This window comes from Callithrix jacchus, chromosome 14 (assembly GCF_049354715.1).
Source record: "Callithrix jacchus isolate 240 chromosome 14, calJac240_pri, whole genome shotgun sequence".
In the NCBI taxonomy this organism is placed as follows: Eukaryota; Metazoa; Chordata; class Mammalia; order Primates; family Cebidae; genus Callithrix; species Callithrix jacchus.
The window spans coordinates 114,907,804-114,979,029 of record NC_133515.1 but is presented as its reverse complement, the minus strand read 5'-3'; the positions used below and the strand labels follow the sequence as shown (position 1 = coordinate 114,979,029).

At 44.1% G+C, this 71,226-nt stretch overlaps 3 protein-coding genes and 1 long non-coding RNA gene across 4 annotated transcripts; 2 read left to right on the top strand and 2 right to left on the bottom strand.

Annotated features, from left to right (window-relative positions):
* Positions 1-960: 960 nt before the first annotated feature.
* On the bottom strand, positions 961-9,761 carry LOC100389230 (tubulin beta-8 chain). Its single transcript, XM_002758067.5, has 4 exons — positions 9,652-9,761; positions 9,267-9,375; positions 9,077-9,187; positions 961-8,610 (listed from the first exon to the last, which is right to left on the bottom strand). The coding sequence occupies exons 1-4, from the start codon at positions 9,706-9,708 to the stop codon at positions 7,547-7,549; spliced, it is 1,341 nt and encodes a 446-aa protein (XP_002758113.1). The 5' UTR covers positions 9,709-9,761; the 3' UTR covers positions 961-7,546.
* A 16,805-nt stretch (positions 9,762-26,566) lies between these two features.
* LOC100388871 (programmed cell death protein 2-like) lies at positions 26,567-33,544 on the top strand. The gene is given in 7 exon segments (XM_078348543.1): positions 26,567-26,937; positions 27,469-27,708; positions 28,039-28,131; positions 28,134-28,169; positions 30,833-30,936; positions 31,991-32,104; positions 33,189-33,544. Coding segments are annotated over 6 exon segments (843 nt in total). The 5' UTR covers positions 26,567-26,654; the 3' UTR covers positions 32,078-32,104; positions 33,189-33,544.
* An 8,628-nt stretch (positions 33,545-42,172) lies between these two features.
* Positions 42,173-43,094, top strand: LOC128929676 (uncharacterized). The gene is made up of 3 exons (XR_013526245.1): positions 42,173-42,416; positions 42,702-42,799; positions 42,879-43,094. It is a non-coding gene; the product is annotated as an uncharacterized LOC128929676 (long non-coding RNA).
* Positions 43,095-62,332: 19,238 nt separating this feature from the next.
* Positions 62,333-70,429, bottom strand: FAM110C (family with sequence similarity 110 member C). The gene is made up of 2 exons (XM_008981228.4): positions 69,340-70,429; positions 62,333-65,618 (listed from the first exon to the last, which is right to left on the bottom strand). Exon 1 carries the CDS (start codon positions 70,325-70,327, stop codon positions 69,371-69,373), a length of 957 nt encoding a protein of 318 aa, XP_008979476.3. The 5' UTR covers positions 70,328-70,429; the 3' UTR covers positions 62,333-65,618; positions 69,340-69,370.
* Between the last annotated feature and the right edge of the window lie 797 nt (positions 70,430-71,226).

The following is a 71,226-nucleotide window of genomic DNA, read 5'->3' as shown; positions in this document are numbered from 1 at the left end:
CTTTCAATCCTTCTGCCATTCTCCTGTCCTGTATGATTTAACATACTTATTACTGAGAAACCAAAACCATAGCAACTGGTTAACTATAAATATGCTCATCCTCTTTAGAAATAATCTTTCTATAAATTAGAACCCTTTATTTTTCCAAATAAAAATAATTGTGAAACCACAAGTCCCCTTGACAAAGACCAGTCCATTTATGCAACTCCCAGGAACAAAATAAATCAAGGATGAAAATCCTGAACTCATCCCATGTCTGCTCTAGGAAAATCCATGATACCTGTCAAGAGGAAGGGAACAAGATGCCAGCCAGCCTATCAAGGCATTGCTTTCATTGCCAGCTTTATGGTCAGGAGCAAACATCATCAAGTTCTTTGCAGTGGGGATGAAGGGAAGAAGAGGGGCTGGCAACACCCTTTAGGATACCCTCTAAGATCCAGAGGGAAAACAGACATCACTCCCTCCAAAGCACAGTTGAGAACACTGCCCTAGTCAAGGGGGAGCCAGGAACTTAGTTAGGGCCTCTCTTATCTAGGGTGGGCCAACATCAATGCCATGGCAAGGGAGCATCTGGAAGTCTCAAAATAACCAGAACAGAGAAAGAGAACAGAAGTAACAGAGAAGGTTACCAGCATGTATTGTCCATCTATGGTGGGCCAGGTACTCTGAGTGATGGATACTTAGCATCTTATTTAAGTCTCCCAACTGCATAGTGGTTAAGAGTGTCTGCTTTGGTGGGAACCTGGCTTCAAACCCTCTTTCTGATTGTATGATACTGAGCAAGCCATTTGGCCTCTCTGAGCCTCAGTTTCCTTCCACGTAAAGCAGGGTAGTGGTTAGTATTGCCAGGAGATAGAGTTTACAAAATGAGTATCTTTAGTATCATTGAAGAAGAAATGAGATAATTGCAAGTGCAATTACCAAACTGTCCAGAGCATACAAATTACTCAGAGGATTTGATTAGATGCATATTCTTTATTTAATCAGAATTTCTAAGTACTTTGGGGTGCGGCCTGAAAGGCTACATTTCTTGCAAGCATCCAGGAAATGACAGTGCTGCTGGCCCAAGAACCACATTTTGGGTAGTGAGGCTATAAAACACTCATAACATTCAGTGATATTATTGGTGTTGGTATTTTAACATGATCTCCTAGCAAGAGCAGCAGAGCTGGTAAGTGGCAGAACCAGGGTACAAATTCAGGAATAACTCTCTTCCTCCTTCCTTATTTGCCTCTCAAAAGGAGCCAGATATGTTTGGAACAGGGATAAACAATGCCTTCATGGGGCCATTTCTTCAGTTATCTACCTGTCCAGTGACATCATGTGACATTTCCACCCTGACATCTCAAAGTCTCCAGAAAGTATGGCAGAGACATTACGAATTCACTGCATCCTCCATCATATACTCTTATACTGAGGACTTTGAGTTGCCAAGAAAACTTCTGTCAGCAAAGACAGATTCAATCAAAAGTGAAAACTGAGGCTTAATTCAGACTGCGCATGAGAGCGATCAACCAGGAGATGGGAGATTAACCCCCTGGGTCACATCCCAGGGACACAGATAGGCTGACTGTTCCATGTTCATTAGAATTAATTCACCACCATCTGCCTTGGGAATCACAGGGAGGAGCTTCTCCTCTAAGACTGAACAGGCCCTGAGACTTGGGCACAGGGCTTAAATCTCATTGCCTCTCAGTGAAGGGTTGGACCTGAAAAACAGGTATTTGCCTTTAGAGAGGGTATGATAAGGTTTCCAAGATGAGTCTGGCATTATTATTTTATACTTATGGTACCTATGAGGCAAGACCACTTCACATTTTTAAATTGATTTATCTTAAAAATGCAAGTAGTCAGGGGAAAAGAAAGCAGAGAGCAATTCTAAGAAAGAGAAAAAAGTGAGCAATCCTTACATCCAAAACCCTGACATAGGACACGTTAGAAAGTGCGTGCATTGGAGTTGCGTGTTGCTGCAGATACAGCAGCAGCTATTGTGAAGGTTTGAGGCCAAGGGACACACCTGCAAGCACAGCTAGTTTAAAATGGCACTAATAATAGTTACGACTGATAGCAGGTGCTATTCTGTTCCAGGCACGGTATTAAGCACTATAGATGCATTGTCATAGTCATCTCTCCAATAATCTTATGGAAGATGGCTCCGTTCTCCCTTTCTTACCAAGAATTGGAGTGATGGCAGTGCTACAACCAAATACACTTGTTTACAAGAATTAATCACTTGGTAGGAACAAGAGATTCAGCTACTAATCAGAGCACAGAATTTGAGAGAGAATACAGGACAAGAGAGAACAGAAGAGTCTTGCTGTTATTGGTCAACATCAAAGCACTATCACTGGGTCTTTTTAAGTTATATAAACCACTCAACAGAATACATGCGAGCTTTACTAGTAGGCAGCATGCTGAGAGTTCAAACCACTCCTTGATGTGGCTATGGTTCCTTAACAATGGGCCTCTCCTGTGTCCAATTATGGCCAAACCCATTTTGGGAAGACAGTGATGATGTGATGGAATTCTCACAGGTCATGGCATCCCAAAGCCTGAGTTTGCATCCAGGTAATAAATGTGTCCAGGGCACTTAGGGAAAGCAAATGACTTTTCTGATGCTGTATCCTCTTCTGTAAAATGGAGCAAATGCTACTTACTTTATAGAACTTATGACCTTCAGTGATGACTATTGGTGCTGGTATGTTACATAATCTCCCTAGAAAGAGCAGAACTGGTGAGTGGCAGAACTGAGGTACCAAATCAGGACTAACTCTCCCCCTCTTCTAGTTATCTACCAGCCCAGTGTCTTCCTGAGTGACATTTCAACCCTGACATCTCAAAGTCTCCAAGAAAGCAATTCCAGCAGAGATGTAATGGATTCACTGCATCCCCCATCACATTATCTCATAATAAGGACTTTCTGGGTCACTCAGAACTTGTCAGCCCTCTCTCACCACTCCTATTCAACATAGTATTGAAGTCCTGGCCAGGGCATTCAATTAGGAAAAGAGGAAGTCAAATTGTCTCTACTTGCAAGTGACATGATTGTACATTTAGAAGACCCTATTGTCTCAGCCCAAAATCTCCTTAAGCTGATAAGCAACGTCAGCAAAGTCTCAGGATACAAAATCAATATGCAAAAAACACAAGCATTCCTATGCACCCACAGTAGCCATCAGAGAGCTAAATCATGAGTGAACTCCCATTTACAATTGCTACAAAGAGAATAAAATACCTAAAAACACAACTAACAAGGGATATGAAGGATCTCTTCAAGAACTACAAACCACTGCTCAAGCAAAGACAGATTCAATCAAAAATGAAAAGTGAAGTTTAATTCAGCCTGAGAATGAAAATGGGCAAACAAAACGATGCTTGTGAAAATTACTTTACCCTGTGGCACAAATATTAAGGTTGTCCTTAGAGGAAAATAACGTTTTATCCTTTCTTTCCAAGAAATTCCCAGCCTCAAGCAGTGTTTAATTTTTAGTTCTTATTCAAAATAATTGCACATAACACATGAATCATCAGAGCATTTGCTTTCTGCAGGGTCATTTTTTCTCTTTCTCCCCTTTCCACTGGCAATGAGTCCTTTTGAAAACTAACAGTTCTCTGATCAGTTAGTTCTCCCCTTCATGCCTAACCAGAGGTTTTGTAGAAAGCAGGGAAACGTCTTCTTTCAGTACCTTGAGAAAGGAATGCTGACAAAGATAACTCAGAATCACAGGCCACTCGCTTAACACTGTTATGTCTGGCTTTTCATCATAGGCTCACATCAAAAATTTCAGGAGATAACCAAGCACATACTTCTGCACACATGCACACAAGCTATGCACCCACAGTGTGATGAGAAATTCCTGCCCTGCCCCTTGCTTCCTATTAAAGCAAAGTCTGTCACTAACAGCTGGAGGACAAATGTTACAAATAGAAAGCAAATGGTTGGAGGGGACGTTTACCTATGGTCATGGAACCAAGGCCTCGTTGACAAAGCAAAAGTAGAGCTAAGAATGGACTGAAGTGTTATCGACGTAAGAGGACTTTTAAACACTGGAACTCCCCCACCCTTCCACTGCTAACATGGTCTTGCCTCTGGGAGTATTGATCTCCACACTCTCAGGCAAAGTCTGTGAAAGAGACTGGCTAAAGAAAATGTGGCACATATACACCATGGAATACTATGCAGTCATAACAAAGGAACTTTTTTGAAGAGTATATCCAACTTCTTATCTTGCTATTCTGCCATTAATTTTGATTTGAAGTTCTTTTAACCTACCATCCATTTCCTTGCCAAGGAATTGCAAGCTTATTCACTGGTCTCATCATACTAGCCGCGAACAAGCCCACATGAATGTCACTGAGTGGCCAGCATGTCTGTGAAGAGCAGAAACTTACAGCTAAGGCCAGCTAGTAAGTACCCGATGCCCACTCTATAGAGGACTCCACACTCAAGACAGGGTAAGCAAATGCCAGGCTGCATCTCCAGTTATCCCCCCCCAAAAAAAAAGTAACCCCGCCAGGAAACATGTGTGTGTACACACCCAAGTACATGCACACAGCTACATGCAACAGGGAAAGGCTGGGAAGGAACCAAATCCACCTCTGAACACCACTTACTTCTGAGGAAAAGGCAGGTGAGGATGACTACCAGCATTCCTCACCTTTTCAACTGGTGAGCTTCTGTCAATTTTGGCTTTTTGTTTTTTATAAAGGCAATTTGCACTCCTTGGGTGATCACACAAGCCCTGCAAAACTGAACCATCAACAACCACCTTCCCATGAGGCCAAACAATGGCTACTGGCCTCCAGGGGTATAGGAGTCCAGGCCAAATCCATGCCACAGATTCCTAGTGAAACCAGCACATATCCAAGGACCTTTCCCCCACCTGGGTCATGTGCCCAGTCACAAATATGCCTGTGCTTGCTCCCCTAAGACAGAGACTCCCTTTTATTACAGTTGCAATGAGGTATAGGGAGATCTGATGCTGTCCTGTACAGTTGGATGTTAATCTGATGTGGTGCTGTCGGAGAAGCTTGCCTGAGTCAGGTGCGTTCTCAGCACATAATGTATGCTGTCCCTTCAAGTTGCAGGAGTCCCAGAAGGCAAGTGCTGCTGCAACCCCCATTTACTGGTGAGCAGAGGTCAGGTGAACCGCAGCCGGCCAAGCAGCTGCTAAGTGGCCCACAGGCCGGATCTGCATCTCACTTGCAGAGTCTTCCTGGCTGCAGGGGCTGCCCTGGAGACTCATCCTACCTCCTCCTCTTCCCTCCACAACTATGCCAGCTTCTATCCACAGCTGCACTCCAGGTGGGGAACACCTATGGATGCACCAGGGTGCAACTACTCAAAGACTCCAGCGTGCAGAAGGGCCCCTGCTCCAGGTCGTTCCCATATCCAAGCCCAAGCTGATCTAGGGCTCAAGCAAATCCAAGCCTCCCTGAATTCCCTGCTGAGACCAAGCCAAGTCCTAGGACCCTGCTACGCTGGCTAGATGCTGGTTCCAGATGCTGCTACCTCCGTGGCCCCTGTCTGTACAGTTCTGAAGTCCTACAAGAATATCGAGATCCTAAGCTGACTCTCACCCAAGGAAGTAAACAACTAGGGGCCAGGGGCTGCCAGGGGTAGAGAACATACCCAGACAGGTACTGCTGGCTTCAGTCTTAATGTCCTTCCCCTACTATTCACCATGCTTTCCAGGCTGGAAGGGGGACTCCAGAAACTTCGGAAACCCAAGCCAGTAGCTAGCGTATGGATACAATGCCTGAAGGAGCACCACTCCTAACCATAACACCCTCAGGTGGAACCAGGAAATTGGGAAATATGTGGGTACCAAGCCCGACCCCTACTTAGACTCAGGTGGGAATTGCAGCAGTGACTTGCGCCTCTGCCACTCCGGCTGTCCCACTACTGTTACAGGAGGAAGGCACATCTGAGCCCATGCTCCAGTGGAGACACCAGGTGTGAGCAGGTTCCGGTGGTGGCTGCCGCTGAACCTTCCCAACTGGGTCCATACAAGGTCATCTCAGGTGGGTGTGTGCCTGGGCAGGGCTGGGCAAGGACACCCTTCAAAGGGTGAAAGCCACTGAAGAGAGCTGTCAGAGAGGTCCCTTTTCCTGCTCCTGGAAGCTTCTTTCAAGATGAGGTACTATCCTCTTTGCCTGGCCTCATTTGCCCCCAGTAGCCCATTGTCAACATTCAGACAATAAAAAGAGGAGCCTCACCTGTTTTCCCTGACACATCTGAGGCAGGTGGGTATGCCCAGGGGCCCTGGGGTGAAACCCGTACATCTACCCACCCCAGGCTAGACTGCCTTCATCTTGTCTGTTTGATATGGCAGGTGAAGGAGAATTACCCAAGAGGTCATCACACAGGCCATGGACAAGTTCTACAAGAGCCAGGTAGAAGAGCAGTATCCTGGCATGCTGCCCAGCACCCGGCTCACACACACCTCATTTGACAGCTTCCTCGAAGCAGACCTTGAAAGTCCAGGCTTCCTGAGAAGCCTGGGGAGGAGACCCTGCCAGGCTAAAGAACCTACCCCCAAAGGTGCCACCCTCACCAGTCTCATCCTGACAATCTTGGATTATTATTGCCCTGAAGTTTTGGAGTGGGGGACAGACAGGAGAGTGCCCATCAGCCCTCCAGACTGGGGCAGCTCAGACCTCCATGCAGGCATTTTTTTCCTCACTGGTTGCCAGTGGGGAAAACAGCACTTGTGAGCACCTGCCTGTCTTCCCAGGCCCTGTTCAGAAACCCCACCTGTGCCTTTGGAGAGAGACTACCCCAAGCATACAGGTCAGCAACTGCATCTATGGCCTTCAGGATGTGCTCCACTTCCATAGGGGGTTCACTGCATGTGAGTATATGGTGGGCTCAATTCCTGCCCAGTAGCCCCTGCCAGATACCCCATGCCCACCTCATTAAGAGAATAAGGCCACACAGACACACCCAGACCGTTATGGTGAGGGGGTGGCTGGGGCCCTACTTGCCCACACTTCATTGCTGCTTCAGGGCCAACTGTCCGACCACATTCCTGCCCTGAGATGATACATTGGGGACATCATCCACTGGGGTCACTGACCACTTATAAAGTTTCAGAAACAGAGGCCCAGCTGGTCCCCCGGAAATTCAGTACATGGGATAAGCCAAGGCTTGCCTTCAGAAATGGGTTTCACATGAAGTAGCTGCCCAAGGCCCAGGCCAGCCCCAAGTTTGCATGAAGCCTGCTACCATGTCCACAGCCCATGCCGCCCCCTCCAGGAGCCACTGGACTGCTTGCTCCTGGGAGGTGAGAAGCCCAAGACAGCTGCAGCCTTGCAGGACCACTATGCCCATCTGGAAGCAGTACCCAGAGGGCCTATAGTAAGAAGCTGGAGGTGAACCCAGATGCTATGAAAGTGCTTTATTAGGCCAGACTACTTACTATGAAAATGCTTTAAAATGCAGCAGGAGGAGATAAAAGACTCAAAGACGTACATAGTGACCATGGCGATCAGAACACACTAAAGAATCCACACTGCTTCGCCCTTTACCTAGAAAAGGAAGCTTCTAGGCTACCTCCTCCTCCTCCTCAGCACACTCCTCAAACTCCTCCTCCTCAGCTGTGGCGTCTTGGTATTGCTGGTATTCTGACACCAGGTCATTAACGTTGCTCTCGGCCTCGGTGAACTCCATCTCATCCATGCCCTCGCCCGTGTACCAGTGCAGGAAGGCCTTGCGCCTGAACATAGCTGTAAACTGTACAGAGACGCGGTTGAAGAGCTCTTGGATCGCTGTGTTGTTACCAATGAAGGTGGCCGACATTTTTAGCCCCCGGGGTGGGATGTCACAGACGGCTGTTTTCACGTTGTGAGGGAGCCATTCAGCAAAGTAGCTGCTGTTCTTATTCTGAATGTTGAACATTTGCTCATCCACCTCCCTCATGGACATGCGACCTCTGAAAATGGCAGCCACAGTTAGGTAGCGGCCATGACAGGGGTCACAGGCGGCCATCATATTCTTAGCATCGAAGAGTTGCTGAGTGAGCTCAGCCACGGTCAGGGCCCGGTATTGCTGGCTGCCCCGACTGGTCAGCGGGGCAAAGCCGGGCATGAAGAAGTGCAGTCGGGGAAATGGAACCATGTTCACTGCCAGCTTCCGCAGGTCCGCATTCAGCTGGCCCGGGAAGCGCAGGCACGTGGTGACCCCACTCATGGTAGCAGACACCAGGTGATTCAGGTCACCGTAGGTGGGTGTGGTCAGTTTTAAGGTCCTGGAACAGATGTTATAGAGCGCTTCATTATCAATGCAGAACGTCTCGTCTGCATTTTCTATCAGCTGGTGAACGGAGAGGGTGGCATTATACGGCTCCACCACGGTGTCTGACACCTTGGGCGAGGGCAGGACACTGAATGTGTTTATAATCCTGTCTGGGTACTCCTCGCGAATTTTGCCCGTGAGAAGGGTACCCATCCCAGACCCAGTCCCCCCACCCAGGGAGTGGGTCAGCTGGAAACCCTGCAGGCAATCACAGCTCTCAGCTTCTTTTCTCACAACATCCATCACCGACTCCATCAGCTCCGCGCCTTCCGTGTAGTATCCCTTGGCCCAGTTGTTCCCGGCCCCACACTGACCTGTAAGGTAGTTCAGTCAGTCACTCGATGGCCAGGTATATGGTCATCAGTGGTCACCACCACAATGCAAAAAGCACCATTCACCCTGCAGGTGGAGCAAATGAAACCCTCTCCCCTAAAGTTACAGGACAGCAGTCTTGCTTGTGAGACCCTAGATCAGGGGCCAAACCTGAGACTACTTAACAGACTCGCTGCAGGTGACTCCTGACCATTCCCAGGGAAGGTCATGGTCACCACCCCAGCTCAGCTCCCTGCAGGGAGGTTACATCAGCAACTCCTCACTTTGAGAGGACAGCTGGGCTCCTCCCAAAGCCCGTTTAGGAGAGGGAGATTGAGTAACTCAGAGGATGGGAGGGTGTTCAAGGACCCCGGTTCCACAGTTCCCACAGAGATGACCTTGGGGCACTCACTGACTTTGAGCTGCCCTGGCTAAGAAGTTGCACCCCGGTCCTCATCCACAGCTCACCAAAGATGAAGTTGTCTGGCCTGAAGATCTTCCCGAAGGGCCCTGAGCGCACAGAGTCCATGGTGCCTGGCTCCAGATCCACGAGCACAGCACGGGCCACATACCTGCCACCTGAATGGAACAGGAGGGCATCAGTGAGGAGAGGGCTGCCATTTCCAGGAGGGTGGTTGGGGAAAGACTGGGGTCTCACCACTAGCCTCGTTGTAGTACACATTGATGCGTTCCAGCTGCAGGTCACTGTCCCCGTGGTAGGTGCCAGCAGGGTCAATGCCATGTTCATCAGAGATCACCTCCCAGAACTGTGAGAGATGCAAGAGGCCAGACAGGCCAGGGCTGAGTCATGGAGCTCAGGGAGCTGGAGTTGCCCCAGCCCCTCTGCGACTTCCATCCCCACTCTCAGGTCACTGGGTCCCCTTGGGGTTCTTGCTGGCAGCTTTGCTAGCCACCCAACTCGACCACATCCTGGGCAGGGAGTCCAGGGACCACAATGCAGAGGTGCCACCCCTTCCACTACCAACATCTTCACCAGCCACCCTGCAGGCCTGAGATGGGCCCTCAGAACCCCGATTGCCAACCTTTGCACCTATCTGGTTCCCGCACTGTCCAGTTTGGGTGAGCACAATCTCCCTCATAGCCAAGGCAGGACTAGAGCAGCAGAAAAAACGCAAGAAGGAGAAACAATCACAGAAGTGACTCAGCTACCAATGCTTAAATAGCCCCGTGACCACCTCCCCCAGCCTTGGATCGGGCTCCCAGAATAAGAAACAGCTTTACTTTTACACAGGTGGGCCCATCTATGAATCCCTTGGAGTTTAACGTCTATTGGAGAGCTCAGGTAGCCTTTCTGTGGTCCTTTCCATGTTGGGGAAAGCTTGTTAACTGGAGAAGTTCCTCCCATGTCTTTAGTGAGAGTAAATCCCTAACTGAGCTGAAACTGAATTTTCCTTCCATGTGGGAGGGAAAGCCTTTTGTTTCCATATTCACAGAGTGCCTTTGCACTTGTCCTAGATTGATAACATACTTTTGTAATTGACAAGTCCTTTCATTTGAGGAGATCTGTGGTTAGGAAAGGCTTTCTGTATGCCAGCTCAACAGGACCTAATTATAAGATTTCCTTTGGAGCAACTCAAACCCATAGTAAGCTATGGGTGTTAGAGCTAGTCAGGCCTCTGACTTCGCTAGTCTTCTTTAGAATTTGATGAGTTCTTTCACCTTTCGAGAGGACTGCCGTCTCCACACAGAATGAAGGTGATACTTGATTCCTAAAGCTGAGAATAGGTGTTGGGATAAGGCTGCTGTGACAGATGAGCCATTGTCACTTTGCAGGCTTTTAGATGATCCAAACCAAGGAATTATATCTTCTGGTAAACACTTTTCAGATAGCGTGGGGAACGCCTTGATCTAACCAGTGAAGGTATCAGTAAGCATTAGCAAACATTTGAATTTCCTGCAGAAAGGTGCCTGAGTAAATTAGAGTTTTCAGTCCTCACCTGGAGAGGTTTCTCAATGTTGGACAGGTTAAACTAGAGGAGGAGAAAATTACTGGCTGTTTGGTTTATTTCAGGCACAGAGCTCAGGGCAGAGTCACCTGTTTTAGTGTCTTGAAAAGATTTATTGCCATAATCTGATGAGACATGAACTGAAACAAAGAATCTCTTCTAGGGTGAAAAGAATCATGTAAGTGCTTAATTATTTTCCTATGATGAGTATTTGGCATTAGTAATGTATTACCATGAGTCAGCCAGCTGGAGGGGTTCTGGGCTAAACTGCAATCCCTGGTGCATTTTTGTTCTTCTTCGGAGTATTCTGGCCCAGCTCTAGGTATGCTGACCAGCATGCCCATCAGCTTCACTGCAGTGACCCTGGCTGCCACATCTGCAAGGGCATTTTATTTAACATGGTCAATCTCTCTTTTGGTGTCCTCTGAAATGAATTACAGTCACTTTTCTTTGGCAGCCAAGTGGCATTCTAACAAGCTCAAAATCTGAGTGATGTTTTATGGAAAAGCCCTCTGTGGTCAGGAGTCCCTACCCATTCCAAACTGCAGCATAAGCATGAAGCACCACAAAAATCATACTTAGAATCAGTGTAAATGTTAACTTTTAAATCCTTTCCCGACCGCAGTGCTCTGGTAAGTTCAATCAACTCAGCTTTTTGAGCTGAGGTAGAGGCCAGCAAGGCTTGTAACTTGATTAACTTGTGCTGACTAACAAGAGCATATCTAGCCCTCCTGTTTTCCTGATGCCTAAAACAACTTGCATCTGTTAACCCCTCTTCCTTGGGATGGTCAAGGAGCTCATCTCAAGTCTCGCCTGCTAGAATAAATTTGTTTCATAACTTGTGACATGGGTTGGCTGTGTCTACAGTCAAATCTTAAATTGTAGCTCTCATAATTCCCATATGTCTTGGGAGAAACCCAGTTGGAGGTAATTGAATCAGGGGGTGGGGTGGGTCTTTCCCATGGTCTTCTTGTGGCAGTGAATAAGCCTCATGACATCTGATGATTTTATTTTATTTTTATTTATATATTTTTTGGGGCATAGTCTTGCTCTATTGCCCAGGCTGGAGTGCAGTGGCAAGGTGTCGGCTCATTGTGGCATCTATCTCAAGCAATTCTCCTGTCTCAGCCTCTTGAGTAGCTGGAATTGTAGGTACCCACCATCATGCCTGGCTAATTTTTGTATTTTTAGTAGAGACGTGATTTCACCATATTGGCCAGACTGGTCTTGAACTCCCGACTTCAGGTGATCCACCTGCTGCCTTGGCCTCCCAAAGTGCTGGGATTACTCCTCTTTATAAGGGGGATTTTTCCTACGCAAGCTCCTCTACCTGCTGCCATGTAAGAGATGTAACTTTTGCTCCTCATTTGCCTTCTGCCATGATTGTGAGGCCTCCCCAGCCACGTGGAAATGTGAGTCAATTAAACCTCTCTTATTAATTACCCAGCTTCAGATATGTCTTTACTAGCAACATGAGAACAGATTAATACAACCTGTATGCCAGGAAGGCTGGGAGCACCTGTGTGCTCTAGCAGATACGGAACTGAGTTTATAGTTTGTCAGACTTCAAGGGTTATGTCTGGAGTGTCTAGCGATAAGGCCTGATACTTTATTAAATGTTCTCCTGTAATCCACTGGTGCCCTTCAGCTTCTGGGACCACCTTCCCTTGGTGTGGGGTCAACAAACCTTCAGGTGCTTTCCTAATGTTTATTATCCTTGCCTACTAGAAAAGTTGTAGCAGCAACAGTGCTAAGAAATCTAGGACACCCTGAGCCCACGTGGTCGATCTGCTCAGAAAAGTAGGCTACTGGCCTTGGAATGTTTCCCAGTTTGGGGACAAGATTACCCAAGGCCTATGCCTTGCTTTTCGGCCACATAAAGAAAAAATGGTTCATCCAACTTTTGGACATCCAAGGCTGCAGGAAAGCCTAATTTCTCTTTGAAAGTATTGAAGGTTAGCTTGCAGTTCTAATTACATTGAAGGAGATCTAATATTTTTCTTTCAGTGTTTTATATAAAGGCATGGCTACATGTCCAAATCTGGGCACCAATCTGCAGTACCCAACTGTCCCCTAAAAAGGCCCGCAGCCATTTGTTGAACTAGGACTCTTGGATGACTAAAAAAACTTTTTTTCCTTCAAGGGATGTTGATCAGTTCCAGAGGTTAAGACAGATTCCAAATATTTGAGTCTTTGAATCATAATCTGAGCCTTGTATGGTGACACCCTATAGCTGCCATTTCCCAGGAAATTTATCAATTTAACAGTATTATTATCTGAGTCTTTTTTAGTCAGGCTAGCAATGAGCAAGTCGTCTGCATACTGAATAATTGTGCCCGTTTGCGATTGTGAATTTCTTAAGTCCTTAGCTAAAGCATTTTCAAACAGTTGGGGTTAACCCAGAACTCTTAGAGTTAACTAACCCTTTGGAGTTAGTTAACTGCAAACTAACTCCAGGTCAGTTTGGAGACTAAATGAGTATCTGGATCAGTCCATTCAAAGGCAAACATATGGTGAATCTGGATGCATTGAGATTCAGAAAAATGTGTCTTTCATATCTAAGAATGTAAACCAGCTCGCATCCCCTGAGACTTGGGTAAGAACTGGGGACAATGGGGTGTACGGTGACAATAACTGCATTTGTTAATGCTCCAAGGTTTCTAACGAATCTGTAGGCTTTCGATCTGGTAACATGGGAGCATTGTAAGGAGATTCTCATGGTCTTAATAAGTCATACGGCAATAATTTGGGAATAAGGGGTTGGATTTCCTCTCATGTTCCCTGCCGTAAAGCATATTGTCTCTTCCGAGGGTGAGCAGCATGAGGCTGGAGTTGGATTTGAATGGGGGGGGTCTTTAGTGTGTTTCCCAGAGCCTGTGTGGCCCAACCTCAGGTGGTAAATATGACAGCTCACCCTTAACTTCTTTTTTTTCCCCCTGAGGGGTCAGGAACAAAAGTAACATTTTATCTGCTTTATGATCTGTGAAGTTCACCTGAGTCAATAAATTTCTCCCCAGTAAGAGGTCAGGCATTCAGACAGTACTAAAAACTGCATGAGAAACCCAGAGGCCCTGGAGAACAACTTAGAAAGTAAGAAGAGCAGTGTTTTGGGGCTTGTCCATCATGAGAAGACAGGAGCCACGGTATTAAATCAGGACAGAGTCATCTGCTCCCGTATCTAATAAGAAGTTAGTACTCCTACATGCCACTTCAGGAGTCACCTGAGGCTCCTCCATCTCTTGATGGCTAATAGCCCAATGGGAGTGGAGGCAGAAGTATCAGGCCTTACCACTCTTGGATCTGCTGGGCTCTGATGATGGCTCCCTTGAAAGCACAGTGCATTCCCTTCAGTAGCAGCCGATTTTCTTACAGAAGGCGTGTTGATTTATACTCAAGGCATAGTGGCCCGGAAACCCAGAGACTTTTACCTTCTCACTTCCTCTACAAGGGCCAAGGGCTAAGAAGCTGGCTCTGAAGTGTAGAGGGCACAAGGCTGCAGCTAGAAGCTGTGCCTTTTGGGAGGTTTGCGTTATTTTTTTCTCTGCCCTATTTCTGTGATTGAAAACTGCAAAACCCAAACCTAAAAGCTGATTCATGGGAGTCTGGAGGCCTAAGGCTACTTTTCGTGGCTTCCTGCAGATATCAAGGCAGACTAGACTGGCTTATAAAATAAACCCCTAGCAATGCCTGTTCCTTCTTGCAGTCAGGGGCAGTGTTAGTGTATTTCTTCAAAGTCTAAATTATCTACCTTTTTAATAAGGCTAGGTTTTTATCTTTTTCCTAATTTTCCTGACTTTATAGAACTCAAAAACCTTTGTCACATTTTTTTTATTCTTTCAGGGAGTTGAATGATTATAATTTTTTCTCTATATATCCTGCTTTCTTCCTAATTTATTTCTCTTTTTTAGGTCTTAACTCTTTGTTGGGTCCTGGTCAGGCACTGCTGTGCCTCCTACTCAACAGGCATATGTTCCTGGTTGCAGGCTGCCACCTATTAGCATGTATTTAGCCACTCCCATAATGCTCTGCTTTTCTACCATGCAGTAGGTAGACACGAATATATGCAAATCTTGTCTGGTCAAATTATACATCAAAGTTAGCCTCTTAACAATTGTCTAGACATTTTCCTGGATCCTCTGAGAACTGTGCAAGGTTTTTTCTTACATATGGCTAATTCAGACATAGAAAAGGGTACATATATTTACATAGTGTCCCAATGATCATCTGCCATTTCCAAAAGAGGGCAAAGATTCAACTTTGCCAGCAGGTAAGAGGCCCTACTGCAAGTTGTTCTGGTGAGGCTCAGGTCTTTCAAGAGTGGTATGTATGTAAGATAGGACTCGAAAGGCAGGAAGAAGATGATAACTGGACACTAGATAGTCCTGGAATACTAGAAGGAATTAATAACATCTTATACACCTCACCAGAACTGGAAGAAGTCTGACTGTGTTATTATAGGGTGCTTGGACTTGCAGAAGAAGGTTCAGCCTCAGCTAAGAAAAACCTAATATTAAGAGGCACTTTCATTAAAGATAATGAGTTATGTCCAGTCCGTTTTGTCTTTTCTGCAACAAACATATATAAGCCCCTTTTCCGTTTTTTATCCTAAAGCCTTTATATATTGTATTTCCTGCCCTTTAGTTTATCTTCTATAAAAGAAATTAGGCCGAATAAAAAAAAAAGGAGTCAGACCAAACAGGAGAAATGGGAAGGTTGTGATTTGTATATTGTAACACATTAGTCTGTTTTCACACTGCTAAGACAAAACTGACAGACTCTTTCAGGAAAAAGTGACATGCTGGGTTTAGAAAGTAGGGTCCAGCTGCCCCTTAACAGCCCAGCAAAAGATGAGCTTCTGGTTAAGAAATGAGGGAAAACTTTTAAGAAAAAGTCTCATGTTCTCCATCCTGAGGCTAATTGTTTGCAGGGGGTTGTCGTAAAAGAGGATGTGGCTAAAGAGGCATGTCTGTTTTTGTCATGTGGGGCTGTTAAATACATTTCAACTTCTAATCATAATAATGGAGAGGTTTTTGCTGATCTTTTCTGCTAATCGAGGTACAAAAATACTAGGTTCCAAGACATCTCTTTTTTCCAGTGTCACTTGGACCAGTGGCAAAATAAACAAGAAGTCAGCTAAAAGTCAGAAAATTGTTAAGGAAAGTAAACGCTAAACTGAGGCCTCCTTCCTGCGGTAGCCTCCAGGCTGCTACAGAACAGAGGCAGTGAGCAGAAAGGTGACAAGATGCAGAACACTCAGAGGAGGGACAGGGAGCACAAGGTGGGCAGTCCAAAAAGAGAAAGTGGCAAACATCTTGTTTAGCAAAATCCATTCTTCTCAATATACCCCAGGACCTCTATTCCTGTGAGCTTGGCCTCCAATCTGAGTATGACACCCCCAGGCCTCTGACTTGGGGCTGAGTCTCTCACCCTACCCTAACATTATACTGTAGGGCCTCACCCTTAAGTGATAGTGGATAATCATTCTTACCCACCAGAATGGCTTTATGACTCTAAAGGGTGCCCCACTTGCCTGATGTCAGCTGATTGATTCTGTGTGGATTGTTTTCCTTGGAGTGGGGGTCTTATCTTGGTGTCGCTGAAAGATGTTGCTGGAAAAGAGGGTCCTGATACAGACCACAAAGGAGGATTCTTAGATCTTGTGCAGGAAAAAATTTGAGGTAAGTCAGAGAGCACAGTTAAAAAAGCAAGTTTATTAGAAATGACTCCATTACATAGTTGGGCATCCTCAGAAAACGAGAGCAGGAGTGCACTGTCTTTCATTAGTGTCTTTACCTATAAGTAACTATAAAGAGGAAGAGTTATAATTAAACTTGGAAAGTGCAGATGTACTCACTAAAGACAGGGGCTATTAGTTTTCACAATGACTATTAAACCTTTGACCTAAGCTAGCTCATTAATATTATCTTCGAGAAAAAATGCTGCACTCCTAGGACATATATACATTTTTCAGTCTTGGTGGAAGATGTCTTGTATGGCTATAAATATTCTGCAATTGTAATTGGTGGCCAGCTAAAAAATGTGGATATTTTCTTTTTTTGGGGGGGGGGAGGAGGTGAGGAAGACAGGAAGGGAGGGAAGGAGGAAGGGAGGAAGGCAGGAAGGGATGAAGGAAGGAAGGAAGGAAGGAAGGGAGGAAGTGGGGAGGAAGGGAGGGAGGGAGGGAGGGAAGGGAAGGAAGGAAATCAAGCAATGAGAAAGACATTGCGGACCTGGATCTAGAGGTTTACAAGTTGATTTCTTTTGTTTTTTTTTTCTTTTTTTTTGAGAGAAGGAAAGAGAAAAAAAATGAGTAAAGGAGAGGAAGAAAGAGGAAGAGAAAGAGGGAGGGTGAATGGAAATATTGCTTTATTCTGAAAAAAATGGGTATTAATAATGGCCAATCAATGTTTCATTTAAACCTATGAGTAGGTGTGATGTGGTATTGACAAGAATGTATATTTTATGTATTTGAAGTGAAGAGCTCTATAAATATTTATTAAGTTTACTTGTTCCGGATCTGAGTTCGAGTCCTTGACATCCTTATTAATTTTCTGTCTCATTGAATCTAAGTCTCTATGTATCTAGGATCATTAGCTCTTGTTGTTGCATTGATCCTTTTTTCAAACCAAAAGTATTAACCTTTTAGATGCCTTGAGAGTGCCTTGCTACTCATATCAAGATAGAGTACTCTAGTCATTATTAAACTACAGGTTTGGTAACCATGAGTTTCTCTAACACAACAAGTCTACTCCTCAATGAGAAAATATATTTCTCAGGAATTTTGTGCATTTTGTTTGACAGAATTTGGTATCTTTACCAAAATGATAGAAAACAGTAAAAGTAGTCCTCAAAGATTTCTCAGGATTATATATAAACAAAATGATTATAGATAATATGCAAGTTGATACAGTTGATACTCAAAAGAATTTTGTTTGAAACACGAGGTTTTTTATTTTTATTTATTATTATTATTATTATTATTATTTTGAGACAGAATCTTGCACTGTTGCCTAGGCTAGAGTGCAGTGGCACCATCTTGGCTCACGGCAACCTCTGCCTCCCAGGTTCAAGCAATTCTTCTGCTTCAGCCACCCAAGTAGCTGGGATTGCAGGCATTTATCACCACACCCAGCTAAGTTTTGTATATTTAGTAGAGATGGGGTTTCACTATGTTGGAAAGGGTGGTCTCAAACCCATGAAAAAAGTGGTCTGCCCACCTTGGCCTCCAAAACAGCTGGGATTACAGGCATCAGCCACTGCTCGCAGCCACAATGAGGTTTTTAAATATTTCTAACTGATTTCCTGTTGTGGAGCAGGGAGCTACAAAATTCAGCACATCGTGGGCCTAAAGCAGGAGAAGACTGAGGACAAACTCTGGAACACATGTGACTAAATTAATTACAATTAATACCAGATCAGATTTAATAAAGCTGTACCTCTTAGTTTCAAAATGTTTCCTGCCATTTTACAATGTGGTGTTCTTCAGTGGAAAAGAAAAATAGTGTTTATCTCCAGAGTAAAGAACAAGCTTCTCTGCAGGGACTGATTGAGAGCTAAGGCTCAGGATTAAAAATCCTTCTTTCTTCCACTTGTAAACCAAAAATAAATTTCTAAGCCCCTATTGACTAAATGGAGCCCTCTTACTGGATAAGGACATTTCAAAGTTAACCTGAAAAGCTAGTTCAGGCCATGGGTCAACATGCCTAACTATACTCTCCTCCTTTTTTTTTTTTTTAATTTTAATTCTTAATTTATTTTTGTGGGTACAAAATTTGTGTATATATTTATGACATACTTTGTGTATATATTTGTGTATATATACATGACATACTTTGATGCAGGCATTCAATGAGTAATACATAATGAAAAATGGGGTATCCATTCCCGCATGCATTCATTGCTTGTGTTATAAACGATCCACTTATACTCTTGTAGTCATTATAAAATATACAGTTAAATTATTTTTTACTATAATCACCCTGTTGTGCTATCAAATAGTGTCTTACTTATTCTAACAATTTTTTAAAGCATTTTTTTTTCTTTTTTTTTTTGAGACGGAGTCTTACTCTGTTGCCAGGCTGCAATGTAGTGGTGCAATCTCGGCTCACTGCAACCCCCGCCTGGGTTCAAGCGATTCTTCCGCCTCAGCCTCCTGAGTAGCTGGGACCACAGGCACATGCCACCATGCCCGGCTAATATTTGTATTTTTAGTAGAGATGGGGTTTCACCATGGCCAGGGTGGTCTCAATCTCTTGACCTCGTGATCCGCCTGCCTCGGCCTCCCAAAGTACTGGGATTACAGGCGTGAGCCACTGTGCCCAGCCTATTCTAACAAATTTTTGTACCCATTTAGCATCCCCACTATCCCCCTGTTCCCCCACTGCCCTTTCCACCCTCTGGTAACCATCCTTATACTCTACGAGATCAGTTGTTTCGAATTTTAGCCCCCACAAATAAATAAGAACACTTGAGATTTGTCTTTCTGTGTCTGACTTATTTCACTTAACATAAAGACTTTCAGTTCCATTTATGTTCTTGCAAATGACAGACTCTTATCCTCTCTTATAGCTGAATAGTGTATGTGTACCACATTTTCTCCATTGTGTATATGTACCACATTTTCTCTATCCAGTCATCTCCTGATGGACATTTAGGTTCCTTCCAAATCTTGGTTATCATAAACCTTGCTGTAGCAAACATGAGAGTCCCAATATGTCTTTGATTTACCAATTTTATTTCTTTTAGGTATATACTGACCAGTGGGATTCCTGAACCATATTGTAGCTCTATTTCTCATTATGTCAGATACATCCAAACTGTTCTTAATGTGTTCCCGACAACAGGGTATGAGGGTTCCCTTTGCTCCTCTTCCTCACCAGCATTTGTTTTTGACTGACTTCTGGATAAAAGCCACCTTAACTGGGGTGAAATATTATCTCATTGTGGGTTTAATTTGCATTTCTATGATGATTAGTAATGTGGAGCATCTTTTCATTAGCCTGTTTGCCATTTGTATATCTTCTTTTCATAAATATCTATCTAAATTTTTTGCTATTCTTTAGTTAGATTATTACATTTTTTTCTATAGAATGTTTTGAACTCTTAATATATCATACTGTATTGGTCTGTTTCTGCACTGCTATGAAAAAATACCTGAGACTGGTAATTTATAGAGGAAATAGGTTTAATTGACTCACAGTTCCATATAGCTTGGGAGGCCTCAGGAAACTTACAATCATGGCAAATGGGGAAGCAGGCACCTCTTACATGGCAGCAGGTGACAAAGCATGTATGTGAAGCAAAGTGGGAAGAGGAGAGCCCCTTATAAAGCCATCAGATGTCATGAGAACTCACTCAATCACAAGAAAAGCATGGGGGAAACCACCCCCATGATCCAATTGCCTTCTAACAGGTCTCTTCCTCAACACCTGGGGAGTAAAATTATATGAAATTTGGGTGAAGACACAAAGCCTAACCATATCATGTGGCTATTAATCTCTTTTCAGATGAGTAATTTACAAATATTTTCTCCCCTTCTGTGGGTTTTCCCTTTACTTTGTTGACTGTTTCCTTCACAGTAAAAAAGCTTTCTAACTTGCTGTAATCCCATTTGTCCATGTTTGCTTTGGTTGTCTGTGCTTACGGGCCATTATTTAAAACATTTTTGCTCAGACCAATGCCCTAGAGAGTTTCCCCAATGTTTTCTTGTAAAAGTTTGATAGTTTGAGATTTTAGGTTTAAATCTTTAATTCATTTTAATTTGGCTTTTGTAGGTGGCCAGAAATAGGGTTTTAGTTTCATTCTTCTGCCTATGACTTCCCAGTTTTCCCAGACCTATTTATTGAAGAAAACTGTCTTTCCTTTTATTGTATGTTCTTGGCACTTTTATTGAAAATAAGTTTACTGTAGGTTTATAAGTTTGTTTCTGGGTTTTCTATTCTGTTCCATATCTGTGTTTATGCTAGTGCCATGCTGTTTTAATTAAAATAGGTTGGTAGTATAATTTGAAGCCAGGTGATGGGATTCCTCCTGATTTGTTTTATATACTCAGCATAGCTTTGACTATTATAGTATTTTGTGGTTCCATATAACTTTCAGAATTCTTTTTTGTTATGTCTTTCAGGAATGTTATTATTATTTTGGCAGAGATGGTATAAAATCTACAGATTGCTTTGGATTGTATAAACATTAAAAAAAATTTTTAAATACCTGTTTATGTATTGTTTGATTTGATTTGCTAGTATTTTTCTTTGCAAATTTTTGCATCAATATTCTCAGATATGGGCCTGTAGTTTGCCTTTTTAATGTGTCTTTGTCTGGTTTTGACATCAGACTGGTCTCCAAGAATGAGTTTGGAAATGTTCCCTCCTTCTCTATTTTTCAGTCTGGTCCTACAGACTTTTATATTAAGGCTTTAACTTTGTTACTTGTTATTGCTCTGTTCAGGTCTTGGATTTTTCCTTGTTCAATCTTGGTAAGTTCTGTGTGTCAAATAATTATTTCCTCCAAACTTTCTACTTCGTTGGCTTGCCATTGCTGGTAGTTGCCACTAATGACCCTTTGATTTGCTGAAGTGTTACCTGCAATGTCTCCTATCTCACCTCTGATTTTGTTGACTGGTGTCTTCTCTGTGTTTCAGTTGGCCTGTCTAAATTTTTGTCAATTGTTTTACTTTTCAAAAACTCAAATTTTTGTTTTATTGATCTTTTGTATTGTTTTATTTCAACTTTTATTTATTTCTGCTCTAATCTTTATTATTTCTTTTCTTCTAATTTTGGGTTTGGTTTGGTCTTTTTCTTCTAGTTAATTAAGATGTATTGTTAGATTATTCATTTGAAGTTTTTCTGTTTTTATGTAGATACAGTTATAAATTTTTCTTTTATGATAGTACCTGATTTACTATATTCCACAGATTTTGCTATGCTATGTTTCCATTATTATTTCTTTTATTAAGTTTTTCTATTTTTTTCTTAACTTTTCTATTGACCTACTGATATTCAGGGGCATGTTGTTTAATGGCCATGTGTCTGTATGGGTTCTGAAATTCCTTTTTCTAAATTGTTTTCTAGTTTTATTTCATTGCAGTCAGAGAAAATGCTTGATATTACTTCAATTTTTTTGAATGTGTATAGGCTTGTTTTGTTACCTAATATATGGTCTGTCCTTGAGAACAACACATGTGCTGAGGAGAATGTGTGTTCTGCAGCTTTTGGATGAACTTTTCTGTAAATATCTATTAGGTTCATTTGTTTTATAGTGCAGATTAAGTCTGATGTTTCTTTGTTGATATTCTGTCTGGAAGGTCTATCCAATGACTAAAGGGGGGGTGTGGAAGGGTCCAGCCATTATTGTATTCAAGTCTCTTTCTTTAGCTCTTAGAATATTTGCTTCATTTATCTAGGTGCTTTAGTGTTGGGTTCATATATATTTCCAATTATTATATTTTCTTGATGAATTGGTCTTTTATTATATAATAAAATATATCTCCTCCTATAGTCTTTTGTTGAAATCTATTTTTGTCTAGTATAAGTATAGCTATTTCTGCTCTTTTTTGGTTTCTATTGGCATGGAATACCTTTTTTCCAACATTTAATTTTAGGTCTAAATATATCTTTATAGATAAAGTATTTTTTGTAGGTCACAGATTACTGTCTTGCTTTTCTATTCATTCATCCACTATTTGTCTTTGACTGGATTATTTTTATTTACATTCAGTGTTATTATTGACAAGTAAGCACTTATTCCTGCCATTTTGTTATTTGTTTTCTGATTGATTTTTATCCTCTCTTTCCTTTTTCCTTTCTGCCTCTCAGAAAGGAAATGCCTGTCAGAAATCACAAATCAATGAAGGTGATTTCTCTTGTAATATAATCTAATTTCTTGCTTTTTAATTTTTTGTATATCTGTGGCACACTTTTTGACTTAAAATTACCATGAAACTTGAAAATAATATAGCATCAGTTTAAACTGCAAACAATTTAACACTGCATAACAAAGAAACAAGCAAAACAACTAATAATAACTCTACACTCTAACTTGGTTGACGTTCTTTTAAACTTTTTGTTGTTTCTCTTCATTCCCTATTTTACTAGCTATGTCTTGGAAAGGCTTTTTTTTTTTTTTTTTTTTTGGTTTATTGTTTACTCTTTCTGAGATTTTTACACACCGTAATTACCATGTTATAGTATTCTGTGTGCTACTACTAGTGAGTTTTGTACCTTCTGATGATTTCTTATATCACTAACATTTTTTTTTTCTTTCAGATTAAGAACTCCCCTTAGCATTTCTTATAGGACAGGTCTGGTGTTAATGAAATTCCTCAATTTTTCTTTGTCTGGAAAAGTTCTTATTTCTCTTTCAAGTTTCAAGGACATTTTTGATAGATACATTATACTAAAGTAAAAGTTGTTTTTTTTTTTTTCATCTCTTTAAATATGTCATGCCACTCTCTCAGCCTGCTTTCAGATGCATTGGAGTTCCACTGAATGTTATGTGTTTTTGTTCTCTCACTGCTTTTAGAATCGTTTCTTTATCTTTAACCTTTGGGAGTTCAGTTAAGTGCCTTGAGGTGGTCTTCTTTGGGTTAAATCTGCCTGGTGTACTGTAACCTTCTCATACTCAAATGTTGATATGAAAGGTTGAGGAATTGTTTAATATTATTTAGTGAAGTAAATGTTTAACTCATCTCTTTCTCTACCTTTTCTTTAAGGCTAATAACTCTTAGATTTGCTATGTTGAGGCTGTTTTTCAGATTCTGTAGGCATGCTTTATTTTTTATCCTTTTTTCTCTTCTGACTTTGTATTTTCAAATAGTCTGATTTCAAGTTTACTAAATCTATCTTCTCCTTGATCAGTTCTTTTAAGTAATTCTGATGCATTCTTCAGTATGCCAATTGCATTTTAACTTCAGAATTTCTGCTATTATTTTTATTTCAATATCATTGTTAAATTTATCTGATAGAATTTTGAATTCTCTGTGTTATGTTGCATTTCTTTGAATTATCTCAAACAACTATTTTTAATTGCCTGTATGAAAGGTCGCACATCCTTTTATTCCAGGATTTGTCCCTGGTGCCTTATTTAGCATGTTTGGTGAGGTCTTGTGCTTCTGGATGGTCTTGATACTTGTAGATGTTCATCTGGATCTGGGCATTCAAGAGTTCAGTCTTTATTGTAGTCTTCACAGACTGGGCTTGTTTGTGCCCATTATTTTTGGAAAAACTTTCCAGGTATTCAAAGATACTTGGGCCCCAAACCCAGTAACACAGTAGTTTATGCAAACAAATGGAGGTATTGCCTTGGTGGTCTTGGATTAACATCAAGAAAACTTATTTTGATTTATCAAGTAGAGACTCTTGTCCTCTTTCCTTACTTTCTCTCAAACCAGCAGAGTCTCTCTTTCTGTGCTGAGGCATGTGGAGCTGGGATTGGGGTAACATAAGCACCTCTGCAACCACCACCACTGGTACTGTGCAGGTTCACACCTGAAGTAGGCACAGAACTTGGCTTCACCCAAAGCCCACTGTAATCAGTACTTGGCCACCATATAAATTTACTCAAAGTCCTAGGACTCTATGATTAATAAGTGGCAAAACCAGCCAGGTTTGTGTCTCTACCTCCAGGGTGGCAAGTTATTGTAGTCATGAGTGGGTCCATAGATGCTATCTGGGAGCCAGAGATTGAAGTATAAAATCTTTAATATTTATCTGCTCTTCTATTTTACTGTATCTAACCTGGCACTAAGGCCATAAGACAAAGAATTTTCTACTTTTCCTTCCCTCATCTGCAGGCAGAGGACCCTCTTCTATGGCTTCAAAAACCACTGGCCCATGGCGGGGGTCCTGCCAGATCATCATCAATTTCTCACATAAAGCCCAAGGACCCTTTAGTAAGCTTGTGATACATTCTGCAATGTCAGGGAAAGAGCAGAAATGCTGACCAAGACCCTAGGCCTGGACTCAGAAACTCTAAGATTCTGCTTGGTGCTCTACTCCACTGTGGCTGAGGTTCTATATGAGGTGCAACACAGAATTTTCTTTACCTCTGCTTTTCTCAAACAGAAGTAGTATTTCACCACAGCTACCACAGCTGGAAATGTGCTGGGTCATACCTAAAGTTAGCACTTCTCAGAGCCCAGTGCCTGGGTGAGAGAACAAGACTCCATTTCAAAAAAAAAAAAAAAAAAAAAACCCAAACAACAAAAACCAGACATTATTTTATGTAACATTACAAATATACTGCTGGCCAGGCATGGTAGCTCACACCAGTAATCCCAGAAGTTTGGGAGGCTGAGGCAGGCAGATCATCTGAGGCCAAGAGTTCGAGACCAGCCTGGCCAATATGGTGAAACTTCACCTCTACTAAAAATAGAAAACTTAGCCAGGCATGGTGGGACAAACTTGAATCACAGCTGTCAGGGAGGTTGAGGCCGGAGAATGCTTGAACCTGGGAGACAGAGGTTCCAATCAGCCAAGATTGTGCCATTGCACTCCAGCCTGAGCGAAAGAGCAAAACTCTATCACAAAAAAAAAAAAAAAAGGCAAAACAAACATACTGCCAATTAAACTGTGATTTTTCTAAAAAATAAATGTTACTGATGACTTTACTTCCATTAACACCACTGTAGGAGCCAAGGGAAAGCTTCCCTTTTGCCCTCTGAAGGGTCACTGAAAAGTCAACTGACAAAAGGCAAATTAATTGGACAAAGGGCATTCAAATTTATTAACATGCACATGGGGGAGAACCAGAGTGATTATACTCAAGCCCCAAATGGAGTTCAGAAGCTTACACATCATCTTGAGGTTAGAGAATGGGGGTTTGGATTGTGGCATAACAGGTTATGGGAGTGGAGAAGAGGTTACCTGACTGACAACCATGGTCTTGTTATGTAACTGAAACCTCACAGGTAGAAGTCCTTATAAAGAATAGATGGTACATGTTTCTTTCAGACCTTTGCAAACCAACAATACAATTCTAAACCCTCCAAGCCACTGAAGGACTCTGTGCTTGCCCAAAGGCATTCCAAAGTTAACCTGAAAAACTAGTTCAGGCCATAATGGGAAGTGGGGGTTGGGCATGCCTCATTATTATATACACTCCCCCCTTGAAATTCAGGCACAGCAAGCCAGCATTAAACAGAGATCTTGGCCGGGCGCAGTGGCTCAAGCCTGTAATCCCAGCACTTTGGGAGACCGAGGCGGGTGGATCACGAGGTCAAGAGATCGAGACCATCCTGGTCAACATGGTGAAACCCCGTCTCTACTAAAAAAAATACAAAAAAATTAGCTGGGCGTGGTGGCGTGTGCCTGTAATCCCAGCTACTCAGGAGGCTGAGGCAGGAGAATTGCCTGAACCCTGGAGGCGGAGGTTGCGGGTGAGCCGAGATTGCGCCATTGCACTCCAGCCTGGGTAACAAGAGCTAAACTCCGTCTCAAAAAAATAAAATAAAATAAAATAGAGATCTTAAGACTGACAGAACAGACTCTTGTGCAGAGGCTTCATTACCCTCAGGACACACAGGGTTCTCAGTTTCCACTGCAGAGTCCTCAATTTACCTGTTCAACCTTTATCTTTTTTATTTCCCTGGCATTTTAAACTTACTGTTTTTAAAAAAAAATATTTATTATACGTTAAGTTCTGGGGTACATGTGCAGAACGTGCAGCCCTGCTCCCTGAGTGGCACTTGGCCAGCACACAAGTTTCCCACGTCCTGAAGTGGACACCAGCAGGGAAGGCTTGAGCCAGGGCTCTGCCTACATGGCGCCCACCCGCAGGCCCCTGCAGGACATGCGCAGAGGTGAGGCGGAGCGCCGCCGTCACCTGCTGAGACTCTCCGGAAGGCCAATCCTGAGCACCCGGAGGCACCAGGCAAGCGGCCCGGAAGCAGAGGCGCCAGGGGCGGAGCCAACGCCGGGAGGTTTCGCCCCGTCCCCTCGCAGGGGTCCTGGAGCCGCCCTTGTCAAACGTGTTCCCGCCTCCCGTCTTCCGGAAAGGTTCCCTCCTCCTGCCTTCCGGTCCGGCACCCAACTTACGCCTTCTGGTCCCGCTGTGGGCTGCGCCCCACCCAGCCCGCGCCCCGTATGGCTGCCTCCCGGGCCGGACCTGTGGAGCTGGGCTTCGCCGAGTTGGCGCCGGCGTGGCGACTGCGCAGCGAGCAGTTCCCCAGCAAGGTAGGCGGGCGGCCGGCGTGGCTGGGCGCGTCCGGGCTGCCGGGGCCCGGGGCCCTGGCCTGCGCGCTGTGCGGCCGCCGGCTCTCCTTCCTGCTGCAGGTGTACGCGCCGCTGCCGGGCCGCGCCGACGCCTTCCACCGCGGCATCTTCCTTTTCTGCTGCCGCGAGCCGCCGTGCTGCGCCGGCCTGCGAGGTGCGTGGCCCATTGGGGTCGGGATGGGGCCACGCGTCGTTGAAATTGCGGGAGTGACTAGGGGTACATCGGAAAGCACCGCTGCAGCCCCATTCTCGGAGCTTCCTCTCTGCACCGCCCCAGGAGCACCTTCTCCCGGGCCGTTCCAGGGTGTCCTCATTTTTACTAAATTAGTGTCTGTGCCCTCGCGCATTGGTAACCCCCAGCTTTGAATCGATGGGTATTCGGTATAGTGCTATTCAGTAATAGGAATTGTCTTGGAACGATGGGTCCCAGCAACTTTTTCTTATTTTTAGCAGTCGGTCTTAATTATTAGTCTTATGAAATTAACTCGAACCAGCTCCAGGAGGCAACTCTATTGCGTGTACCAGAAGAAAAATCTAGTTTCTGGATTTTAAAAGCTTATTCCTGAAAGCAAAAACATTCATTTCTCTAAGAATAAAAAAAAAGTCTTTTCTATGTAGAGGTTCAGATATTTGAATTGCTGTTTTGTTTGACTGAAGATATAACTTTCTCTGCATTCTTTTTTAGTTTTTAGGAATCAGCTACCCAGGAAAAATGATTTTTATTCATATGAGCCACCTTCTGAGAATCCTTCCCCAGAAACCGAATCAGTGTGTCTCCAACTTAAGTCTGGTGCTCATCTATGCAGGGTTTGTGGCTGTTTAGGCCCCAAAACGTGCTCCAGATGCCACAAAGTGTATTACTGTAGCAAGGAGCATCAGACCCTAGACTGGAGACTGGGACATAAGCAGGCTTGTGCACAACCAGGTGAGTCATCTTTTTCTCCATTCACTTTCATTGCCTTTGTCAACCCAGGTATTTCCAGGAAACTTTAAAGTTAAAATTATGAAAGGTATAATACGTCAGAATTTTTCCTAACTGGAACACCTTTGTAAAAAAGAGGCTCTGAAGTCTGAATCACTGAGTAATATCACCATACAGGCATTTAATTTACGACCTTTTCTCTAAAATCGCAGAACTACGTGTAATAATAGGGATAACTGTTACTATCGGGAATATGGTACTTTAGAGACAGCAAATTATTAGACTGTCTTCAAAACTGAATCATTACTAATAGTGCTGTCTTTTCTGTCTCAGATCATTTGGACCATAGAATTCCAGACCACAACTTCCTTTTTCCAGAATTCGAAATTGTAATAGAAACAGAAGATGAAATATTCCCCGAGGTTGTGGAAAAGAAGATTACTCAGAGATTATAGGGAGCATGGGTAAGCAGTTTCAAGATTTCATAAATGATTAAACATAGTGCTTGGAAGAAAGGGTTCAATGTGTCTATAGGAGAGGTACTGAGAGGAAGACTCTGGAGGCCATAGCCTACAATTTTCAGATATTGCCTCAGGTGAAAATATTCTTCCTGGACATTGTTTCTTGACATGTATCAGGTGTGTTCTGCTCCCTATAAAGACACCGAGAGGGGTATCCGGATGGTCCCATGAGTAGCGCTGCACAAGATGCTGGAGGCTTGGGAAGTTCCTCTGGCTCCCAGATCTGCTTCTCAGGTCAGGATAGTGTGAGTGCCTAGCATAGTGTCAGGCATGCAGAAGGGCCCCTTAAAAGTTTCTTTTTCACCTGGCCAGTTTTAGATACACAATTTTGTCAGTTTATCTACAGTGCATACCCTTGGATAGTGCTTATGCTGAGCAACTATCTTAGAGGCTTATTTTATTATAGTAGCCAACATTTATCCAGCACTTATCTTGTATAAAGGGCTGTTTGTGCATGGGCTCATTAAAATCCTGACAGCAGACCAATAAGTCAGAAACTCTGCCTCATTTTGAAGGTGAGGAAATTGAGGTTCTGGGTGTAACTTGCTTTGGTCACATAATGTTAAGCTTCACAATTTGAGCTTTGAGCCATCACAAAACCACCACGAAACTATAGACGCAAAATGAAAATGTCAGCTTACTGCTTTGTAGTTCATACCAGTCATACATTCCAAACATGTTTGAGTCTTACTCTGTGCCTGACCTCGTGCTTGCTAATAGGGATATAATGGGAAGCGACACTCCAGTGGTCAGATGCTCAGTCTCATGGAGGAGCCCAGATAATACTTAGGGAAGTTAAATTCCATGTAACGACTGGTAAGAGTACAATACAGGTGCCATGGGAACACGTGACATCTCTGAAGACTGCCTGGAAGGGGTCACATGTGTATGTTCATACCTATATGATAAAATGATAAATAATGAAAATGCTTACCTTTAGAAGGGAGAGCCTAGAGTAGGAGGATCAAGGATGAAAGCTGAACTTCAGATATGCCTTGTTTGTGTAAATGTGACTGTGGAACTGTGTGTTTTAAGATTATAACATAAAATAAGTTTTAAAAAGCAGTCCCTAATCAACAAAAGTAAAAAAAAAAAATTCTTTATGTAGTCATATAACAACACTAAGAACTCTTCTAGGCAACTTCAAAACATAGGACAGTACATCTCTAATGGAATAGACCCTGAGATGAAAAGAACATGAACACTGTTAGTATTTTCAGTAAACGTGTTATTACTAGACTATTGCTGTTACTTTGAGACGGTTTTGTGTGTGTTGGGGGGATAAAGCAAATGAGTACTTATGAGAACTGAGGTGTTGGGCATGGGAGGAAGACAATGTTGATGGTGTCTACATACCATTTCTCTCTAAAAGGAACTCCAGGCTGTTTGGAGAGGTGGTTGATTCCAGAACTGGGTCAGGAAATGTTCAAATAATGTGGGAACTTGTTATGTCAAAGATTAAGGAAGCTAGCAGTGATTACTAGGGCCATGTCAGAACTCATGCAACATGAAAAGGCTCCTGCTGGCAAAAGATGGGCAGTTTGAACATCCCTAAGGACACTAACTGCATCAGATATGTTTAATGGGTTCAAAATAATACTTCATCTTTGTAAGATACCTGGGAACAGATTATTTTCAAATTGGTAAATAAAAGAGTTTGCCTTCTAGGGGTACATAACTGAATTATGAATGAAGCGACATGTGTGGGATGAAGAATAACTGAGTTGGAAGTGGGAGAGAAAGGACACAGTGGACTTGATAGTGTGAAACTGATTATGGTATGTGCTGGTTCATTATAGTCTTTCCACTTTTGTATATGTTCAAAATTTTCCAAAAGAAAAGGGGAATTGAAAGAAAAAGAAAAATGCTTCCTGGAGGTAGCTGTGTCTTACCTGAGACTCGAGCTTGAGTTCCCAGATGATGGAGTTTGGCGGGAGGCAGCAGGACCTGAGGGAAAAGCGTTTACTGGAGGGAGCTGTGTCTTACCTGAGACTCGAGCTTGAGTTCCCAGATGGAGTTTGGCAGGAGGCAGCAGGGCCTGAGGGAAAAGCGTTTACTGTGTCCTAAAGGTTATACTGAAACTTTCCAGGTACACTTGATGAAACGTGAATCTGAAGGCATCCTGCACTTCCTCCATCAGATCTGACGGTGCAAGTGAACACCACCAATGCCTTTCCAGTTTCATCAAAGCTGTTATTTTAGCTTCTCTGACTCAGGGTATATCAGTTATATTTTAATGTACATTACAAGACTAATGGCTATACTTGGAGACACATGTCTGTTGGGGGCAGCAGTGGCTCAGAGTGGCTATAATCTGAAGAAGGAATGTGGAGAAGGAGATTAACTTTTTTTTTTGTTTTGCGGGTGGGGAGATGGACTCTTGCTATCGCCCAGCCTGGAGCGCAATGGCTCAACTTGCCTCACTGCGAACTCTGCCTCCTGGATTCAAATGATTCTCCTGCCTCAGCCTTTCAAGTAGCTGGGATTACAGGCACCTGCCACCACACCTGGCTAATTTTCATATTTTTAGTACAGACAGGGTAGGTTTCAACATGTTGGCTAGAAGATTATTCCGGTTTTCCATCATAGTTATGTTTATTTTTCAGGTGAAGCACTTGAGGAAGAACTGGATTCCATGGCAAAACATGAATCCAGGGAAGATGAAATTTTTCAGAAGTTTAAAACTCAGATAGCCCTTGAACCAGAACAGGTAAAGTAAACACAGACCCCTCATTGTGTTCTCTTCAGGCCATCTTTTATGAGTATAACCTCTGAGAAGAATTAACTTTTCTTAGTAACACTAGTCTGTTCCTTAGGAGCCTGTAAAATCAGGTTTTTGTTATCTTGTTAGAGGAGTTCCTCACACAGATGGCCATGTAGAAAGGTGTTTTGCAGTGCTGATCCATTGAATAGTTACTGAAAGACTAAAGGTTATGCTGTTTATCATTCAGAGTTCATTTTCTAAAGAAAGCATCAGGGATGGGAGATGAATGAGCTGTTGCCTGTGGTACATGAGGTTTAGGCACCATTGCCCCAAAAAAGAAAAAAGTGTTATTTTCCCTTTTCCAACAGGTACCTCTGGCTTGCAAAACAAATATGACATGTCAACATTTTCTCCATTAACATAAATCATGAGAGAAAACTAAATTCCCGTAAACCAGTCATTGGATCCAATAAATACCCAGGGCTTTACAGGAAGAGTAGATCTAGGTCCTAAACACTGAGGCAGTTCTTAGCAGTCTATATGCTTTTAGACAAATACAGAAAACCACTCAGGTACCATAGGACGCTTATTACAGTGACATTTACCTGGATTTGTAGTCTTTTTCAGGACACTGTGTTTTACTTGCTATTTGTCCCTCCTCAAATTTTTAACTATGAAGGTAGCCACAGAAGGTAGGTAGAATTCTACAGTCAGAACCTGATAATGGAGAACCAAAGGCTCATTCTTAGTCCCTTCACAGTATATTCATAGTATTAAGATTCCAACATTAGGTAATAGAAGCATCAACTAGGAAATACATTTTTATGCCCCTTATCTGAGTCAGATAAGCTGAAATAATCACTTTGAGGTGATCGAAAAGGCATGAATGGCACACTGGCACAGCCAGGTCTGATGGGGGAACTATGACATGCCTTTTGGGTCAGTGTTACATCAAGAGTGGGAACATTCATGGAGTTTCTCTAAATGATCATCAGCGTGTTACCACTGGAAACTTTTAGGTAAGGTATAATTATTTGAACATGATCCTCATTGATTTCAGATTCTCAGATGTGGCAGAGGTATTGCCTCCATCTGCATTTCTGGTGAAAATATTCCTCACGAAAAGGATATTCCAGATTGCCCCTGAGGTGCCAAGAGAATATTTGAATTCCAGGTATGACCTTAAATAAGGACCATTTTAGTGTGTGATCAAAAAAATGATTAATATTTTTAAGCATTAAAAACTTTATCAAGGTAATTTGTGCACATGGGTCAACATGGCAGTACAGATGGTGCCCTATAATGAGAATCATCAGTTTCCTGCCTCACCTTGGGGCTGGTTCCCTGGAAGGAATCCTTTGTTTTTTGTTTCCTAATTTTCAGACATTATCTCTTCACTGACTTCTGTGAAGATGAGGATAACTAGAGTGTTTTCCACCTCCAGTGCGGCTATGTCATTATTTTTAGTGCCTCTGTTAACTTTTATTTTAAATAATTTATACCTCCCTTTCTAGTTCCATTAAATAAAGTCTTTGACTCCATTCTTTTAAGAGGGGGGTCTTCAATATTTAATCTTGGTTTGTGGATTTGTTTGAAGAACAAATGGATATAAGCATTAAATATAAATGTCGTTCCTCCCCACCCCCCCCCCCCCACACACAAAAGGATTTGTTGGCACCAAAATCCATTTGGGTAGGGTGGAAATGATCTTGAGCTATGGATTCACTAACCTTACCTAAGTCATAGCTAATATTGGGTTTGTTTATTTGGGTAAAAAAGTAATTATGAGGACCACATCTAAAACTATGCTTGGTTCTTAGTGCCAAAGCTCTCAATGTCCAAAATGAGATGACAAGATTTGTATATTGATTCCGTATCATAGTGTCATTACTAGTAGTTGGTGTTTCTTGAGTCAAGAGTAACAACATCTGCAATGATATAAAGTAAAAGTTGCCAAAATAGAAGCCTCAGCCCTTTTGAATGGCATATTAGTAATGAAAATAATTCATTAGCAGCCACTTGTGAACTTGTTTCTCAAATGGAAGACATACCAAACAGAAGGTCAGATGAAGTAGAGTGGGGCTTTCAAGTCATAGGTAGCTTTAGGTTGTTAAACATACTAATTGTATATTGTCTATAATCATGTTTGAGGATTGAAAGACCAGGATCCCTCTTATCATCCTGGCCAAGAAAGTCTCTTAAAAGTAGTGCTCCCTGCTGTGAGGCAGCATTCTAACTGTATGTCACCCTCTTCTCAGGTCATGCCTCAGCTCCTAAACTACCTGAAGGCTGACAGACTGGGTAAGAGCATTGACTGGGGCATCCTGGCTGTCTTCACCTGTGCTGAGAGCTGCAGCTTGGATACTGGCTATACAGAAGAATTTGTGTGGAAGCAGGATGTAACAAATACACCGTAAGGGCATCTTAAGGCCTTCAGATGTGTTAACAATCTTTTACACCTTGCAATTCCATTTCTGGAACTTTATCCTAAGGAAATACTTATATCAAAAATAGAGGTGCAGAGATGTTGAGACATTGCTTACGCAGTGTCTACATATTAGTGAAACAGAAGTGTCCAGTGACAGAGAATTAAATAAATTTTGGTACATCCACAGTGGAAGGCTACAGAATCTTATTTATACATATGTTGACAACTGAGATACCATTATAGGTGGTATTTATGGTATAACTCTATTGTAAAAATATTTGTACATGTATGTGTGCATAGAAATAAATCTGCAAACATGTACACTTAGTGCACTGGTTACCTGGAAAGGGTGGGACGAATGAAAATGATCTTTTTACTTATACAGGCATTTCTTTCTATAATAAAAATGGGTTATGTGCCTAATGAAGTTAAACCATCTCACTCTGAGAGCATTTCCCACCCTAAATTTTTTAAAACACGTAGAAAAATACTTAGGTAAAACCCCAACAAACTTGTCTGATCATCATCTGATTGTCACAGGCTCTACTATGTACTGGAAGCCTGTAACATCAGAAAAATACCAAACCTCCTTAGGTCAGTGAGTGTGGTGAACAGGAAACCCAGTAATTCTGAAGCAACAGTATCACAGTTGGCAGGACCAGGAACAACAGTGGCTTAGTAATCACAAAGCTGGAATTTAAACAGGCTCTCTACCTTCAGAACAGATCTTGGTCAGCCAGTGGCCTTGCTTACAGAGACACTGAAGGAAAAGATGATGGTCTTCGCTTTTCATGTCAGCATTGTAGTTTCCTACCGCGTATACAACGGTTATGGTATGTAAACCAGGGTAAGGATCTGGCCTAGGAGGCAGCAGTCTGAGGAAAGGAAGGCCGTGAAATCAGTTTTCAAAGGGCTGACCCTTGGCCTATTATGTTTATGATACATTTATTTAAGCAAGTGGCCCCTAAGACTACGCTAAGTTTCCTTCCATCCCCCAGCAGCTCACAATTGGTAATTCCCAGTTTCCCTCAGCACCAGCGATGCCTGCCCTGAAGACACATTGCTGTCGGTGCTTGAATACTGGCAGCTAATTCTGACAAATTTCTCAGGCTTATTTCCTTCATCTACATTGGCTCACATTGTCCCATAACACATGCCTGTTAATTCTGAAATGCATTGCCACCATAAATCCTCACATTTTCACAGGTAACATCACTTGCTAATGTCATTGTCTACTTGGCTATTTTATTTGTAATTTAGAAAGTTCTGTCCTATTAGTCCTTAGTCCATAATATATATGTTTTAAGTATGTATATGCAGTTTGTATTAATTCTGTGTATGTGTGTGTGTATGTATATGTAAGATACAGTTACACATAGCACCATATGAGAAACTGCAGTATGGAGTTTCTCCCATAGGGAGGTTTGATACTAAGAACTAGAGGATACTAGTTTCAAACCTGGGGTGGCTAAATCAGTGAGAATCACCTATAACTATGGTTTCAGTCTGTGGTTATTGGAGTAAGTTGTCATCAGCAACTTGGGACAAGAGTTGGTCACAGCACTTAGTAGGAAGCTATGGCTTCAGATAAGAAGCTCTAATACTTTGCAAGCCATGGAAAGTTTGGAGAGTGATAGCACTGAGTTGTTAGGGTTGCATGCTGGACTCACGATAGTCATGGTGTGTTCTCCAGATATTTTCAGTTCATTTTTTATGAATGCACTCTGACTATTCCAGCCTACCTAATTAAATTTTTGCATGGCCACATGACTTTTTTTTTTTTTTTGCCAATGCAGGTGAGAAAAAAATAACGTGACTTTTTCAGGGGAAATCTCCAGGAAACAGTGTTCTATTGATCATGCTTTTTCTCTTTTCTATAGCAATGGAGATCTTATTGATGGTACCTCCCTCAGCCTGGATTCCTGTGTTAGGATGATATAGCACAGACCTACCTCTCACCTGACCCATGATGAGATGTAAATAAATGAGGAAGAAGATTTTAGAGCCACTGAAATTTGGAGGTTGTCTGTCACAATGGTTTAACATAGCCCCCGATGACTGATGCGGGGCTGAAGAATGAATCAGAACTGGATCTGGACAAAACATGTGCAGAGCGCTCCAGGCTGAGTAAAATTCAAGTCTTGTCTCAAAGATAGCAGTGAGCATGACATGTTATTGGAGTGGGTGTGGGATAAATAAGGTATAGCAGGTGAGAATAATGAGAAACTCAACTTTAAAAGACAGTGCTAATTTGGGCTGTGGAGAGATTCAAATGCCCTGCTTAGCATTTGAGAATATAATTGTTGAGCAAACTAAGAACCCTAAATGAAGGCTTGGGATAAATATTTGGGGGTATATAATATCCCAATTTTTCATCCTAGAATAGGCAGAGTTTTTGACCCTATTCTAGGGAGACTTCCAAAAGAAAAAAGACTTGCAATTCTCCAGCAACCCACACTGAGAGAGTTTCCTGCATTTCTGACCTGTGGCTAACACTCCTCACCTTTCATTCTGTCCTCAGTGTTTTGGGGAAACACCTTTAACTCTCTATGACTTACAGGTTACTAAGTGCCCTTATAATTCCCTCCAGAAGTGGAAAAGACTAATGATGATGGTTGTCTGAGCTCACAGCAGCAAGCGGGCATTTGTGCTCAGCGGCCACGTGGCTCATCTGCTGGGTGCTTTCTACATACACTGTTCTACAACATTGCTTAACATGAGGGGAGAATCTCCTGACTCAGCGTTTAATTACTCACCTACTTCTTTTTCTGCCCTCTTGGGCTCCTAAAATGAAAGGAACCCGGGGGTGATAAAATAAGTCAAAGGGTTGCAACAACATCACGGCAAAATAACGATTCCTGAAAAATCCCTGGCCTTCCATGACAGCCTTGACTGGGTAAGTCTGGATGTGCTGATAGTGGACATGGGAGCGTGAAGGTGGTGAAAACGTTCTTATTAAAGGACTTCCACCCAGATTGCAAGAAAAGAGAGAGGAATGGAGATGGAAGCATGAGCCCCTACAATAAAAGCAGATGTTTTGAGATCAGTTATATTTATTCTGAGAAAAATTAGAGACAGAAACCAAAGTTTAGCCTGAGGCTACAGTTAATTGTGCGATAAGCCAGAGGCACATGTGGCACAGACAGATCTAAACATTTCTCCCTTATATTAATACAGATACTAAAATTACAAATAAATAGATTCCAAATAAAACAAGTATCTAAAAAATTTAATGAATAAACCCTGGGGTCTATAGTAGTATTGAAAGGAGATCTCACAAACAGGTTTGCTTTTTGAAGGTTAGAACTGATGGTCTAAAGAATTCATTTTGTTCTAGAGAGAGACAGGAATTTCTTGGGTTCCTTCAGGAATGCATCTGACTTTGCTTCATCTTTTTATGTTTGAACTATGCGTGTGGCAGAAGAAAACATGAAGATTTAACAGATTTAAGGTGTGAAAAGTCGCTGGGTTCTCTAAGAAGCCTGGGATTCTGGAAAAATAAGTCTGTTGAGACAAAGTGAGTTGGAGGAGGATGTTATTGAAGTGAAGCAGAATTGATTTTACTAATCTGCTTATTACCCAGTTTGTAGTGTGGAAACAAATTATTCATGCACAAGGTCCTCTCACTGTTCTGGAATGCAGTGGAAAGAGAACAGATTAGCTTTTCTCCCTCAGAATACCACCACTAGAGATGGCCTACCTCAGATGAGATATTGCCTAGTTATGTTCAAAAGACAGTGAAGAAATGAGGGATATAAATGTTTGCTGCAAAATAAATGCATACTAGAAAAAGAAGCATCTGGGTCACAGAGAGATTAGAGCCAAATGTGTTCCCCTGTCACCAAGAATACAATAAAAATGTCCAATAAAATCATTCACAGTGTGGGAGAGGGGAAGTTGAAGGATGGAAAGGCCAGGCATAAAAGGATTTCAGAATTTCAGTCCATAAGGAAGTGGCTTTGTGCATTGTCTGCTGCTGTGTGCAAGATGAAGGCTGGGGCAAGAAAACGTGCAGTGACAAGGGCTCCTTTGTCCATCTCACCTCTCTAGATACCAAGTTTCAGACATGTTGCATTTTAATTTAAAGGGTGAGACGTGTGTGTGTGTGTGTGTGTGTGTGTGTATTTTTAAAGAACACTTGCAGTGTTTGAAGTAACAAAGGCTACTGTGACAAGCAGGAAAAGGGATTTTTTTTTTTTTTAAAGCAAACAATAACACACACACACACACACACACACAGAAAACAAACGAGAGGAAGAAGTCGAAACACCCTAGGCTGTAACTACTTCCAGGAAGGGGCTACCAGAGCCAGCGGGAAATTCGATTTGCTTTGCAACTGTGGGTTTCCAGTCCACTTCCTTTCTAAAGCATATTACTTTGCCTTTGGTTCATAGAGTTATCCCTTTCTGTTTTCTGGAACAGCTATGTATTTTCTTTATCTGTCATCTCTCCATTTACCTGCTTATCATCTATCTATATATTTACTATCTTTTCTACCTTGGGTCAAGCAGGATAGAATTCCAGTGTATGTTCAGTCTACCGTTTAAAACGAGCTCTTGTAGGCATTTTCCATCACATCACAAACCTGAGCTTTCTAAAACAGGATGTGGCAAACTACCATGCATGGGTGATATCTGACACAGTCTGCTTTTGTAAGCAAAGTTGTACTGGGACTCAGCAACATACACGTGGTATATAACAACGCTGGCTGCATTCATGGTGCAATGGAAGAGCTATTTAGAGAGAGAGAGTGAGAGACCATATGGCTTGGAGAACTTAAAATATTTAACATTTAGCCCTTTGCAGAAAATAATTTGCTGACTCTTGTTTTAAATGATGTTTGTTTAGAATGCTACCTATTGCCCTCTGGAGAGAATCATAGCTCTTTACCACAGCAGACAAAGCTTTAGCCCTGCTTCTATATCCAGCCTCATCTATTTCCTCCTTACACTATTTATCAAAATATTACTTTGGAGAATACTGGTTCACATACTTCATTTTCAAGTTTTCTTAAACCTTCCGGCCATGCTGATGGATTGTCAGCTTCCCAGATGTGCAAGAATCTCTCTTCCCTTCCCAACATTCTCATGCTCCCTCTGCCCTTTGAGAACTCTGTCCCATCTCTCATGACAAATACCTTCTTAATTCTTCATGATGCAACTCCTTTGCTCCTTCCTTAAGGATGTCTATCTGGCTCTATTTTGGGTGACATGCTCCTTCTACATCTCCCAGAGTTATCCTGTGTCTGTCAGCTACTGCATTTCTTTGCATCTGTTTTGTATATCACGAAATCTGCAGAAGCTTGCATGAGTCATTGCATGCAGGTGTGGCTGCACATGACAACTTCAGATTCCACCAGCATTGTTCTCACTAACCACGAGGCTTAGACATTTGTCCAGTATGCCTGGGGTTGTGGGGTGGTATCAGTAACCATCCTCTCTTACATCAGACATCAAATCTGTTGATCTAGTATTTGGAGTTTAAAATTAGCATAAAGAATTTCCTTAAAATAAGAACAAATGGCTTGAGTAGGCTTTTGGAATATATGATGTTTCCACTGGTTTATTTCTGTGTTCAGTATCCACACATGAATCTAAACACGAGCCTGCTCTTAGTAGCTGTACGACCCTGGGGAAGTCACTCAATCTCCCTCAGCTACATTTTGTCGTGTGAGTAATGAGAAGAGAGTTGTGATTTGTATTTAGGGAATAATAACAAACAAAAGGCATTTGGCTTTCTGGAACCTGGTATGTAGTAGATCCTCATGAAATACTAGCTCTGTTGACAAAACTAGAATGAAAGGAGCTTTCAAAGTCAGTAACAACCTCCTGCAGTGAAGGACGTAGATGAGAAGCTGCTGCTGCAGCCTGAGCTCCTGGAGGCCCGTTGTGTCCGTGATTTAGCAGGAATGCACTACCTTTCTATGAGGAGACACTGCCCACAGAAACCAAGGCCATTCTTTGAAGACAAACATGTTTTAATAGCCTTTATATTATGGAACATTGTAATATAATTTATTATTAATAGTGTAAAATTATTTGCATTATTATGTTGTGGATTCTGTACAGACCTTTACACCTAGCTGTTCTGAAGTTGGTCTGGGAGTGGCATCCAGTGGTGACTGACACACTGATCTGGGGTAGAACAACACAGGCCCTTGCGGTTTGCTGAATTTAACTGCATTGCCACCTTTTTTCAGGAGTGTTTTCCTGTCTTCTAGACTTTTGCCCACTTAAGCAATGGTCTTGCGGTATTTATCAAAATATTACTTTGGAGAATACTGGTTCACATAGTTCATTTTCAAGTGTTCTTAAACTACCAGGTCCACAGCTAATGCCAGTGGCTCCAAAGATGAGAAGGTAAAAGGCCTTTCTTTCACCTTCTCGGAAAACAAAAATAACCACATTTTAAGCTTTACTGTCTCATGCTATTCACTGGAAAATTAAAAGTGAACACACTTCCCTTCCAGCCCAATCACAGCTAATAAATAACCAAGATCTCCTGCAGGTGTCTTTGCTTGGATTTGTGAGCCTAGACTTGCTGGCTGGCAGTGGACAGCAGGCAGAAGAGCTGGTTCCATTTCTCAGTGCTTTCCCCATTCTGTGGGGGAACACAGACACATTGAAACCCTGGGTCCTGGCCTGGCAGTGGCTGAGAAGCTATTTGATGTCAGGCTCATAGTGGACTTCTGAGTTGAAAAGAGAGTATGGGTCATGCAGCCCCACTTACTCCTTTCACAAAGAATGAAAATGGGGCTCTGTGCCAGACATGAGAGTACACATTACAAGCTGTGCAAGCTCACCACACTTGTATCCACTCAGCACACACTGACTGAATGCCGAATGTCTCCAGCATGAGAGGGGCTCTAGTTCCCAGGGTCCCGCCCTCCATAGAGGACAGCAGCACCTCAAGGGACAGAGGTGCAAAGAGCAATGTGGGGGCCCTTCTACTGGAGAGGTGTCTAGGGAGGGTCCTTAGAGGAAGTGACACCTGAGCTCTTCTCTGAAGAGTGAAGCTGAATTACTTGAAGCTTAGGGCAAAGGGGTGTCCAGGGAAGTGGAGCTTGTGAGCCAAAAGCCTGAGCATAATGACTTCTCCAGAAAAGTGTAACATGTTCCATGTTATTTTTATGACAAATATGAACAGGAGTCACCAAAGGAAAGAGCAGGATCCTGGAGCCAGGGCCTTGGATTTCACCCGCTGGCGATGGGAATGTTCACTGGGAATTTTGCAGGCAAAACGTGAAAGTGTTTCCTCTTAGCTCCAATTTGCTGTCTGTCTATGTCTTTCTGTCCCTCTCCCTTATTTTTAATTTTTATATTATAGGAAAACACAGATGTCTCAGATGTGGGGATTAGCAGACTGCCTCTTTCTGGATGACTTCAGGGGAGCACTTTGGCCTCTGTGAGCTTGTTTACAATAATTCACGAATCTTGGGGGAAAAAAGTCATGGTCGCAGAGGTTAGAAAATCTAGTATTTCTTCTGATAATTTGAATTTATGATTTATATGTTTAATTTTCGTCTTCTGAAAAGTCACCAGTCGCACACTGAGGACCATAAAGGCTTCTGCTTCTGTGGTTTGTGGCTTCAAGTGTCAGTAGTTTGCAGCAATAGTATGTGGGTTTTAGGCTGATGATGCTGAATAGTGGACAGTTCTCTCACCTTCCTGGCCCCACTGCCCGCCCGTCCATACACTGTGGGTCACAGCTGAGCTCTCCAGACGTCTCCCAGGATCTCAGCTTCTGAACTGTCAGGTGTCGTCTAGGTGAAGGCTTGGTCTGATAGCCTTTGTGGCTTTCTCCAAGAAGGTTGGGTTTTTGACGTAACCCAGTATTTGTGTGACACGCGTGTGAATGTGCTCCCTGTGGCAGCGCTGAAGAAGGACTCGGTCATAGCAGATGCCGAAAGGCAAATGCAGTGTGCGTTGTTCCATCTCCAGTCTTGCATTATTCTTACCCATCAGCCCATTTGAAAAAGAAGAAGAAAAGCCTCCTGTTAGAATTAAACGCCCTCTGGAGATAATGGGTACTTTTTTTTTCCTATTTATTTATTTATTTTTAATTTTTTATTGCATTTTAGGTTTGGGGGTACATGTGCAGAACATGCAAGACAGTTGCATATGTACACACGGCAGTGTGCTTTTTAAATCTTTCAGTATTTTCAGTCACATTTGCTCCCAGTGCCGCCAGGATCCACTAGGGGGCAGAGACGCCGCGTGTGTTTGTGGGGCCCTCGCTGAGCGGGAAGGAAAACAGGCGGCCCCGCCTCCAGCGGCGGCGAGAAGGAAACCTCGGGCTCCGCGTCCGCGGCGCTCGCACACAGGAAGCATCCGCCAGTTTTCTCAGTTAAAGACACAGAAACGAAACGTGTCTTCACTGCTTTTTGAATTTACCGCGTTATCTAGTTTTTTAACTTAATTGAACGAATAAACTCCCTATGTATCTTGACACATATTTCAAACCAAAATAGAGTATTTCGCCAAAAGATAATTTTTTGATTAGTGAATTTCACTTTTTTTCCTTTTAGCGATTTTAATGTAATGAAATTGACTTCTCATGCCTCTAAAAGGCTTTTTTAAGAGCATGTTATTTCTCCATTTTGAAAAAAAAAATGGCAAAATATCTTCACTGTAGATAGAAGTTAATTGGCTGAGGGTAATAAACAGATTTAAAAACGACCTTTAACCCCTGACACTCCGCCAAAGGCTGCAGTGAGTTGCACGCCCCGTGGTGGGTTCGCACCCACGTGCTGGGAGCCGCGTCTGCAGGCCACGCCTCCCGCCCCTAGAAAAAGGGCCCGTGAGAAAGAGCCCCGTCGGGCTCCCAGAACGTGGGAAACGCTCAGCCCTACGAAGCACCAGCGTCCAAATCCTCGCAGCGCGCAGCTCTGGCATCGGGTTCCCGTGAGGACAGACCCGAGACGATTTCCGGACGGAGGCCGCTGCCGGAGGAGGGACGATGTGAACGCGGACGCTCGTGCTGCCCCCACGCGGCGGGGCCGGTGACACGGATCCCACCCGCCGTCCCGCTGGGAGATGCACGGATTCACCCCAGCTGGGTGCGCTCTGCGTGTCCCCTGTCACGGGGCTCCTCAGCTTCCCTCGGTTTTTCCTTTTTAACACTCTCTGGTGTTTTCCTCTCCAGTGGGGGCCGCATCTCACCTTAGAAGAAAACATTTTCCAACTGGGGGCTGTCTCGGTGGCGGGTCCAGGGAAGGTCTCCGCTCTCTGGAGTGAGGCCCAGCCCAGTAACTCCAGCCAGGTCTTCCTGAGTGGGGCTGGATCTGCCCCGTTCTCCTCCCATCCTCGTGCTGACCGTGGAAATCCATCTATGCCCTATGCAGAGTCCTGCGCCTCAGGCTGTGAAACGGCAGAAGCCGAATTTAAAACAGATGATTACACTCACTCTAGGAGGCAAAGAAGATTCTGACGTAGACACTTGGTAAGCGAGCGATTGTGTGTGACTTCTCAGAACACCAGGGTGTTTTTAATGGTCTTACTGATTATTTTCTGTTTAACAGGCTGGCTGAGAGCCAGAGAAAAAGCTGCTGGGAATTGACAGGCATCAGGCGACCTCAGTTCCAACATTTCCGGGTAAACGATGACACAAGATGAGCTGGTGGCAGGAGTCCCTGGAAATTCTCACAATCTCAGCTTCTAACTTCTATAAAGTATTATGTCATTTGTGATCTCTTTAACGAATCATTTTTTTTCTAATTATAAAAGTGTATATTCTCCTTGGAGGGTCTTTGGTAAATATTTTATAAAATGAATTATTAAAGAAAGAAAAATTATTCATAATTTTATACTCAAATTTTGATAATTATATTCCTGCATTTTTAACTAAACATAGAAATTTTAGATTATACTGTACAAAAATGTAGTATATTTTTTCTCATCCAGTACTAGATTATAAATGTTTTACATGGAACAAACTATATACATAAATCAGCTATTTCCACACCTGGATGCTGATTTAACCCTCCTTAGCCATTTAACTGATTTCTACTTTATCCTATGAATGACACTTCAACCAGTTATTATTCTTTTTTTTTTTTTTTTTTTTGAGACGGAGTTTCACTCTTGTTACCCAGGCTGGAGTGCAATGGTGCGATCTCGGCTCACTGCAACCTCCACCTCCTGGGTTCAGGCAATTCTCCTGCCTCAGCCTCCTGAGTAGCTGGGATTACAGGCACGCGCCACCATGCCCAGCTAATTTTTGTATTTTTAGTAGAGACGGGGTTTCACCATGTTGACCAGGATGGTCTCGATCTCTTGACCTCGTGATCCACCCGCCTCGGCCTCCCAAAGTGCAGGGATTACAGGTGTGAGCCACCCGCCTCGGCCTCCCAAAGTATTATTCTTATATATAGCTCATTCACTCATCATCTTGTTGAGCATTTATTTATAATTTAATTGCATATTACCTGAGTGGTTTCTGGTGATATGTTTATATGCTTATTCCAAATGTGCTAAGATTAGCGTTAGAGACAAGAAAATACTCACGGGTTTTGAAACTAGAAGGAGCCAAACCCAAGTCTGCCATGCAGCTCTGCACACTCTTACCCAGCCATAGTTTTCTACACAGAAAGAGAAGGCAATGCTGTGTGCCTTGAGGCATCTCTGTGAAGTTAAAGGACACACCAATTGCACACACAGCGGTGCACAGACAGCGGGAGGCTGGGCCCTACCAGCTCTAAGGACAATCACCATCAGACGCCTCACAATCCTACTCTCGGGGTGCTCGTGTGCCATAGGTCATGTGAGTGACTCAGTGAACACATACATATTTGTTGGTTATAAATTATTCCCATACTGTTTTCTTTGTTTTACATGTCCACAAATCTGTTTTTTAAAAAAGGTACAATTATGAAATTAAAAGTTAAAGGGGGATGTTTTCATCACCTCTGAAATTTAAACCCCCAAATCCGGATTATAAAGCAGGGAAATGTCTTACCGCGCAACACTTGTCATCAATACTTTTTGGATGTTAGGGGGCAGAGGAGGGTAGTGAAAGTGATGGAATCAGAGCTCTGATGGCTGCACACTGTCACCCTGCAAATCCATTTCTGGTCCAGCCTTCCCTCCTCACTGGGGCTGCTCTATCCTTCTCGGCACATTTGAACTGCTCCCCTGTGGGCCATTCCCACTGGCTTTACTTCCTAGTCTGAATTCCATGGGCCCCGCAGTTAAGAGGAGAGGGAGCCACTTCGGGACTGGAGAAAGTTCACCTCATGGATACGCCTGCCTCCTTCCTCTGCAGCGAGCGGTCTCTGGGGTCCCTGGATGTTCAGTGTCTTCCCATTCAAGTGTTACTGACTGTTCAGGTGACAAATGGCCCATGACCTTCATGGTAATTAAGGGGAAAAATAAAAAGCTGTTTTTTTTTCTTAAACTTTTATTTTAGGTTGGGGGTACATGGGAGGGTTTGCTATATAGGTAAATGTGTGTCACAGGGGTTTGTTGTACGTATTATTTCATCATCCAGGTATTAAGCCCCGTACCCAATAGTTTTCTTTTTTGCTCCTCTCTCCCCACCCACCCTCCTGCCTCAAGTAGCCCCAGTGTCTATTGTTTCCTTCTTAGTGTTCACAAGTTCTTACCACTTAGCTCCCACTTATGAGTGAGAACGTGCAGTATTTGGTTTTCTGCTACAGCGCTAGTTTGCTAAGGATAATACCCTTCAGCTTCATCCATATTAACACAAAAGACATTATCTCCTTTTTTATGGCTGCATAGTATTCCATGGTATATATACACCACATTTTCTATATCTAATATGTGATTGATGGGGATTTGGGTTGATTCTATGTCTTTGCTATTGTGATGAGTGCCGCAATGGACATTTGCATGCATGTGTCTTCATGGTAGAAGGATTTATATTCATCTGCGTATAGACCCAGTAATGGGATTGCTAGGCCAAATGGTAGTTCTGATTTTAGCTCTTTGAGGAATCACCATACTGCTTTCCACCACGGTTGAACGAACACTCCCACCAATGGTGTACGAGTGCTCACTTTTCTCTGCAACCTTGCCAGCATCTGTTCCTTTGGACTTTTTAATCACAGCCATTCTGATTGGTGTGAGATAGTGTCTCGCTGTGGTTTTGATTAGTATTTCTCTATCGATCAGTGATATAGAGCATTTTATCATATGCTTGTTTGCCACATTTGTCTTCTTTTTTTTTACATTGCATTTTAGGTTTTGGGGTACATGTGCAGAATATGCAAGATAGTTGCATAGGTACACACATGGCAGTGTGTTTTGCTGCCTTCCTCCCCTTCACCCACATTTGGCATTTCTCCCCAGGCTATTCCTCCCCAGCTCCACCCCCCACTGTCCCTCCCCCATTCCCCCCAATAGACCCCAGTGTGTAGTACTCCCTTCCTTGTGTCCATGTGTTCTCATTTTTCATCACCCGCCTATGAGTGAGAATATGCGGTATTTCATTTTCTATTCTTGTGTCAGTTTGCTGAGAATGATGTTCTCCAGATTCATCCATGTCCCTACAAAGGACACGAACTCATCATTTTTGATTGCTGCATAATATTCCATGGTGTATATGTGCCACATTCTCCCAGTCCAGTCTATCATCAATGGGCATATGGGTTGGTTCCAGGTCTTTGCTATTGTAAACAGTGCTGTAGTGAACATTCGTGTGCATGTGTCCTTATAGTAGAACGATTTATAGTCATTTGAATATATACCCAGTAATGGCATTTCTGGGTCAAATGGAATTTCTATTTCTAAGGCCTTGAGGAATCGCCACACTGTCTTCCACAGTGGTTGAACTAATTTACACTCCCACCAACAGTGTAAAAGTGTTCCTATTTCTCCACATCCTCTCCAGCATCTGCTGTCTCCAGGTTTTTTAATGGTCGCCATTCTAACTGGTGTAAGATGGTATCTCAATGTGGTTTTGATTTGCATCTCTCTAATGACCAGTGATGATGAGCATTTTTTCATATGTTTGTTGGCCTCACGTATGTCTTCTCTTGTAAAGTGTCTGTTCATATCCTTTGCCCATTTTTGAATGGGCTTGTTTGTTTTTTTCCTGTAAATCTGTTTGAGTTCTTTGTAAATTCTGGATATCAGCCCTTTGTCAGATGGGTAAACTGCAAACATTTTTTCCCACTCTGTTGGTTGCCGATTCACTCTAGTGACTGTTTCTTTTGCCGTGCAGAAGCTGTGGTCTTCTTTTAAGAAGTGTCTCTTCACTTCCTGGGATTACTTTTTAAAGGGGTTCTTTTCCTCTTGTAAATTTAAGTTCCTTATAGGTGCAGGATATTAGACCTTTGTCAGACGCATAGTTTGTACATATTTTCTCCCATTCTGTAAGCTGCCTATTACTTCCTTGATAGTTTCTTTTGCTGTGCAGAAGCTCTTTTAGTTTAATTAGATACCATGTCTTAATTTTTACTTTCATTCTGATTGCTTTTGGTGTCTTTGTCATGAAATCTTTGCCTGCTCATAGCCAAGATGGTATTGCCTGGGTTGTCTTCCAGGGTTTGTATGTTTTTGGGTTTTACACTTAAGTCCTAAGTTGATTTTTGTGTGTGGTGTAAGAAAGAGGTCCAGCCTCAATCTTCAGCACGTGGCTAGCCAGTTATCCCAGCACCATTTACTCCATAGGGAGTCTTTTCCCCATTGCTTGTTTTTGTCAGAAGAGCTGTGTTTCTAAGTCTTCACCCAACATACCTTTAACTTTTGATCACATCTTTCCCCTAGTCAACAGGCTCCAGGAAATGGGACAGGATTCTGGGAAATAAAGAGCTAACCCTGAGACAACACAGGTGAACACAGGCAAGCTGCTGCATAATAAGTAACCAGAATGGGTGTTACTTATTAAATATTAAATATTAAATTTAATAAGTCACTAAATATTAAACAATGACAGGCTGAGGATGTGAGCATGTTACCATCGCAGGTTGGAAGAGCTAACTATGGCTTAAATAGTAGAGCCTCAGATTTTAGCTCTGGAAGACCCATGGGTTTTAATCCACGCTGGGAGAAGCTCGAGGTTACTCTAGAGAAACATGTACTTTGGGGAGGCTGGACACTGAGGGGTGGGCTCTTATTTCCCAGCTCCTTCAATTAGTCTGATCTATTTTATAAATCAGGTACTAGAAAAATGATTCAGACAACTCAATCCAACTCCCTATTACATGGTCAAAGCCAGCAGCCCTCAGGCTTCTTGCTGCTGCAGCTGTGGCTCCCACTCTCCACCTGGTCTCCTGCTCAGGTTGGGGTGGCCAATGCCCTTCTCTTGCTGGGGAGAGAGGTTAGGGAGGGACCGTTTTTTAATTTTTTTAGGGTGTGGTTCAGTTGTCAACAGTGTAAGTTTTAGAATTTGTGTTATTGTGATGTTGAGGACCGACTGCAAAATATTTCCCATTTGCCTTGCAATAACAAGAGCATGTATTTTATGCAATTGAAGGTTTGGGATCCTACTTATTTACTTTATTAAGAATAGTGACATCCGATCAGAGAAGGGTTCTAACTTTGCATCAGAGTCGAAAGGGAAAATGAAAGGAACTGACCCATGAAGGAACAGGTGTGAGCTGTTTGCTTCATTCCTGCCCATCCTGGTTGATGTTCAGCCCTGGCCCTGCATCCCACTTTCAAATGTAGTGGTTCCCTCACCTAGGAAGGCCCTCCCCACACTGGCTCCCTCTGCTCACCCGACTGTACCTGCTTCTCTTAATCCCCTGCGAACACCGTTTCCAGGTTGGGTGTGTTTTCCATAATAAAAAGGTGTTGTTGCACACTTACTGAGGACTTTTTGGATGCCACGCTAAGCATTTCATAGTCATGAGCTCATTGTACAAACTACCCTTTATAACACTCCTGTGAATTTATATTTCCATATGAATTGGCCTGAGGAAGTGCCGTGCTGGAGAGATTAATTAAATGACAGCCCAGTTAATTATTTGGGTTTGGACTGGATCTGTGATTCAAGCTCGTATCTATGACCACAAGTGTTATCATATCATTTGCATCAGGATTTAAAATCCCTACTGGCAGGCCTGGAAAGATGTATTGTAACCAGATGAGAGGTAATCACCACGTTTACTGAGTTGTGAGAATCTTGCCTGATTGCCCTGGCCAGAACTTCCAATACCATGTTGAATAGGAGTGGGGAGAGAGAGCACCCTTGTCTTGTGCCATTTGACCATCTTGCCAGCAAAGCCGGGTGAGCTTTTCCTTTCACCTCTCTGGAAGCTTTTCAGATCTTTAGCTCTGATGTCGTCAAATTTCACAACAAAGTGCTTTAGTGAAGAAGAACTTTGAAATTCATTTTGAGGGGAACTCAATAGATCTTTTAAATCTGAAAATTCATAAACTGTGTAAAATGTTCTTCATTTTTAAGTTGAGATATCCTTTACATACTACATTTTACTCATTTAAAGTGTACAATTTAGCACTTTCTGGAAGTAGCACAGACTTCACCACTATTTAATAATTCTACAACGTTTTCAGCACCCCAGAAAGAAACACTGCATTTCCCATTTTTTCCTCCTCCAACCACTGGCCACCATTCCTTTTTCAGGCTGCATAGTATTCCATTGTGTGGATACACTTCATATTTATCCACTCATCAGTTGGTGGATGTTTAAGTTGTTTCTGTTTTTGGCTATTATGGATAATGCTGCTATGGAAATCTGCAGACAAGTTCTTTTGTTTTTAATTATCTTCAGGACGAAGACTTCGGTAGAATTGGTGGGTAAAAGACTAATTCCATGTCTTACTTCTTCAGGAACTGCCAGGCTGGTCTCCAAAGCAGCTGTATAGTTAAATCCCATTGATTCTTTTTCTGACATTTTTATTCCTTCGACTTTTCTTTCTTTGTGAAATTCTATTTAACTCTGAAGATGAATCAGGAAAATCAACACAGCTTCTTCAACAAATAAATACGAGAAAAGTATATATAGGAGATATAGGGGAAATGTGTAAATGTATAGACTTAAAAACACATCAGCTATTCACAACATATGAATTTTATTTGGGAATATAGGTGGAACAGGAGTGACCACGTGTTTCTGGTTGTTCTGAGGGTTATAGATATATAGGGGTTTGTTATATTCATTGTTTACATATATGTTCAAAATTCTCCATTTAAGGTTTTAAAAATTCCCTTGGAAGTCTTATGTTTTAAAATGCACTCAGAATTTGTTTTAATCAGTGATCTTAAGGCCCATGGACATGGAAGTGATTGCCCTATGGAAATACGTTCATACTCACAGACCCCCTAGAAATAGGAGGCACAGGGAAGCCTGGGCAGAAACAGAAGGAGAGAGGGGAAGGCATGGGCACGAGCCTCAGCTGCAGTGTCTGAGGGACAACAAGGCCCAGCAGCGCAGGCCGGCTTAGGCTGGCCAGTGTGAATAACTTCAGCAGGCTCTGGGGCATAGGGGCCATGTCTAGTTGCCTAGTACCTGGACCTAGTGTGATTAGGGAAGGGTGGTATTGTCTCCTACAGTATCAGAGCCAGATGAAGCAGGTGCTTAGGAGTATGGGTTCTGGATTGGGAAAGGCAGTCTTTTCCCAGTAAACCCCAGATGCTAGAGCATCAAGAAAACAGAAAATAAGAAAATTCACTTAATGCATCTGTATGCACAGATGGAGTCTTCCTTTGCAGCCCCAAAGGAAGAGTGCACAGGAGCCTGGCACCCCTGGACCTGAGGAAACCCTGGAAGCGTTGGCATCTGCAGATTCTCTCCAGAAAGAGTTCGCCAATCTCCTAAGACTGCAAGCCTGACCCCAGTGTTCTCAGAGCCAAGAGGAAGAAAGAGTTTGCGGATCTCTCTGCTCAGTGAATTGACTTTCAATAAATACTTTCTTTGCATAAGCAGCATTACCCAGCGTCCTGGAGCTTGGAAAAGTTCTGTTTTGATATCTGAAGAAAATATATTATTTCTTTTTCCAATGTCAGGGAGGAGTATTTGACATCCAGTGTGGAATGAGGGGTCTTGGGATCACACTTCCCAATGTGCTTTGAACCAGCCCTTCTGTGTCTGCCTCACCATCTCCTCTGCTTACCTAGACACGTGGGAACCCTAACCCAAGCCCTTCTAGGAGGCTGTGGTGTGGCTCAGCTGGCTCTGTAGGCATCTCTTGGGGTTAAACATTTTTCACTCTGCTAAGTTGGTGCCATCTATTCTTCTTCATCTTCAGAAGAGACTGAGCCCTTCCCCATCTTCCCTTCCCCACCCTCCACACCAAGTCTGTGGCACCCTTGAGGCTGCAGGGTTGATGCCATAAGATTTTTGTATTGAGCACTCTTTCCAAGCCACTGTGAGACATCTCTATGGGCAAGGCCAAATCAAACTGGAGTTGAGTGTTGGGTGCTACTCAAGAAGCATCCCCCTTTCTCCTTCCTAATAGAGCCCTGAATTATTCAGTCACATGGTTTGAAACATGGATGGATGCTGGTTGACTTAACTTACTTAACCTAACCAGCACTGTCTCACCCTGTCACAGTTACTGGTTCTAAGGTGGGTTCATAACTGAGGCTCATGTCAGGTGCCATGCAGCACTCCCTTGGTCCCCCTAATGGACTTGGGGAAGGGCATGGGCATGAGTTGTTCCAATTAGAGTCAAATACAAGTTGTGCTAGATTGTTAGGAACAAGAGTGTACTTGTTCATGTTTCCTCTTTGATGAAGAATGCAGCCTCAGAAATTATTCCTGGAGATTTTGCCACATTCAGAATGAATCTGACTTCACTGAAGACACAGCAGAAAACTGGGAAGAGACTGAGTCCTGGGTAGCATCCATGAGCTTCTCTTTGCTCAAATTCACCCTGAAGCCCAGCCTGCTTCTGAACTACCCACCTGACTCAATAAATTGCCTTCCTATTAAAGTCAAATTGAGCTTGATTTTTAGTTACTTGCCTCTGCAGGTGTTCTGTGAAGCGGATATTGTGTTTGTATCTGAGAATATTTACAGTGTTTCTCTCATAGTTGAATCAATCATTTCAAGGATGCTTTGAGGGTAAAAAGAATAATCGATTGTGAAGCAGTGAATTGTGCTGCCAGGCACAATTCACTGGGCAATAGAAAGCCCTGGGCAGTAGAAAGTTTCATTTTAATGAGGCATCATAAACGACAGACTAAATTAATGGGGGTGGTGACCTACGGCAGTAGAGGAAGTCTCTTTCATTCTTCTTGCTGCAGAACCAGAAGTGTGTGTGGGAGGCAGCACACAAGAGGGAAGGGCTGCAAGGACCGAGGGCTGGGAAGGAAGGTGAAACGGAGAGAACGAAGCATGAGGACCAGGAAAGATACCCCATGGCTTGGTGCGGAACTCTCCTAAAGACAGTGAGTAAGGAGATGCCTCACCTGACTGAAGCAAGAGGAATTAAATGACAACTGGAGCATGAGATACATTGTTGTTCATTGCAAATGGTCTTGGTGAAGTACTCAGGGTTCTAGAAAACTGTTTTTGCATAAGTCTCAGGGGCATTGGGGGAGGAAAGAGGTTTCCCCTGCCCTCTTAGATTCTGTGGCTGGACCTGAGGATTAAACTGACATGAAGAAGATTAACAGAAGAAAAACATGCACATTGTATTTGATGTTAATTTTTTTATGTACACAAAGGTATTCATAAGGAAGAAATGCAGACTCAAAGAAGTGGATAGGCCGGAGAGCTTATATGCCATTTTAACAAAGAATGACGAGTTGTGGGCATGTCACAGGACAAAAGGAAAAAGGGATTTGGTCTGGGGAAAATTGTAAAGTGATCAGAAAACTCTGATTACTTTCCCCAAAACTAGTTGGGAAACTAGTGGAAGAAGTGGGTGGTTTTAGTAGGGCCATCTGCACAGATGCATCTCAGCACTGTCTCCCCATCTCTGGTGATGAGAATGGTCTCCTCTTTCTGGTAGGGGGCATTTTTCTCAAAGGAATCTAAGCCCTAATTTTAGGTATACAGAGAGGAGCTGGAGAGGACTTCCGGCATCTGCTGTTTCTCGACTGCCTTCCGCTCCAATCATCAGTACATCAAAGCAGCATATTTTGGGGTGGCACGTTCTGATTGCCCTCACCGTGAGGGCAGCATATTTTGGGGTGGCACGTTCTGATTGCCCTCACCGTAAGAGCAGCATATTTTGGGGTGGCACGTTCTGATTGCCCTCACCGTGAGGAGGAGGGAACCGCAGTGCTGGCCACTCCTGATGGGCGAATGGGATGCTGTGGTGAGGGCTGCTGTTCTTTCATCTGGGTTACAGAACTAAGAGGGCCAGTTTTGGTTCTGTCCTTTCTCTGTCTGACATTCTGGAAGACTGCACGGGCAAGAATGTGTCTCCTATGAAGTAATGCAAAGGAGTAGTCTGGATGAGCAGATACAAATTAAATCTACGATAACACAAAGCAGAATGAAAACAAGGATAGAAATATGGAGCAGGGGAGAGAGAAATGAGAAACACAGGGTGACTGCAAGACAAAAGAGACCAGAAGAGTTCTGTGGCCAGGACCCAAGAAGCCGGGACAAATGGCCATCAGGTGCCTTGAGAATCGCTTTTAACCCAAGCATGCAAGGTGGCGTATGACCCAGGTTGCATGATGTCTTTTTTCCTTTGGGAATGTGTGGGGAGGTGTTTATAGAATGGCAATTCTGCCTGGACTGGGGACTGACTTAGGAGGAAACATTACTGTGACCTCTGAGTTAGGGTAAGAGGAGGGCTTTGCCCGCCAGAAGCCTCTGAAGCTGACTCTTTTATGCAAAGGCAAGGGCACTCCCAGTGTAATGGCACAGGCCCTACCCCTTGAGTTAACAGCACCTGCATGTGGTTATAAACCACAGCATTCCCTCCCAAAGCAGACGATTCCCTATGCCTCAAACCACACAGGGAGCCTGTGGCGGTGAAGCTGGTCGGGAGGACCCAGCATAGGAGATTGAGCATGATGCCTAAGCTGTGCTTGTGGAAGAATTCTGACCCTGCCTCGCCTTAAGGACCTCTGAAGGGAGAAAGTTCACATTTCTTTTATGTCAGTGTGTCATGGCTGGGCTGAATTAGGTGATTTCCAAGGTCGTCTTCAGTCTTCTCACCCTGTGTGCTGTGGGGTGGCACTCTTCAGTCAGCCAGGACAGGGCTGGGAAATGGGGAAGAAGGCCCTCCTGTTCAGTTTGTTACAGGAGCGTCATGTTTCACCATAGCAAGAAACTGATGTGTGCATGTCACAGAGGCTCACACGGAGGGCTCAGGGGGCTCCCTCCCCCAACCACTGTCTCCATGAGCACAGTGCTTTAAAAACATGTGATGCCACATGGAAATAATGCAATGATCATAAGACCTGCAGGTGCCCGTTTACATCAACCACCGGGGCCACAAATCAGAGGCTACTCACTCTGCAGGTTTGGGCAACCCCAAGTCAGAACAGGTCTGGGCCTCTGTCTTCACCACTTTTCCTAGATTATCACTAACAACTGATAATGAGCCTCAGGTTAATATTTTTCAGCGGAAAGAGTGTAAGGTTTACTCCATGAATAAATTTCAGTCAAACATTCCCTTCTGAAATAATTTCCCAAGCAAAGAATGTGCACCCCATATGTAAGTGAAAAGATTTTGAAGTTCGATTAGCAGACAACATTCAGGAACCATGCGGTCTGTGGGAAGCTTCCTGATTTAGAGTTAGGCCTGAAGACCTGCCGGTGAGACCTGTGGACTGTGTTGGTGGGACCGTGACGTACACCATGGGGAGATATGCCATCGCTTCTGCAGACCCCTGGGAGCAGTCTCTGCAGTTAGAAGGTTTCAGATGCAGGCACTGGGGCCTCAGGCTCAAAAGGTCCCAGTGTTGCCTTGCCTTCTGCTAGGCCTGGTGCCACCAAGGTGAGACTGCAAGGAAGATTCCACCTCAAGAATGACAGCTGTAGGGATCAAAGTTTGGCGCCTGCCAACAGAGTGGGGTCGAGGGCACCCTGTACTCTAAGAATGGCTGTGTTCTTCTGGGTGACTGGCCATCCCAAGTTGCTGGGTCAGTCATGGGCAAAGCAGAGCAGGTGGGTGCTCTTATTTACAACCATCTACCAACAGGTATTTAACCAAGTCAGAATGCCCATCGGGTCCATTGTGGCCACTGCTATACTTGTATTTGTGAATATCAGAGTGCCTCAGCCCCACACAAGTCAAATGGAGACCTTATTGCCTGTGGCCAACTCAAAAAAGTAGCGAATATACAAGGGCTGATAGTCCTTGAAATCTCACCCGACAGACTCTGTATGTATGTATACAGTCTGCTATCTCCGTGCAAGTGGGAGGCACTAACCCCACGGTCTTGGCTGGAGAACAGTAAATTAAGGAATAATGGGGTCACTTGAACTCCTTGATGTCTCCAGGCCCTATTATTACCTTTATTACCTGGTTTTTAACTTTCACACCTCCTCCCCAAGGAAGGCTTAGTCCTCTGGAGGACCACTGCCAATTGTGTTTATTGCTTAATTATTTTATCTGCCTCTTAATTACTTGGATCTAGTCGAGGCTTGTTACAGGCCTGTTGAAAGTGGGTGATTTGCAACAGCCTGAGAGTGGCTTTCCTGATTAAAGATAAATTCTTTTCTAATGCTAATAGAGCATGCAAAAATCTGGAGTTACAGAAAACCCTTGGCACTCAGACCAGGAGTGCTAAGAGCGTGGGAAGAGAACGTCGGGTGGAGAGAGCAAGCTTATTTTCACTAAGCCGGTGATTTCACTTAGGGGTGTGGTGGCTTTTCAGGGCCTTCCACAGAGTGTAGTGAAGAGCCATCTCATTTCTGAGTGTTTATCCACAGAACAATGAAACTGGGATCCCAAAGAAATACCTGCACTCCGATATTCATTGAGGCATTACTCAAAATAACTGAGATGTGGAATCTACCCATGTCCATCAGTGAACGAACTGATAAAGAAAGCGTTTGTGTGTGTGTGTGTGTGTGTGTGATATATATGCAGATAAAGCAGGTGCTTAGGAGTATGGGTTCTGGATTGGGAAAGGCAGTCTTTTCCCAGTAAACCCCAGATGCTAGAGCATCAAGAAAACAGAAAATAAGAAAATACACTTAATGCATCTGTATGCACAGATGGAGTCTTCCTTTGCAGCCCCAAAGGAAGAGTGCAGAGGAGCCTGGCACCCCTGGACCTGAGGAAACCCTGAAAGTGTTGGCATCTGCAGATCCTCTCCAAAAAGAGGTCGCCAATCTGCTAAGACTGCAAGCCTGACCCCAGTGTTCTGGGAGCCAAGAGGGAGAAAGAGTCTGTGGATCTCTCTGCTTAGTGAATTGTGTGTGTGTGTATATATATATATATATATGGACACAATGAAATACTATTCGGCCTGAAAAGCAGAAGGAAATCCTGTCACTTATGGCAACTTGGGTAAATTTGGAGGACATTATGTTAAGTGAAATAAACCAGACACAGAGAGACAAATACTGCTTGATCTCACTTGATGGTGGAATCTAGAAAAGTCAAACTCATAAAAACAGAGAGTAAAGGGTGGTTACCAGGGGCTGAGTGGGAGGGATGGGAAATGAGACGCTGGTCAAAAGACAAAGGTTCAGTCATAAGATGGATACGTTCTGGGATGTGAGGTACAGCACAGTGACTGTGGCTAATAATACCACACTGTTTACTTGAAATTTGCTAAGAGTAGAACTTACATATCTGGATCTCTCTCTCACTCACACACAATAGTAACTATGAGGTGATAGATGTGTTAATTAACTCGACTGTGGTCATTATTTTACTGTGCACACATATATGAAGTCATTACATTGTAAACCTTGGATGAACACAATATGATTTGTCAATTATTCCCCAATAAAGCTAGAAAAGGAAGAAAGCCCCCTCCCTACAGTGCATGTTTATTTTAGCTGCTCCTCTTTCGCCTTCAGTTAAGTGAACAGGGGATGAGGGAGGGACAGTGATGTGGAGGAAATGAAGCTAAGATGAAGTCTTCACCCGTGTCTATTGAACACCTCCTGAAAATGACCTGCAGTCGTCCATTTTACATTGCTGCACGTCAGCAGCTAAGGCCCTCAATGGAGGCCGGGGGCTGGATGGGACAAAACAGCAGACGAAGGACATATTCTGATTCTCTCTCCTCTAGAGTGGAGGCACCTTTCCTTTCCTGCCCTTGCATGTCCAACCTCCAAGCTCTCTGGCTTTTGGATTCCAGGACTCGCACCAGTGCTCCCGACCCCTGACCCCAACCTCCACCCAGGCTTTTCGGCCTTCAGCCTTGGACTGAGAGTTACAGCATTTGCTTCCCTAGATCTGAGGTGTTTGCACCTGGACTGAGCTCATGCTACCGTCTGCCCTGGTCCCCCAGCTTGCACATGGCCGGTCAGGGGACGTCTTAGCCTCTCCAACGAAGGGAGCCAATTCCCCTCATCAATCCCTTCACATGTATCTCTCCATGTATATCTATCCATAGATAGATAGAAAGATGGCTAGATAGACTGATCAATAGATAGATAGATAGATAGATATCCTATTGGTTCTGACTCTCTGGAGAACCCCGACTAAAACATATGGCAACTTGAAAATATAAACTGATTCACAAATCATTTAAACAAACTAGTGAATGGTATACATTAAATCCTCATGGGGGCTGATACAGTTAGATAGTAATTGCTGCCATGGATTGGGTGCCTCCTTTGTGCTCCGTGCTTTTAAATATGCCTCCACCCTCCAGTTTCATGCCCACCCTCTAACAGATGAGAAAACTGAGTAACGTTTAATGTGCTCCAGGTCTGGCAGCCCCTCAGCACATGACTCTGACCTGCTCTGGGGATTCCATGACCCTCAAACATTTGGCTTCTGTGAGCCTTGACTTCAGTTGTACCCACAGTACTTTGTGCAAAGATACTGACACTCCTTTTCAGAGTTCCAAGTTTAATCTCTGTTGTAAATGCATATTTGCTAGAAAACGTTCTTCCTTGGAGAGGGACCTGTAGCTCTCTAACACTGATTCTGACACTACACCAGGAACACCGGCCGTAGTGACACGTAGATGTATCTGATGAGAGGGGGTAGCATTAGGTGTGCAATGCTGAGTAATGCTGGCAGGGAGGCAACAACTTCCCGCCACCTTCAAGCCAGATTTGCTCACTCAACCCAAGGCCACCGGGAAAAGGTGAGTAATGCCTCCTTCCTGCCTCTGCCTGCACCGCGAAAGTGTTGACAGTTGGCTCGGCTTCTCTCCTCACCTGTAAAAGGACATTTGTGTAGCCTTGGAACACATGCAAGAATCTGCAAGCAGATGTTTGGAATGTGCACGTCCTGGCCTTTGCTGTTACCGTTGCTGAAAAGAGACCCACAGACCTTAAGCTGTACTGAGCTTTCCAGTACTTCAAAGTAAATTTAACAGATTTCCTGCTCTTTTTACAACGGTGGTCACTTCCCATTTATCTAAAATCGATAGCCACCACTGAAATAATCATAGCTCTCTAGACTTCTCTGAGGTGAGCAAGAAGGTCTTGGACTTCTAATCCAGACCTGGGGTTCCACGTATACGTGAGGCACCTGTACTTGGAATTCAAACTCTGTAGTGGAACTTGTGTCCCAGCAAATGGGCTACAACCAGTTCAGCAGGATGCCACACTGTGGCGCTAGTCAGCACGGCCCCGAGCTCTCGGGAATAGTTTGCTTTCCCTCAGATTTTCTCTTTATTACTGTTCTTAAAACACATTTCAACGCATATAAAATTATCAACATAAACTGAACCATGACGGCCTGTCTTGCATTGTGCTTTGAAATTCGTGTGTGTGTGATGTTGGGCCTCTGTCTCACCGGAGTCATTCAGGGGACGGTGACGTGAGACCTTAGGGAGTTCTGGAGTGGCGTTTTGTATCAGAATCCACTGCATTTGGGTTTTGATCTTGTGAATCAGTTATTCCCTTGAGAAGTTATGACATCTTCTTCAGCATTCTGGTTGGCATTTAATTGTTCTCATAAAGCAGCACAGAGAGAGAATAGAGCAGGCCAATTTAGGCTCAAATCCCTACTCTTCTGCTTATTGGTTCTTTGACCCAGGCAGGTAATGGGTTTCTCCACACCTCTGCACCTGCGCACATAAAATGATGGTCCTTGCAGACGGTCATGGGGTTACACGGAACGTCCATCAGAAAGCCTGGGTACAGTTTCTGCTACTGAAGATGCCTGGGGAAGTGCTGGCTCCCTGCTGGCACGGGACATTCTCCTCTGCCATTCTGGAGTGTGTGACAATTTTATTCTCAGGTCTTTTCAGGGAGGTCCTCCCAGGTGCAGAACTGAAGCCTGGCTCCATCCATTTATTTTATGTCAGAGTAATTTTTTTTTTTTTGAGACAGTTTTGCTCTTGTCACCCAGGCTTGAGTGCAGTGGTGTGATCTCGGCTCACTGTAACCTCCATCTCCTGGGTTCAAATGATTCTCCTGCCTCAGCCTGCAGAGTAGCCGGGATTACAGGTGCCCACCACCATGCCTGGCTAATCTTTGTATTTTTAGTAGAGAAGGGGTTTCCCCATATTGGTCAGGCTGGTCTTAAATCCTGACCTCAGGTGATCTGCTTGCCTCAGCCTCTCAAAGTGCTGGGATTACAGGAGTGAGCCACCATGCCTGGCCCATGTCAGAGAAACTTCTAACTGCCCTCAATTCCGACTACATGGTCTTCCCCACCAAGGAGGCAATGTTCTAACTGCCCTAATTTAGAGCAGGGATAAAACTGCCAAACCAAGCACTTAGGATGCTCAAGTGCTCACAGTAGTTTTGTCATTAGCTTCCTAAGAAGGGGGACTAAAGTGAATTAAGAACGCGTCATCCAGATGTACATTGGTCAAGGCTTCCTCTAGGGATGTGCAGCCCTCCCAGCCAGCTGGGGAAGGAAAGGACTCGGTGTTAAAACTGGAAAGTGGTGGGCAAATAGGGAAAGCTGGCCACCCTGATGATGTTCCCCTACCCAAGGCAGGGCTCCCCTAAGTGGGCACTACACAGAGGCGGGGGTCCCCTTCTGGGCCTTGGCACACTGGGCAGCTGTGTGAGCTTTGGGCCCAGGTTCCTCCGAGGAGACAAGGGTCGAATGCCATGCTTTCTAACAGCACTGTTGGTCCTGGCTGAGCTGCACCTGCCCAGCTCCCCAGATGCCCACACTGGCCTCTCCTTAGCACCTCAGGCACCTGGAAGAGGAATGGCGTGAGAGCATTGGGGGCACTTGGCAGACACTCCCCTGTGGAACTGAACTGTGGAAATGACTTGCCAAGCAGGTTGAGAAAACAGGGTCCTTGTGTCCTGATAGCATCTGCCCAGCCTGAGCCTGCTGTTTGCCTCCAAGGGTGTGTCTGAGAGACAGCTCTCAGAGGCCACTCAGAGAAAACACACCCCTCCACTTCCTTGCTGGCCCATTGACTCCTTATTCTCTCCCTAAGTTTGAGAAGTGGACTCCTAAAAGCCAAAGGGAGGCATGCAGTCTCTTACCAATGACCATACGATCTGATAGAGGCTCAGGCTGCAGATTCATTTGTGGAGTGTTATGCTTTTTATTCAGTTTAGATTTCAAAGCTTTAAGCTTCAGGGTGAAAGACGTCCAGAGACGAAAGTTAACCTCTCAGTGGAAAAACAAGTGCCATTTACAATTTGCATGTTATTCCTCCCTGTTGCTTGATTGTCTTTATATGATTTGGACTTTGGATTTCATTTATGGCCCAGATAGATTGGCCATCACATACACACCATGAACTACCAGGCTCACGTAAATTCATAAATCAGGCTCATGGCACTGCTCACATCTCCTCACTTTGCTTTCCCTCCTCCTTCCCTTCCTTGATGTTTGTCATCTGTCATCTGTCTCTGAATTGTCTGTCTTTATTTCCTTACTGAGTGTCTGTGATGCTGCTAGAATGTAAGCCATCCCCCAGTGGCAGGGAGCCTGGTGAACCCCGTGTCTTGTGCAGCATGTGGCCCCTCAGTACATGTGAGTGAATTCCATGTGTGATCATCAGTGACACCTCGATTCAAGCTGCTATTGAATCCACAGCACAGTTGTTTCGATACCACAAGGCAGACAGAAGATTTAGGTTGAGACAATTCTATAATTTCCTGTTCTGGCCCTTGTAATTAAGGGTCCTCCTCAAGCTCAACACTGAGTGATCAGCAGGGTGTTCTGAGCCAGGATCCAGGTCTTTCCACTCTGATCGTGGGGTTCAGAGTCTCACTTTCTAAGGAAATTAATGTTCTATATTGACCTAAAGGTGAATAGTTATTAGTGATTTAGTAGTCTCCCCTTCAGATCACATTTCAACTTTAATGACAATTTTTAATAAGATAATATAAATATGACAGTTGTGAGTGGGCAGTGGCTCGTGTATGTAATTTGGAAGGCCAAGGCAGGTGGGTCACCTGACGTCCGAAGTTCAAGACCAGCCCGAACAACATAGAGAAACCCCGTATCTACTAAAAACACAGAATTAGCCAGGTGTGGTAGCACATGCCTGCAATCCCAGCTACTGGGGGGCTGAGGCAGGAGAATCACTTGGACCTGGGAGGCCGAGGTTGAGGTGAGCGGAGATCATACCATTGCACTCCAGCCTGGGCAGCAAGAGCAAAACTCTGCCTAAAAAAAAAGAAGAAGAAGAAGAGGAAGAGGAAGAAGAAAGAAGAAGAAAAAGAGGAAGAGGAAGAGGAAGAAGAAGAAGAAGAAGGAGAAGAAGAAGAAGAAGAAGAAGGCAATGAACTGTAGGATTTGAGGCAGAGAAAATCAGGGAGCCATTGCTGGACAGGAGCACATGTTCTGGGGTTTCTGTGCTGCCTCCCATCAGCTGCTCCATGCTATTCCCAAGACCAATATTATAAGCACTTGGATGAGACACTCAATTTCCTTTGTGCTTAGTGTTGCTAACCTGGAACATTTAAATATTGTATAAATCTATCTGATTCACCAATGAGTGTGCAAAGTATAACCACCTAAGCATTGTGTAAGCCCCAAGCTTCCTTGAATGGAAAAGGCAGCTGCTGTTGACTCTGCAATACAAGCCATAGCACCCAAGGCTTGGACCGCTTCTGAACAGCTACGATAGGAGAGTTTCTGTAGCAGGACTGGATGTCTGTCCATATTCTTCATAGAAATAAAGAAGTGATGTATTTATTCTCCTCAAGAAAGCCTATTTTGGCAGGGCACAGTGGCTCACAGCTGTCATCCCAGCGGTTTGGAATGCTGAGGTAGGTGAACCACTTGAGGCCAGGAGTTCAAGACCAGCCTGGCCATCATGGTGAAAATCTCTCCCTACTAAAAATACAAAAATTAATTGGTGATGGTGGCGAGCCCCTGTAATCCCAGCTACTCAAGGGGCTGAAGCAGGAGAATCACTTGAATCCAGGAAGCAGAGGTTGCAGTGAGCTGAGATTGCTCCATAGCACTCCAGCCTGGGCAACAGAGTGAGACTCAGTCTCAGAAAAAAAAAAAAAGGAAAGCCTGTCTTTGGATTCCTCCCTAGGGTTAGGCATAGGCATCTGCAAGACTGAGCAAGATGGCAGAGTCTGGCTCAGCCAGGACAGCAAGAAAAACATCAGGGTTCCATGACTCACCAGCTGCCCAAGCCACCACACCCCCAGGGTGCATGGAGCAAAATGAGAAAACTCAACATAAGAAGAGTCTGCCTTCACTAATTTGCTAAAGAAAACGTTACAAACTGTGCTTTTGTTTTATTTTTGTGCCCTTTTTCCAATGACCATGTTAGCAAAACATGAAAATATTTTAAGCAAAAGACTGATGAAACAATTAAAGAAAAGCAAAGTGCAGAACATCCAAAACGGCTTTGACTGCATTTCACCTTGAGGAGAGTCGATGATTTCACAACTCACCTAGGACAAGCCTTGGGATGCCTTCCCCTCATTTCTCCCCGTAATCTGTTAAGAGGACACTCAAGAAGAAAAGGAGAAAACAGAAGGCAAGGAACTGTGATGAGCAGGCTCCCATTTCAAATTTTTGCCACATTATTCAAACTCATAAATCAGTATGAATAAATGATAAAAATACTTTATTTCCTTAATACAGAATATTCAATATTGCACACCAGTTACAAATAGTATATAGAAAAAGCTCTGTCTGGAAACTGCCATAACGATTGTCTAAGTCTACTGATGCTTTCCGGCATCACCGGTGATAACCACAGTGCTGAACTTTGAACCAACCAGTGTCAATGCCCAGTAGTTTAAAACACTACGTGTATTTATGTGTACACATAACTAGGAAACCAGCTAGGTACATGAGTACCTTTTACTCTAAGGCATTGCTGATCCGTACCCACATATAAGTGAAAAAGACTACTGTTATTTTCTTTGCTCTATCAATCATTTTTTCATTATGTTTAATTACATTTTTTTAAAATGTCATTATTTCATGAACAAATATAAGCATCTTCAGCTGTCACTGCTGCACCCTCCTGTGGAAAGCAATCAAAACCTTTTCATACAGACTGAACTAAACAGTCTGATTTTTCTCAAAGTCACTCATTAAATTGAGTAATTCAGGTTTAGGCAAGACGTTCTTTAGTTTTACTTTTTATGTATATTTTTAGAGACAGGGTCTTGCTCTGTCACTCAGGCTGGAGCGCAGTGGTGCAATCATGGTTCACTGCAGCTTTAAACCCTTGGGCACAAGTGATCCTCCCACCTTGGCCTCCCAAAGCACTGGGATTAAAGACGTGAGTAACCGCTGGCTGAAGAAAGAACTTCTCACATTTTACACATACTCAAGACATGGAGCTGAGACATGAATCTAAATGGAAGGGAAGGAGGATTAACTCACTTCTTAGGACTCTGATGCCACCCGATTCCCTGTTCTTCATGCCCGTTTCTGATGCGTACTTTTAGAATTTACTCCAATGAACTCTCTCTTTTCCTGTGCCACCACCGAAGATGCAGACAGTTCTAAACGATCTTGGTGGTTTTAGTGGAAACCACTTTGTTTTTATATTTTTCACCTATTATATGAATGATGAATCTTCACCATTTTGATCTTAAATAAATCCGCCCCAGGCTGCATCCATCCTGCTCTGACAATAGAAACTTTTACGTAAAGTTTTCATATATAAAATTAATGGGACATCTGAAAATAAGGAACTGGGTATTTGAAGAGATCCTTTAAAAAAACTGCTCTCGTCCTTAACATTATCTTTTTTTAACTAAGTGCAATGCAGTGAACAGAAAAACAGCAGCATTTTCAGAGCAACCATTGGGAAATGCTTAGATCAGGGGACCTGCTGTCCTGACAGAGTCTGCATTCAGAAAGGTGCATCTGGTGGCCAGAAAAGACTCCCAAACCTGCATCTGGGACTTACTTGAAAACAAGTCACTACAGTACTGAGTGGCAGACACTCCACTTGCAGTCAAACGATAAAAATTCAATTATACAATATACACAGAGATGACCAAGAAAAACATGATTTAAAATTATACTGATAAAAACTAAAATCACATGAAGTAAAATAAAACTATCAGAAGACAAATAACTGTGTAAAAATAAATATCTAAGTAACCCAATGACCTCCTCTCACAGTAAAATAGTCACAAAAATAGAATACAATATTAACCAAGACTTGAATAATTCAAAATGAAATGGTTAACAAAATATGGTATCAGTGAGAAACCCATTTCTCCCCCCTGCACTTTCTTCTGGCTAATGATTTTCTTCTGAAAAAGATATATTTTGATAGTAAGCTCTTGAAGAATTGGCTGGGTAACAAATTTTCTTTGGGTTATTTCTCAGAAGGTTCTGTGGGTGTCATGAACGAGTTCACAATCAGGGACCCAGTAACCCCCATCAACATTCTCATTCCAGCCACCCCCAGGCTGTCCCGTGTTTCAAAATATGCTCTTTGTAGAAAAGAGTGATGTAGAAAAGTCAGATGTGGGTTGATTATGTCATATCTGGAGGTGTGAGTCAGATCAAAGGGCAGCGAAGAGGTCCTGCCTCAGATGCCTGTGTTCCATGTAAACCAGTTTTCGGTTCTTTTTGGAAGCTGGGAACAAGAGAACTGTGAAGTACATTCTAAATAGAGCTGCAAAAGTGAAACGTTGTATTCATCTGACCAGGAAACTGGAGATTCTTCTTCCAACCCTCCCGAAACTGTCCAGTTACAGTACGAGGTTTTACTGATCAGTATTTAAACTCGAATTCATCTTTTAATGGGTACTTCCCCATGCCTACAACCCAAATGGAGAATGGCATTAATAGAATGACCTTGTGGTCCTCCAGTTATTTTTAAAGTGCTCTCTGATTTGTTAAATAAGGTACACAGTAGTATAGTTTGGGATTTAAATGTAGTTTATAGTGCAGTAATGCTCTGGCAAGTGGGGTCGGTGTGCGCGACCGTGTGTGTTTACTCTTTCTGGGCCACGGGATTGAAACAGAATATACCTGTTCATGATTACTTTGATTTAAATGATGCTAATCAGCCCAGGATGGTCAAAAGGAGCACATAACGTGGCATTCATGCTTGGTTTTCATTTTCCTTGATTTAAAAAAAATCAACTTAGATATTGTTAAAATGCATCACAGTCCGTTCTGTCAGCAAGTCAGTCAAAAAGATCTCCACACGGCTGTAGGGTTAGCCCTCTGGAAGCAATGCTACTTTCACCTCAGACAAGGAAAATGCCTCTTAGAGATTCAGCCATTACAATTCAGCTAAATTTCAAAATCTGTGTTCCCATATTCTCTGTTGTATTTGAAACCTGAGAGCGCGTAAGCTTTGTCAATGGGGTGCTGTATTCCCAGGGAAAACAGCAATCATGGTCACCTAGGCATACTGGCAAAATGGCCCTGGGATGCCAAGTCACCCATGAAATCCTTCAAGAAGTCTTCATCATCACGCCTGTGATCCCAGCACTTTGGGAGGCCGAGTTGGGCAAATCACCTGAGGTCAGGAGTTCGAGACCAGCCTGGCCAACATGGTGAAACCCTGTCTCTACTAAAAATACAAAACTGCCGGGCGCGGTGGCACGTGCCTGTAATCCCAGCACTTTGGGAGGCCGGGGCGGGCGGATCACGAGGTCAACAGATAGAGACCATCCTGGTCAACATGGTGAAACCCCGTCTCTACTAAAAATACAAAAAATTAGCTGGGCATGGTGGTGCGTGCCTGTAATCCCAGCTACTCAGGAAGCTGAGGCAGGAGAATTGCCTGAACCCAGGAGGTAGAGGTTGCGCCATTGCACTCCAGCCTGGGTAACAAGAGCGAAACTCCATCTCAAAAAAAAAAAAAAAAAAAAAAAAAAAAAGAAGTCTTCATCATCGGGAAGATTTGCTTCCTGTGGAGTTAAAGAAAAAACAGTGAATCAACTCCAGTCCAGACAAAAGTTAGTATAATAAAAACTAAATATTATACAGATCTGGTCTCTGTCGTTTTTGTTTTTTGACATTCTCTGCATTTTGAAACATCCTCTTTTGCATTTTAAATTTTGCAAAGAGGTCAGTAACTTTATAAATTCAGCTATCATCCCATTTCTCTGGCAGAACAAATTCCATCTCCCTGCAGGCTTTTTTCTGGGCCTTAAAAATTTCTCTTTGCCTCCAACTACTCATGGGGCAGTAAAGAAAACTTCTTTAAATGTTGCTAAGGCCAGTGCTAACTACCACCGAGTCGGACAACAAAACAGGCGGCAGTCAAACTGAGTATCTGAAGGCAATCGGACTCCTCCCTTTTCAAACACCAATATCTCTTAAAGGCCCGGGGGTGGGTCACACAACAGGGAAGAGTGGCCTTATGGCTACTCAAGCCATTCGTTTACCTAAAATGTGTTCCTAGTTGCGTAAGTTTCCAGAATAGTCAAAGAAGAAGGAGTAGAAAGGCTGAGAAGTCCTGAGCTCTCTGTTCTGTGTTCCCACTGCATCTTTGCAAACATGAGACACAACTCTGTTCCAGCAGCTTTCCGTGGCTTCTACAGGTACATCTTCTTTCTTTGTGTCATGGATAAATGCGAAGATAGCCGTGGAATGTCTGAACATTTCTGCCCCTTGAAACTAAGCAATGTTTTATCCCCAATTTCCCAAAGGACAAGTTATTTATGCCAGTATTAAAAGCAGCAACTTATGTATTCTATGCAAACTAGAAAGATGTAAATTTTGGCAAGTCCTGTTTGATGAATTGAAAGACAGGAAGATGACTAAATCACAGCAGATAAAAGAGTCCCAAATAGAATCCCAAAATTACCCATGTACGACCAACTATGACTCATGGGTTCCCCAGAGGACTTGAGAGCAGATTACATGAGTCATTCCCCAATTCTGATAGTCTCAGTTTTGAAAGCAATTATCTTCACCCCATAAGGCAAGAAACTTATTTAGTTCTATTATAATTGAGAAATTTTTATTATAATTTATAAATCTCTATCTACCAAGGGGACAAAAACCACTGTAGAAAATATATGTTTCCTCTTTCACTTAGAAAACCTACCTTTGTTCATCTCAGGTTTTCTGAATCTTTCATGAAAACCTAAAATGAATCCTTATAAATTCCAGCAGAAAAAGCTTAATTTCCTGCTTGTACAACTTCCAGAAGTTGCAGAATGGGTCTCAGAACAAGGGACTTCTGCCAGAAGCCGGAAGACCGCCCCACTGACCAGGTGTGACACTCTGTCCTGGCTCTTCCTGCTGGTCTCCAGAGGGAACACCAGTGCTGGGAGGCGGGGAGCTGTGCAGGGGCTGAGGTCATGAGCAGACCCTGTTCCAGTGATCTGGAGAAAGCCCAGGCTACTGTGTTCTTCATACTCCCGGCCCCCAGCAGCCAGGCAGTCGGTCTCTGCATTGCAGTTTCAGAGAAATGATAGTGGTTTGGGTCTAGGGGAGTACATTAGTAAGGGAGATCTTCACAGTGCTGGTGACTGCCAATTCCATATAAAAACTGGGGTCGCTTCTGTGCGAATGCCCCCTGCTCTAAGAAATAATGTAGAACTTCTCAGAAGACAAGTGCCATTGTCTCCTGCCTGAAACGCACGGATTCAAGAGGAGGAAGAAGCCCAGGAGCCTCTTTTTCCTGCCTCCATCCTTAGTGCCTTCCCAAACCTGCTATAACTTTCCGTTTTCCTTCAACTATTTCTCTTTGTCATAAAAGTGAAAGTTCTCATGGGCTAACTAAATTTCTTATATTTTTCATAGGTTCAAGCCTAAAAGGTCTTTAGGGTTTAGTCTATGAAGTCAACTACATTCTCTCTCAGATGACTATTTTGACATTGGCTAACTGGAGATGGGAACCAGCCTGGGTCTGCAGGGATCGGAGCCGGCTGCTTCTATTTTTATGTTGTCAGCTTATATTCTGGTTTTGTTTGTATGCCATATTATTATCTCACCGGTATACCACCAGGTCTACCTACTGGCTGCACATGTGCTGGCTACCTGGAGGGAGCTCATTCATAACTTTGCTTTTCATGTACTTCAATAGACAACTTTCTTTTTTCCATTTCTGGGTTTCAATTATGCAACACAAATTATTACTAGACAGACTAGAAAACGCAGAGGTGGAAAACCATCTGCCTCCTTCCCTTCTTTGTTGGATAAAGAAAGCCTGGTCTATAGCACAGGAATCACTGGCTAACATAAGACAGCCCTTAATCTGGTCTAGGGCACTATCTACCAGACTGTCCCTCCAGTGACCATGGCCGCCCTCCAGAGCTCCTGCCCTACATATGGTGCCATCATTAAAATACCCTTGCCAGCATTCATTCAACCCAGATCCAAAACACAGTTTGTGAAAACGACAAATTCATGTTTGTTTGTTTGTTTTTTAGAAATTTGCTTATATACATTTGTTGGGGACTTCGCCTAGTGGGAAACACAAGTCTTCTATAAATTATAAGGAAGGACTTAAGTCCTGAGACTTCTGAGTTCAAGACCAAGACTGAATTAACCAAATTTTTATGTCTATACCAAAGTGATAGCCAGAGAAGTTACTGGATATTTTTTCAGTTGCCAAAGGTAGGTGAGTCCTGTGCAAACGTCTCTTGGGCAGCGTCCCCCGAACTCTACAGGCTGCCAGAATATCACAATGGCAGACAATAATTTCATTCCATGATTTAAAAAATTTATTGATAGCAAGTTGTCATTGTAGGATAAGAGAAAAAAAAGATGTTGCAATGTTTAAATTCCTGGTTATCAGAGAGCCCTGAAAAGGTACTTTCTCTTCACTACTGTGTAAAATGTCCATAGGGAAGAGCAATAGGGAAGAGCAGGCCAACGGTGAGAACCCGCACTCCTTCGCTCCCGCGAAAAGCTAAAGGAGCCCGAAGTCAATCCGGCACTACTCGTTGTCCAAAAGGAAGTTACTTCCTGCAGTATCATCAGAGGCAGATAAACTACAGACTCGCGTTACAGCCTAGTCCAATTTGCCTAGTTTAAAAAACTGAAGCTCTCAAAACAATTTAAATAAAATTTAGCCAAACAAAGATCTTTGTTGCTAGGGGAAAGCCAAAGTGCTGAGAAGATCCTGTGAAGTTCTCACCACTTCAGCACAGGCCTCCAGGAAGTACAGGGAGGCTCCCTTTCCGTTCCAGCGAGACAGCAGCGCCTACCTAGGGCTGCAGGTGGACGGATCTGCTGCAATCAAACGTCAGAACCGCCCACAGCGCAGGTCAGCGCACTCAGGAATAGGGCTCTCACGCTGTTTCCAGCGCAGGTAATAATACCAGGGGTGCAAAACTGCTTTCGGGCAGCATTTTGGATTTCTCCTGTGTTCACAATAATAAGCCAAATGGGACATGTTAATTTGGAGAATTGCCCTTCCAGGCAGCCAGACGCAGCAGATTCCTAAGGGCCTGGATCTGCAGGTACCTGGATTGGTACCTTCTGCTCTTCAGCACCCGGGGCTCAGCTCACAACCCTCTGCGTCTGTGTCTTGGGTCTCTTTCACACTGCAGCTCCAAATCGCACTCAATACTAGGCATCCGCTGTGACCGGCCATCGCCCAGCTGGGTCCACTTACCAAGGCTCACCCCCCAGCACACGGCCAGCCCCGCCCCCAGCCTTCTAGGCACGCACCTTGGGCCCTGCTCCGCTCCGGCGCAGGCGGTCATGCCGGCCCCTGCAGCCCCTGGCCCGGGGTCTCTTTGGCCTTCCTGCAAGTGTACAGCCACTTGATGATGCGAGCGTTCCTCTCGACCACGGAAGTGGTGCTGGGCACCTGCTCCATCAGCTCCTCCTCCTGCAGCCCGTCGTCGTCGCTGTGCCGTGAGAAGCCGCTGCCAGAGGTGGCGACGCTCACGCTGCGCACCTTGAGGGTCACCCGGTCCGACCCCGCCGTGAAGTTCTCCCTGCCCAGGGCCTCCACCACCTCTGGGTCCAGGCCGCAGTACTGGAAGAAGGTGTCAGACTCGGCCAGGGCGGCGGAGTAGCGCGAGCTGAGGTCCGACTGCGAGCGCTGCAGCCCCCGCCGCCTCACTACCCGCGGCTCCGGGCCAGGGGGCGCGGCCGGGACCGTGGAGGGAGCAGTGGAGCCGGTGCGCGCGGAGGGGGCTGGGGTCTCGGGGGCCGCGGGGGCCGCTGCGGGGCCAGGCTTGGTCGGGACGGTCTCCGGGTTCCCGGCCTTGCCCTCGTCGCCCGTCCGGGGAGTCTCGGGGGGCACCGGCGCCTTGTCCTTGCCCGGCCCCTGGAAGAGCTTCTTCACCAGGCTCGCCCTGCGGCCGTCGGCGCCCGGTCCTCGCACGAACTCGCATTTCTGGCGGTAGATGATGAGCGAGTCGGGTCTCAGCGGCTTCCGCGCAATAGCCCTGCGAGCCACCGGGGCGGGGGCGCGGGCCGGGGGCCCAGGGTCGTTTCCCGGGCACTTGACCGCTCCCGGGCCGCTGCCCTGGGAAGCGGCGTCCCGACCCGCCCCCGGGCCCCGCACGTACTTGGCGCGATCGGCCGCCAGCCTCTCCACTGCGCTTCTGCGCCCTGGACGCGCGGCGTCGGCGTCGCGGGGAGCCTCGGGGTCCCGGGGAAGTAGCCGCTCACTCGGGGGCGCGTCCAGGGCCGCCAGGGCGCGCATCCCCGCGGGGAACGGACCGGCCGGGGCGCCGGGTCCAGCGGAGACGCGCTCGCAGGGCGGCGCCAGTCAGTCCTCCGGCGGGTTCCGAAGTCCGCACCGGGTGGGGAACTGCGCCTGGGTGCCCAGCTGCCCAGGCCCGGGGCTGTGGACAACCGGAGTCCGCACCGATTGGCGAATCTCTCCAGCTCCCGCCCCTCCCGACCTCAGCGCCCACCCGACTGGCACCGTCCCCGCCCGCTCCCCCGTCGTCCCGCCTCCTCGCTCCCGCCCGGGCCCGCCCCTCGCAGCGCTCCGGGTGCCAGCGCCCGCCCTCAGCCCGCGTCTGGGGTCCCCGCCCTCACCTCCCGCCCGGTGTGTCCCGCTCCCCCTGATCTGGCTGCGCTGCCGACCGCCCGGAGGACGCTGGGTCGAGCAGGTTCCGAACTCCGCACTCGCTCAGCTCCAGGCGTCAGCCTGGGAGTCCCCGAGGTCGCCGCTGGACGCAGGCATTTCCGGGGAGGGGGAGCCGAGGGACGTCCCCCCCCACCTCCCCCGGGCAGGTGCCTCACATCCTTTGAATTCTTAAAGTGACCTCATCGTGTTTGGAAACCTGACTGTTTAATTTTCTCTACCTGAGCTCAGATTCTTAGTCACAGAAAGGAGTAGAACCTAAGAGGAAGGAAAACGCAGCGCACGCCAGGATCGGCCTCCGCGCAGGGGCAGGAGCGCAGGGTCTTGGATCGGGTCCCGCCCTGTCGCCCGTCGGCAGCAGCGCAGCCAGGCCCGAGGACCCGCCGGACTCGCGGGAAGGCAGGCTGGGGGCCCAGGCGCGGCTCAGTGGATTTGGAAAAAGTCCAGCCAAGTGCCCAGAATCTTTGCTATTTTTACTGAAACCGAGTCAACCGGGAAGCCACGAGTTC

Excerpts from the sequence above, each read along its gene's own strand:
- FAM110C (XM_008981228.4), bottom strand. The coding sequence starts at position 70,327 with ATGCGCGCCCTGGCGGCCCTGGACGCGCCCCCGAGTGAGCGGCTACTT.
- LOC100389230 (XM_002758067.5), bottom strand. The coding sequence starts at position 9,708 with ATGAGGGAGATTGTGCTCACCCAAACTGGACAGTGCGGGAACCAGATA. Across the intron at positions 9,376-9,651 it reads GGAACCAGATAGGTGCAAAG|TTCTGGGAGGTGATCTCTGA; the intron begins GTTGGCAATCGG and ends CATCTCTCACAG. Across the intron at positions 9,188-9,266 it reads GTACTACAACGAGGCTAGTG|GTGGCAGGTATGTGGCCCGT; the intron begins GTGAGACCCCAG and ends TGTTCCATTCAG.